The sequence below is a fragment of the Magnolia sinica genome, chromosome 17 (assembly GCF_029962835.1).
Source record: "Magnolia sinica isolate HGM2019 chromosome 17, MsV1, whole genome shotgun sequence".
Classification (NCBI taxonomy): domain Eukaryota; kingdom Viridiplantae; phylum Streptophyta; class Magnoliopsida; order Magnoliales; family Magnoliaceae; genus Magnolia; species Magnolia sinica.
In genome coordinates, this window is record NC_080589.1 from 15496853 (window position 1) to 15568941 (window position 72089).

Here is a 72089-nt window from a genome sequence, read left to right on the forward strand (position 1 = left end):
TATGGGCATGTATTATGATGTTATGTTGTCACATACTCATAATCGGTATTAATAACCAGCATCAACAATCGACCTCAACAATGTGGACATTTAACCAACATTGCCCCCAAGGAATGGCCACATAGAGCCAAACATATAATGGGCTCACAGCCTCACACAAAGGCCTAATATACAACACGATGGGCCTTACTCAAGGGCCACATATACACAATAGGTGGACCCTGCTCATGGATCTAATGCATATCACAATGGGCCTTGCCCATAAGCCATGAATACCTCACAATGGGCCTTGCCCATGTGCCATGAATACATCATAATGAGCTTTACCCATGGGCCATGAATACATCACAATGGGCCTTGCCCATGGGCCTCAAATACATGACATGTGGGCCCTACATATGGGTCTTGAATACATCAAATGGGCCATGCATCATGGGCCTAATACGTGTCACAATGGGCCTCAATTATGGGTCGCATGTATATCATATAGGTCACGACAATCGGCCTTGGCAACCGAAATCGGCCTCGACAATCGAGGTCGGCCTCAACAATCGGAATCGACCTCAACACTAGGTCTCGACAATTGGAGTAGGCCTATACAATTGGCCTCAACAAATCAAAATCGGCCTCGATACTCGGCCTCGACAATCGGAATCGATCGATAATTGGAATCGGCGAATCGGTCACATCAATCGGAATGGACAATCGCTCATGACAATCGGGATCGATCGATAATCAAAATCGGCAAATCGATCCCGTCAATCCGAATCGGCAATCAGTCATGATAATCGGCCTCGATCGCTAATCGGCAATTGGTAAATCGGTCACGACAATCGGAATTGGCAAATGGCCAAGGCAATCGGAATCAGCAATCGGCCTCTAAAAATAAAAGGGGTAATCCCACTAACAACCAATGGGGGCCAAACATCTTGGGATAACCCAATGAGAATAGATAGAACATGTAAATGGGGTCCAACAATTAAGGTCAACCCACTTAGAGAATGATGCGAATGGGCTTAACGAGGCCTAAGGGAATGTCACAATGAGGACATCTAACCATTATTGCCCATCAATGTGGACATCTAACCAACATTGCTCCCAAGGAGTGGCCCACATAAGGGATTTATACACAATGTAACGGCCACTCATACATTACATCGGGCCTTGCCATCTGGGCTGAAAATACATCACAATGGGCCACAACGCATGGGCCTCAATATACAACGGGTGGACCCTGCAAGATAGGACTCAAATACATCAGGGTGGGCCTCATGGATGGGCCACAAATACATCCGGGTGGGCCCTACGGATGGGCCATAAACACATCAAGGTAGGGCCCACCGTATACTCTCCATCCAATCTGTTTATAAGGTCACAAAGCCCTCAATAAGCGGTAAAACAAATTTCATACAGATCCAAAGCTTCTGTGACCTAAAAAGGGTTTCAAGGGTAGCCATTCAATTCTCTAATGTTTTCTACTGTGTGGTCCACTTGATGGCTGGACGGTGTGGGTCACAAATGCATCACGGTGCACCCCACATAGCCTGTCAGATGGACGGCTGATACAAAATACATACAATCAAGGCGAGACCCATGGAACGTATTGACGTCTTCATAGTAGCAAAATGCTGCTGATGGATGGTGAGATATAACACATACATCAAATGAGGGCCCCACCGTCCAAGGTCTGGACGGTGTGGCAAAACACATATTGCACGGTGGGTCTCACCTTCTAATGGACGGCGTGAATGAAACACATATCATGGTGGGCCCCTCCTACCAAATGGATGGACGTGTGAATGTAACACGTACCTCAAATCAGACCCACTGACTGACGCCAGTACAACAGCCACATTGGTAGGGTCCTCGATCACGTCCAGGCATCTGGACAACTTGGACAAAGCAGATGGACGGTAAGGATATAACATATACTTCATGTGGGTCCCACACATGTGGCCCACACAGGCAACAGTGTGCCTTCTTGGCACCGTCCAGATAGACGGTGCATATGCAAAATACATATATTAAAGGTGGGTCCCACGTGGGGCCCACCAGATATAATATTTAATATATATTATATTATATAATATATAATATAACACTATATATTACATGTAATATATTATATAATATATAATACATTACATACAGCATCGTCCAGGCCCTTGACGGCCTGGATACGAAACACACATCAAGGTGGGGTCCGCACGTTCCACTTGATGGACGTTGTGGCTACAAATACGTCAGGGTAGGGCCTGCACAGCGGATGAACGGTGCGGATATTGCACACGTACAGTGGGTGGGGGGCCGCAAATGGACAGATGGTTTGGATCATAACACATCTCATGATGGGACCGCCTAAGCATGCTGACGTGAATGCAGCAGCATACATGTGGGTCCCACCGTCCTGTGGCGTACGGACAGAGTGGATGTAGGATAGATACATCAAGGTGGGTCCCACCCACACGTGCAACACATGTGGGGTGGGCTCATACGTCTGTTGCTTTTTAAAAAAAAGGGATGGACGGTATGGTATATAACACATACCTCATGCATGGTCCAGAGGACCTGCTAGCGTCCACGCTCCAGTTAATTGGCTGGTGGGACCCACAACGCTTGTTGCTGTGAAATGGATGGTGGGGATTAAAAAAATCAGACCTACCTGCTAACGTTAGTATAACAACTATATAGCTGTTGTACACCAGCCGCTCCTTGCCAAAAAGAGTGGGTCCCACATAGGTGAACCAGATATGCCACATGGGCTCCTAGCTGCTAGACAGCATGGGGCACAACACATACATATAATACAGCTTCAAGGTGGGTATCACGCCATCGTCCAGTGCAGAAGAACACTTGCATCAAGGTGGGTCCACGTGGTGGCCCACCAGCTTGAATGGAAGCTGATATTTGTGATTTCCTCCCGGTCTGGGGCAGTCCAAACAGACAGCAACAGTGGGCCCCGGACATGGCAGCGAGGTGGGCCTCACTTGGACAGCGGTGCGTCCCACGTAGTGGACGGTATGGATCACATTCATGCATCATCGAATGGGCCACACATCAAGAGAGAGAGAGAGAGAGACGGCGGTGATGGAGGGACCCCGCCACTATGGGCCCCTCAATACATGCATCAAATGGGTCCCACCACATGTGGGCCCTCAAATTATCAAATCTAATAAATAAAATCACCCACCTTAGGATCTTCTTTTTCATTCTTCCACCAACGCGTTGTAGAGCTTCAAGGGAACAAGATTCAACAGTTGAGATCAATTTTAGAGGTTGGGATTGGGTGATAGGAAGGTGGGCCACACATGGCTTCTCCATGGAAGCCATGGACAATTCTTCTCTTAGGGTTGCTTGGGAGAGTGAGAGAGATGAGAGAGAGGTGTAAGAGAGAGAGATGGGTGTGATGGGTGTGATGGGTACTTGTGTAAGAGGGAGTTGACTTTAGGAGAGGGGTGGTTGTAATTGGGGATGGGTGAGTGATGGAGTGCGATGTGTACTTTGATTGATGGGATTGATGGGATTACAATGCGCGACGTTCTCCTCGAATTGAATGCGGGCCCACATATTCTGGCATGGGTATCGCCTCAGCAAGCGAGACGCGGCGTCGGAACTGTGGTGACGGCGCGGTCACAAGGGTGCAAGTCTCGGATTGAGCCGACTCTGGAATACGGGATACGACTCAGGGTTACACACAAACACCGATAACAGATCGCGGGTCACCAGAATTCGACCGGTAGGACCTCGGAAGCCTACAAAACGGTACGTGCTAGGATACGGGCCTTACACTTTCCATCAGAAGTCAAGTCCTTGAGTTTGTAGGAGTGTGGCCTATGTTTAGTATCAGACAATGGGATCCCTTCATGGATGCTCTCATATAGGAAGATCCTATTTTAAAATCAAGGTAGGACGTTTATTCGATTAGGTGGCACCCAAGTAACACGTTAGTGGGTGTTTCCCTCATTGTGGGGCCCACTTTGATGTATGTGTTGCACATCCACGCCGTCCATAGGAAACAGTTCTCATTAAACACCCACTGTTAAAAACTTCTTAGGTCCCACCATAATTAGGCTGAAGTTTAAAAAGCCCAGAACCATGGAACCAATCTAGAATCGAACCAGTTTTCACGGTCTGGTTCCGGTTCGGTTATAGGGTGCTAACGGTCTGGTTCCGGTTCCAAAAATCCTAGAACCGTAGGGAACGATTCGGTTCCGGTTTAACCCCAAAACCAGACCAAACCGAACTGTGTGCACCCCTAGTCATCCGTTTGTATTCTACTAAGGAAAGGAGCTTGGTCATGATCCGCCGATACGACTCCTAAAGGCAGGTCAGTAGGTCGATAATTTGCTTAATGCTAAGGGAAACCTTTACCACAACTCGCTAGAGAATTCAGGTGGGCAAAACTCTCTCTTCGGAACGATCGTCCACCTCAGAATCTCACCACGTGCCTCTACTAATTCCGACCTGGTTCCAACTATTACTACTCAAGATCCCAGCTGTAAGTGCTATAATGTGTAAAGCACACATTGTTCGTCAAATTTCGTTTAGACAAAACAACTTATGAAGTGGCCTTCTAGTGTGGGTCAAGATGGAAAGTTCAAACTCTACTAAAATTCAAGTCAAGTAAAAGATCAAGATGGAAAGTTCAAGATCTACTAAGATTAAGATGGAAAGTTCAAGTTAAGTTTAAGTTCTAGCCCGAAGATCAAGCTTTGTCTAGAAATTTAAGCTATATTGAAGAATCTAGTAGAAGAACAAGCTCCATAAAGTTCAAGCATCCAATCTACTTCAAAGTTAAGTCATTTTTAGATATTATAAACCTTAGAAATACCTTAGGTTTAGGTACTTTTAAAATATATCTTATATGAGTTTTTATTCTTATATTTGGCTAAGGTTCGACTAGCGCCTAAGTTGTGGCTCGACTAGTCTAAGAATTTTTCGATTAGTCCTAGTACAAATCGAAGTAAAATAGATTTTCTATTACACCTTCGACCAGTTGAGAGTTGTTCGACTCGAAGTTTAATAGTTGAATCAGTTCGGATTTTATGCAACCTCAACCAGTCGAAGACTATGCTCGATGAGTTGAATAGGGCCCTCGACTAGTCAAGCAAGGCCTTCGACCAGTCAAAGATCTGTTACACCTTATCGCGCTCAAATTTAAAAATTTGTTGGAACTTAATTCGGTTCTTATACAAGTCAAAGTAATAACTTTTTTGCTAATAAATTGAGGCTTTCTCTTAATCCGAAAATACAATTCAAGTCTATCAAATCCTTATTTAAGAGAGAGAGAGAGGCTCCCGTTATATTCAATCTATTGCACGTTATTTATTAAATATTTTTAATAAATTTTTATTTAATTCCTTGATTTCTTATTCTGTCAATTTTATTTTATAAAGAAAGTAAATACTTTTCTTTTTAAAATCTTAAAGGAATTTAAACAAGTAGCCATTTGTTTGAATCTATTTAAAATCAATCCAGAACCTTGAACCTTTGTCTATATGTCTGAACAGTGAACGATATACATTCAAAAGAAGTGGTTTTACGACTAAATCAACAAATATGTCTTCAAAGGTGAAGATAAGTATATAATTCTTTTGAATTTTAGTTTTATTGAGATAACCAGAAAATCTCATTATTGGTTTTCTTGAGATAGCCATAAAATCTTAGTGATGAGTTTTTTGTTTGTATTAGCCTGCTAACATCACAACTATATCAGGTTTTAAGGTGTTCCTGTGAAAACCTTATTTATAGTGAAGCCAATATCACATGGAAAGTGATTATTGGGAGTAAAGTAGGTGTGTCTGTTTGAGAACAGCCGTTGACACACCGAACCACTATAATTCTTGGTGTTATGGTGAATGCCCTTAATGTTTATGTGATGGATGGTTGTAATCTCTTTAAGTTAAAGTGGTAAATGCTTATAATAGTTTAGCTTTTATTGACTCTTGCTTAGTTTGAAATTTTAATTCTTATAAGTTTTGCGAAATAAGGTTGTCCTACCTAAACTTGTTCAGGTGAAGGTTGTCCTACGAATCAATTAGAATCAATGTTTCAATATTAGTATAATTAAGACCTCTGATTTATTTATTATTTCTGTACTTTATTTTATTATTTGGTATAGTCCTATTCACCCCCCCTCTAGGACTGTTTAAGATCTCCTTTTCACCAGCCGAGGATCCCGGAAGACGATTACAACACGGATCTGCCCATGATCTCCTCCGAGGATCTCGGGAGATATCCCCAACATGCACATGATCCGAATCCCTCTACAATACGCAACTACTAAACAGGGAGATTGCCTCGTATGCACCACCCTCTCTCAGCTATAAAAAGGGTACCCATAATGTTGAAAGGTACGCACAATCCTACTAAAAAAACTCCAAAACATCACGTTCTACTAGACTTAGTTTGCTTGTCTGACTTTGGCATCAGAGGGTCCCTTGCGGCAGCCAGGGTCTCCATGCTTGTCTTTTCTTACAGGTCTCAAGTGGTCTATAAAGGACGTCCATATTTCTGCATCAACAAATAACGTTTTCTTTCATAAGAATTGTTCCACACCATTAAATGATTTGTAAGTAATGAACTAATTCTCGTGAACAATCAGAATTAAGAATATCCACGCCTCGAAAATTTATCATTGCTTGGGCCGCCAATAGATTCGTCACTCTTATTAAAATAGCTTTTTGTTATACTTTTTATATTTACATGTTTTTCTCATTCCTCTTAATTTCATGACACGCTTTCGTGTTCTCAATATCTTCATAATAATAACACTTCATGTTTTTTTTTTTTAAATATATATGTCTATTTGGACCTATTGTGTTGACTTTTTATTTTCTATTTTCTAAATATGTCTTTAGCTAATAAACCTTTAGCATATCATTGCTTGGGCTGCCAATAGATTCGTCACTCTTATTAAAATAGTTTTTTGTTATACTTTTTATATTTACAGATTTTTCTCATTCCTCTTAATTTCATGACACGCTTTCATGTTCTCAATATCTTCACAATAATAACACTTCATGTTTTTTTAAAAAATATATATGTCTATTTGGATCTATTGTGTTGATTTTTTATTTTCTTTTTTCTAAATATACCTTTAGCTAATAAACCTTTAGCATGTCATTCTTTGCCAGTTGGTTTTTAATAAACTCTTTCGATAATAAAAGTTAAGATGTTATATCATATACTGTTATAATTTCATTCCTATTAATTAAGGTTGTAACAATGTGATAATATAATGGAAAAAGTGAAAGTAATAAAATTCATCTTCTTTATCAATTTTAACATCAATGCTTAATAGTCCACAAGAAAATCTTATTAAGGAGATATAAATTGTCATAGACATACATACCTTTTTTCATGTTCAAATATATAATTGTTGTTTTAGGTGCAACCTATCAGCCAATGACTTTGTTATGTAGAGATCTTTTAACTTCTCTTAATTTTTTTATTTTATTTTATAGAATTATCGTTTTTACATTATAAAGTCCATCGTCGACACGATATAAGTGGATTGAGACAATGACACTCAAGTTTTTTTTTGCCAATCATCATCAATTAATGTCATACTCTTCAATCTACCTTTCAACGCTTATTGCAAGTCTTGCTAAATCAGGAAATCACCTATCTTAACTTGTCACATGTTAAAATTATTATTCCCATCGAACTTTTTTACTCCAAATTTTGCATTCAACGTCTTTATCGTTAGTGCACATCTTTAACGGGAAACGTATAAGGTAAAAAATTGATAAATCAAAATGTTACAAATCAACAAAAATATAATAATAATCAAAGTTCTGATACCAGTTATGGTGCAACTTCACCTGTAAGCATTTAATGCCACTAGGACAAAACTACAAAATGAAATATCTAAGATAAAAACAAGAACGACATACGAGAGGCACATAGATTTATATTGTTTGATAATATGTTTATATTTTCAAGGCATCAACATATAGATTATTTCTTCGCTAAAAAAAGATAAATAAACAAATATAAGGTTTATATCTCATTTCCAGTACAAGAAACCTCTCACCCATAAATCTTCTAGGAGAATACTTTAAGAAGATGATATCCCCTCCTGGCTATTGACTTCCCTTGTATAGACCACAAGAGAGCCTTAGTTAAAACCTATAAAAAACTATGATTTATCACACAAAAAAGAGCTATAAAGAGAGGGAGATGAGTGAGAGATGTTTTCGGAGGATGTCTCGCTATGAGTCCACTATAATACACACATACTTTAGTTCTCCAACTCATGTAATTATCAAGTGTTAGCTTCTTTAATGTGACAATAATAAACATCTTCAGTATCATCGGGAATAACAATTTTCAATATATATTTTTTTATCACACTCATCATTATTGAATTTAAACTTTCAAGTTCTAAAGCTATCAATTAACGGGTTCGAGAATCATGATATGAACAAGTTTGGAAAGTAAGTGTTAAAATACAACATATACGTACTAAAACCGATACATGCTTGTGTCGAATTGGTGAAGAATGCTTCTTTTTCATGTTGGCATTTTTTTCACACTATAGCTCTGATATTACTTATATGACCTTTAGACTCAATGCTTGGATCACTTGATGGCCCACTCTAGCAAGTCACAAAATTCAAAAAATAATTTCATGTATGTATTCTTTCACTTGTTCCAAACTAGGTAGACACAACTATATCTTAGTAGCACACGTAAAAATTAAATGATTTTTCCTATGTATATCTCACTCACACACTTCCAACTCAACTCAAATATTTATTATCATTTCTTGTAGTAATAATATATGGCCAATTACCACTATTTCCTGTGGTATGGTCAACCTGACAATTGGATCTGCTTCATTTTTGAGGTCGTGCCCTTAAATTAATATGAGAAAATAGAAGGACAGCACGGATATAAGATATATACATTTAAGGTGGGCCCCACGGTAAGGGCTACACCATCATGGGTTAGGCCGGGACGCACCTAATCCGCTTCCCTTTTACAACGGCAGACAGCATTCACCTGGACGTTCACGTTGAATGCACCTGGCAAACCGTCCTTTCCATCCACATGGCACACGCGTGCCAGATCCAAGCCGCTCATCAGGTGGGAACCTTTGTGTAGACTTATGCCATCTGATCATCATGACGTTAACGTAGATTATTGTGTCTGATCGTGACGTTGTCCGCACACCTAAGTTGAATACGAGCCGATGTTCCATACATGGCAACCATATATTTACTTTACACTCATGGGGTGCACCGATCAGTCAGAACGGCTCTATTTTTTAGATAATACATCTAAACAAGGAGATTCGTCTGATGAGTGGTTTGGATCTGCCACACGTATCCCACCATGAGACTTGTAAGAGGCGAGAATAAAAAACGTGCATGCATGGAGCCTTATGAGCGGCGGCCAGGGCCTGACTGGGAATCCCCGGTCAGCAGTCGAACTCCCCGTGATTCCCCCGGGCCCACAACATGGCGCACTTCAAAGCACACATCAACCGTTCGATCCGACAAATCCCTCCATCTCCGCTTCCCCTTCTAAACCCCTATTCCTCGTTCGAGGTGTGGTAGCCCCACACGCACCTTCCACGCACGCACCTAAAAAAACGTAGCACACGTGCGTAATTAGGAAGTGTGCTACCATCTAAGAAGCGCACAAGTTGATCTCAACCATCAAGATTAATACATTGTAAAATCAGGCATGATTCACTCGTCAGATGGGCCACTTATATATGAACATGGCTGATGGTTTAAGAAAAGCTTTCCAACGGTCCAAAGAAAGCATTATAAATGTGTACTTAATAGGGAGTAAACTGAGTTAATTTTCTTAAATTACGATCTTCACGGTGGGATCCACGTCTTGAACGGATCAGATTTATTTTTAAATCTCAAGAATGGCACGTGTGATGCGTGAAATGGTGGGCATGGAGAGGGATGCGGGTGAGGCCAACCAAGCTATAATTGTTTTACGAGAAAAATTTGATACTCCGGTAGAGCGCCTAGATGCTACGCAGGCACCTAGAAATTCCTCGTAAACCGCATAGGTGGCATGTAAATAGCTAAAAATAAACTACCCAAATGATGGTTCCCAATTAGATGAACTATGAACCAAAACTTACTTATCTGACCGTCGATTGGTGGGCCTTTATTAGACGGTTTAGATGAAAACTATCCAATGGTCCATTTGCAACAAAAAATTGTCCATGAATCATAAGACAATTTGGGAAATGGATAAATTAGATAAATTTGGTTCCGCAATTTAGTCGGTTTAACTTAGTCAATTGTGCCACGTGTGTAATTTAGTGCCTGTGTATCAAGCATCCTACACTGCCCGAGTATCATGTAAGTCCCTTGTTTTACTCTCTCTCTCTCTCTCTCTCTCTCTCTCTAATTTCTTCTGGAAAATAGAAAAAAAAAAAAAGGAATATCATCTGTTCCCTTTTTACCCTCATCTCTCTCTCTCTCTCTCTCTCTCTCCTAGGGTTAGGGCTTTTGGTCTGATTCACGCTCTTTTCCCATGCTTCTGCTGGAAATTAGGGTTTTCGAATGAGGTTTTCTCCCAATGGCTGTGTTAGGGTTTAGATCGAATGCCATCTTCTGAAGGATTTTCGACATTTTTGGTTCTAGATTGAGCGGTTTCTTCAGATTATCTTCTATTCGGATCGGAATTGTCAACAACCGGAGTTCAGCTTTTTTCCCTTACTGGATCTTTTCTTTCGAGGTCTCGAAGGCCCGAGCATATCGGACGGTTCGGATCTCCTGGCTGGGAATGTGTGATCACTGAGGGGTCCTCTACTCCGACGTGGAGGATCCCGGTTGGAAGGAATCTCAAAATTTGACTCTCTTGATGATATTTTGGCTTTGAAGAGGTGGGCCGGGGTGTAACATGGTCGTTGGAATCGGGCAGTGGTGATTTTACGGCCAGGAAAAAAAGGGGTTATTTGGATTATTCGAAAGATTCTAGCAAATGTTCTCTACCGGAACGGATCCTGTGCCGGAAACAAGTGGAATTGTGGGTAATACCGTTCTAATTCCGACACGGTTCGTATGGCCTTACGGGGGAAGAAGGGTCTTCCTTACTGGATCTTTCACGAGGTCAGAATCATAATTATGTCATTTTTAATGTGCTTAGGCTGCGTTTGGACGTGCAGTTGAGTTTTATCACGATAATTGAGTTGCATCGATGTGGAATTGCGGTATGACTATATACATATATTCTAATTTGATATGCTAGTTGTCTTTTAATATTATTGTTGCAGCTGTTAAATTTTCAAGTTTGACTTGAAAAGGATGTAAATGTAAAATTGCAGCTGGTTACTTGCTCTACATAAGGTGGGACCGACCAAATTACCATAACTTTGGACATTTCATTTGATATCGGAGCAACTGTACGTCCAAACACAACCTTGTTCTTATTCCTTGTGATGACATCTTCGAAACTATCACTTCAATACCCAACAACCAATTTCTTTAAATCTGTGTAGTTTGTCTATACACTAGGCACACTTATATTTTATGATGCTTTGGTTTTTCCTCAATATCTAAAATCAATTCTTGTGCTACAAAAAGGAACGGCATCAAGTAATCTATAGCGCATGCTGCATACATGTTAGTTAATTTAGACTGTTGGTGGAGTGTACCATAGCTTGATGATGACATTTATCAGACAATCTTCACCATCTGGTCTTGCCTGCTGAATATTAGGCTGTGGAACTTATCGTTCTTAACTGGTGATCTGATCACTCAGATGTACAGGATTGTCTGAGAAGTGAGTTTTGGAGTTGAGTTTTGGGTTATGCTCCATCCACCAGCGGATTAAGCTTGGTTTGGAAGTGTGTGTGTGTGTGTGTGTGTGTGTGTGTGTAAAAGAAATGCTTTTTATTTTTTTATTTTAAAGATTAGATTAGAGAAATGTCATTAAAGAAAAAAGAAAAGAAAGGACGAGCTATTCATTAAGGCAATGGATATTTAGTACCAGCACCTAGCAAAGGCCTCTAGAACCCTTCCTTTGCTAAGACATCTGCAAAAGCATCCACTTCTCTCAACACCTGCCTAGAGGAAATAGGAAGGGGGGCCACCCTATTCCTAATGTCATTTACAAGAAAAACCCGTTTTCAAGGGGGATGGCATAAATTGGCTGACCACACAGTAGCATTCGTCAAGTCCCCCACAACATCAGTGCTGCAGCAAAGGACTTTAGGAATAGGGATATTCCCCCACTTTAATTGCCTGAAGTTCCCTGCTCAGAATTGCGAAATCCAGATGGCCTGGAAAACACTAAGCAGATGGAACTTGAGTCTTCATGAGGGACTCGTCATCAAGGTATTCAATAACGGTAATGATGGCTGCAACAGCCGCTATTGATACCGTTAAGATACGGGCTGTGATGGCCATTCCGGCCATTTAAAAAAAAAAACTGTAACTGCCCATAATGGGCCTGTAACGGCCAATATGGGACTGTTAGGGCCATTTTTCCATAATGCGTAACAGTGCACACTACTGTTATGTAACGTCGGTAGGCCATTATGTAACCATTTTGGAATACCATGCTTGTTGTAAGTGCATGCCTCTTATACCGCAGATGTGTTGATTATGGCCCCCTACAATGTAGGCAACTCACAGCTTAGACTGGCCCCATCTGGTTCGCTTGAAATTTATCAATTAGAAAGAAGGTGTGTAATAATCATCTGTTCAGAAAAAAAGAAAAAAAGAAAAAAAAAGAAAAACATATATGATACAGTCCTTTTTATCAGAATACTGCAATGTCAGTCGTTTTGCAATGATCTCATGCTCTTGTTGGAATTTTCCCCCCTTAGGTGGTCTGAACATTTGCCGATGTCCCCAGTGGAGGGCTGCCCGACTGTGTTCCAGGCTATTTGCAGCTTAACACCAGGGCTTCATCAGGTGAGCATACTGAACTTGTACAGATTACAAACCTGATGCACACTGGCAGTTTTTTTTTTTAATTTATTTTTTGCTTTTTCCTACGAAACCTATATTTGGGTGAACGGGATATAATTCAAGGGGATCATGTGGTTCAAATGGGAGGTGATTTCTGTTGATGCACTTAATCCAGTGCGATTTATATTTGTGTTGATATAAATGCAAAATTCTACGGACACTCTTTGAAGAGACCTGCTATTAGAAAAGGAAGAAGAAGAAGAAGAAGAAAAATCTGTGTAGATGTCTGTGATTGCATGGAGTCACCCACAGAATATCAGCTGTTTTGGTTACTCCCAGACGGCCTCCCTTTATGTCCCCAATACAAAGCATCTGCAGTGTTTTTTTTTTTTTCCTTTCTCCAGCAGCACCCTGCATCATTTCCTTAGCATGCATGTGTGATGTGTCTGCAGTTTGGGAGACTCATACTTGTACTCTCTCATGACATACAGTACAAATTTTTTGTTGATGGGGAATGGCGGCATGATGAGCGGCAACCTTCCGTGACTGGGAACTATGGCATAGTGAATACAGTCCTGCTAGCCAGAGAACCTGATCCTTTTCCTGCAAACTTGATTCCAGAGACGCATGGCTCCAGATCAAACATGGATGTGGACAATGATGCCTTTCAGCGCGTGGTAAGTCCATTATATACAAATGGTTCCTGTATACATTGATTGGTTTGATATGGCAAGCTTCTTATACTTGGTTACTAATAGCCAGGTGGGATCTTGGATCCATCCTTCAAACTTGTTTGTCATCATACTGGACTGCATCCAAGTCTAGGTTTTTAGACAATTTTGATTTCCTAAGAGTGTGTTTTTTGTTTTGTTTTTTTGGTTTTTAGAGGGATAACAATGCATTTGATTAATAGACCTCACAAAAGCAAGAAAAGAATACAACCTGAGAAACCCAACCTAAAGCAAAAGAAAAATTGCCTACATGGCTTTTACATAAACAACCCAACTAGAGACAAGGAGCTTAACTTTCTTTCCTAATGACTTCAAAACCTGCCAGCTCATTTTGGAAACAATGGCCATTCCTAGCTCCTCAAATAGCCCAAATCACTGCCATAAACTATGTGCTCTGGCATTCCCATTCTAGGTAACCAGGGTATACTTCTTGGAGGCTAAAATGGTTGGGTCAATAGTTCTCATAATTTATCCATTTAATTCACAATAACTGGTTCTTGGAATCTGCTTATAATACAATTATACTGAAGATTTCCATGTCATGGTGTTGGGTGTACCTGCTTTCCTCATGTTCTGGATATCACTTTTACTTGGGTGAAGCAACCAAAACTTCATGCCGTGATGTAAAGTTCAACAAAATGATGGTAACGATAGAGCACGACTTTTATGCACACATCGCCGACCATTTAAATATGTCCTGTGGCAAAGTTGTCCAACTTTAATGATATTGTAAATCATAATTGGGGGTCAAATCGCAAACCATATGGTTAATTGCAGGGTTTTTTATTTTTTATTTTTCTTCTTCTTCTTCTGAATTTCTTAAAAAAAGGGGAAAAAAGCTGAATACATAAATAAATTAGAAAAAAGAAAAACCCAATAGTCATCATCCATTTTCCATCAAAATGCATCAAGTAATGAATATCATGGTTTAGAACCTGAATGGCGAAATCTGTTAAGTGCAAATGTGCGCAATAAAGTTCAGATCACTAAAAACGTTGTCCACTTCCATTCTATACATCTTTGTGTATATCTTCATAAAGAAAACAAAATGTCCAAAAAGTATCCCCTTAACATCATCTTTAAATTACTATCTCCACGTACTCTCGAGCTTTATCCCAAGTGATTTCACTATTTCTTACCACCTTGAATAACCAAAATAATGACTAGAGGGAAGGGGAAAAAACAAAAAACAAAAGAAATGGCAAATTTTATGTGCTTTCAAGAAATTTACCTCAAAACAAACAAACAAAAGATATAAGAATCCTTTAATAATTTATGTTCTCTTTTAGCTTCTTGGGTGTAGAATCACATTGGAAAAGCAACATTTGATTCTGTTGGCCAATGTAAAAGTTATCGTTATTTATTTCTTTTAGGGTTTTAAATCTTTAAGATTTCAAAATCCTCCCCTCTGATGGTGGATGGCAAAAGGGTAGAAGAAAAGTCGGATGTTAGTGATACTATGAAATCTGAGCTGTGCAAAAATGTGGGCCCCACCATGTAGATCACTTGAATCAAAAGTCAGGCCAGTCTGCTCATCAAATGGGCTACCTTGTACCAAAGCAATGGATAGTTTAAACCAGACTGGCAGATGGTCTATCTCATCCCACATCTAGCCTATCCGGTGAGTGGAGCCTGATTTTTATTGCATGTGATCTTCATGGTTGGGCCTATCTATGGCATGGTATAGATGTCATGCACATGTGAGATATTGGAAAATGGCATCCATTGCTTCACACACATTTATAAAACCACCCCCACCACCAACACTACCGTGACATCCTTGCCACAACAATTTGTGGTTTGCTTCATGATTTGAAACAGGAATCCTGGTGATTTTCTTTGCTAAGGTTTCACAATTAGCTTCCCACCTGACATCAACCCTCCACTACCTAGGCTTGGGACTGGCTGCCATGTCACTATAATGGGTAAGGTAAAGTTAGTGATGCTCTAATATGCAAACAATGAAGAGCAAAAAGTTAAGCTATAGTTTATCAAAAATGAAATACTAAATAATCTGAAATTTTGCTAGGATGTGCTATGGAATATTATATTAAAATTCATTAATGTTATGAAAGCAAATTAATATTGGCATTTGGCAGTAATATCATTACTCTACCAAAGTTCCAAATGCCTCTTTTTTTTATTATTATTTTTTATTTTTATTTTTAACATTAAAGATAAAGAGTGAAATCTATCATATTTATATGTTCCCTTGCATTTTATTTTGGATTTAATCCACTTAAAAAATGAAAATCTGGTTCACTAGAGGAGCTATTAAAGTGGACCAGGGTGCACATTAAATTTATTTTAACAAATTCCGCAAACAGGTGACACTATCAGATGGAACACTGCAGGAGGCAGCACCAAGAATTTCAGAGGCTGATATACAACTCTCTCGCCATCGTGTTTCTGTATTTTTGTCTACACATACAGCCTATGAGTTGCTTCCTGAGTCAGGCAAGGTTTGAATGCGTCACCCTCCATCAACTCTGCATGCTATTCATGTGAATCCATTCACTTTCTATTGGTGAGAGCTGCCGCTTTCTCAACTACAATGCTTTCAAATGTGTCAGGTTATCGCCTTGGACATTAATTTACCTGTGAAACAAGCATTCCATATACTCTATGAGCAGGTACTACCTTTGACCATTTGGTGTTCACAGTTAACTAAAAGTTTTCGTTTAGTTTCTGCATACGCTGGATTATTATTATTATTTTCTTTTTAACGGTTTCCTTGTTTTTAAATATCCATTTCTTTGATAAATTGCCTTGGTCCAATAGCTGAAAGTTTATGAAAGAACAAATGTAGCGACAGAGGAAATTATTTGTGTTTGCATGCGGTTCTGTGATGATTCTCCAATCTTCAGGCTGATGTTTTTTCTCATGATAATGTCATCTTAAAGTTTCAAAAGTAGAAAGCAATCTTATTGTCATATGAGCTGAGGTTGCCCAAACTGATCCTTTTTGAGATCTCCTTGCCAGTCATAAAAAAAAACTGCTCCCATCCTTCACTCTTTTCCAATGTCCAGTTGTAAATTGAATGTTTTATATTAGTTCAATCACTTCTTACAACAAAGATGGAACTCATTTTTATACCTCTATCCATTTCACTTTGTTCTAATTGGTCATGCTCTTTTATGTACTAAAGCTGAAACCTGTTTTACCTCTTCATTTTCAACTTTATTTTTGTAGTTAAACATGCCAAATTTTGCTTGTTTGTAAGTTCTTGAATGCATGGTTGTTGATAAATAGTTCTTGTACATGTCTCTGAAATCAAGCCGTTTCCAGGGCATTCCCGTGGCTCCTCTTTGGGACTTCTACAAGGGACAATTTGTTGGAGTCCTTAGTGCGTTGGACTTCATATTAATTTTGAGAGAGGTATGTGTGAAAACTGGAAAAGGTTATTCTGTTTGTATTGGTTTTTCTTTTGCATGCCATAATTTCAATTTAGAGGAAAAGCATGTTTGTCTTTTTGAAAGGTAACGGAATTTTATTAAGGAGAAACACCAATGAAAAATTTAAGGCAAAAACAGTAGCTCCAACCTGAATAAGGAAGACAAATTACAAAAATCAAAAGCCTTTAAACAATAGGCTCATCCCACTACATCTAGCTTTACCCTTCTAAACACCTCCGACACCATCCCTCTCTTATTTTGGAAACACCGACTATTCCTCTCCCCCCCAAAGAGCCCATATAACTACTAACAAGACAAGCCACCACAACACCCTTCTTTCCCAACTCCGCCCTCATGCCATGCTAAAAAACATCTTCGATTAACCTTTGTCATCATCCATGTCACTTTAAATAAATCAAGGAAACCCTCACACGCCCTTTGAGAAAAAGGACAATAGATGAATAAATGATTAATTGACTCCACATTTTGCACACACATCACCCAAATGTTGGGAAGCACCATCGACCTTTTTTAAAGATGATTTATAATGAACACCTTATTCCTGCCCACCAATCAAGCAAATACAGCTACCTTAGGGCCTGTTTGGATACGCGTTTTGGGATGTATTGTATCGTATTAGAAGTTATGATTTGACGTTTACTGTGTTTAGATTGGAGTGAATAGGAGTTGAATCCCATGCGTGTGAATACAAACTCCAGCCAAATTTTTGAACCGACGGTAGAGTATTGTCAGTGGGTTCTGTTGCCGTCAATACTTCTTATTCATTGCGCTGTATTCGACATTGGATGAAAGTTTGAAATTTGTACGATTACAAGATATCTGGTACCTATGCGGTGTAAGATCGGGACCGTTCATTTGTTACATTTCAATGTGAAAATCATCTGTGCTAGAAATCAGAAAGTTCCATGCGTCAAACAGGCCATCCGACCCAATTAAGATTGTACAGTACGCAGACATAATACGTCCTATCCAAACATTGATCTGTATAACGTATTGTATATTATGCCAAACAATACCTCCTATCCAAACATTGATTAGTATCTAATTGATTTGGCTGTATTCTGAAAACCGTCCAATGTATACATGAACAGTACCCAAATACAATACAATACAATACTATACGCGAATCCAAATAGGCCTTTAGGAGGGGTGCAATGGAACTAGACATAAGAGATGGGACCTTTTCTCTCCCAACGACGAGCTTTGAAGCAACTTGTATAATGATTAGATAGAGAACCAACTTGATTTATCCTTATTCCAGACCATCACATCCCTCTCACCCAAAGAGCGTTAGTAGCACTGAATGTGCTCTATGAGCCTAATGAATTTGTTCGCTTCCTTGTCTGTCAAATTCCTTTGGTAAGGGGGAGAGCAAATAATTACATAATCATCGACAGAAAAACATCAAGCAATGAGAATATTCGTTTTTGGAGATAGCCGTGCTAACCTTGGGAACTCAACCTTGAGAGAGATCTCTCCTATACACACATCCTCCCCCAAACAAATCCTCTTAGCATAACCAAGAGAAAAACTAACCCCATTCCACAATCCTAATAGGCCCATATAATGAAGAATCCTTTACCCACCATTCCCCTCCCTGAACCCCATAGTTGCTAGCAAATATCTCTCTCCACATACCTCCTTCTTCAGCATCAATCCTCCATACCCATTTGCTTAACAAAGCAAGGTTCATAATTTCCATATCCCTCTTCTCATCTCAATAGGTGGAACTTTTGTTTCCCTTTTGCACCTCGCCACAAAAAATCCCATCTCCACTTCTCCGACCTATCCAAGATGGATTTCAGACACCTAAAGAGAGATATGAAATGAAGTGTCAAATTCAACACGATTGCTTTTATTATAGATGATGTCTCTTCCACCTCGACAGTTTTCTATTCTTTTTTACCTTATCCACGGATGTTTCGTTGGTTTACTAATACGCTAAGGAAGACCGAGATACTATGAGGGGAAAGACCTCACGCAACACCCGAACACCTCTGCTAATCTCGCCACTTCATCCTTAGATATATGAACAACCCATATCTCACTCTTAAGGATATTAACTTTCTAGCCCACCAAAACAAAAAAACTTCAAGCTCGAGACATAGATTTCCTCAAGTTATCCACTATATCTTTGTTTGCATTACAAAATAAAATAGTGTCATTAGGCTAACTGAGGATGAGAAATATGGATCCTCATGTTCTCCACCCTAAACCTGCAAGCAAGACTGAGAAATTGACTTTTATCCAACAAATTACTAAGTGCTTTTACAACCACCACGAATAGACTATCATCTCTGATGCCGCCTTGTTGATTTCTAGTACTTCACTGTAATAGGAGGCATTCTCAATAATGATTAAATTTATCCATGCATGAATTAGAATATGGCGAATCCATAGACCACTGTTGGCGAGCACATCCAAAAGGCACCTAGTGTGGGAGTGACGATAAAAGGGAGTGGGATCAGAAAGTGCTTCCTTGATGGGAAAATTGCAAAAGGGAGTTGCTGAAGGGAACGAACAAAGGAACCATGATGCAAAATCCTATTAGGAAGTGTAGGTGGGATGATTAAGCGGAAAAGGGGGAGAGAGGAATCTAGATGAAGGTAGGTAGGAGAACGTCGTTGTCGGGGATGAGAACAGGGAGGAAACCGAGCCTTGATGAATATCAAACTATTCATGTCGCGGGCTTCTTGGTTGGATGCCGCCAATAAGCTTCAAGAGAGTTTTTGGAAGGGAGGGAGCTATGATGGAGGTAGTGTTACCCAAGGATTGGATCACTGTAGCAATACTGTGGCTTTGCTTTCGTTGCATGAGCTCGAAGGAGCTAGCTTGAGCAGTAAAGCTTTTGCACATAGAGAACTTCAGAGGTAAGAAGTTGTTAGTCCAGAGGGCTCGCTTTGGGCCTGAGCTTAAGAACAGAGAGGTGAAGATCAAATCCCAGAAATCAACAGAGGAAGTATTGACCCTCAAACTGATAGGTGGGGCAAAGGAGCCTTGAGCAGAGCGCAGTGCTTTTGGAAGATACAAGGGAGCGAGTAGCATGTCTTTCAGAGATGTTGTAGTTGGGGGGGAATCATTCGCATGATATAGTAGAGGGGAATATAGAAGTAATCAAAGAGGGTGAGGCTTTGGAGGAGGGACTGCGAGCTAAGGAAGGAAAGTGGTTTTCACTGGATAGATTGAGTGGAGTGATGGTGGTTCATGTAAAACCAGAAGTGCTAAATCAAGCACGGGACAATTTGAGGTGCTCGCTAGTTGTAGGGATGAAGGAGAATACCCCCCTCTCCTATGTCTCTTTTTGGCTATAGGAATGTTGTAACATGGATTCGGAAGATTACTCGATATATCCAATTTGGTGTTGTGAGGTTTGGATCTGTTGCCGCCCGCTGGAGAATCTGGATAGGTTGCTCAACGCTACCTATAAGGTCAGAGGTGGCCTGATAAAAAAAGCTCCATTGCTAGGAGGATTTCTTGCTTTTTGGCAAGGAAGGGGTTTAGTTTTTGATTTGGGGAATCCTGTTGAATCTTTGGTTCAACAATTTCTTCACAACAGTCGGTTCGTGCTTGGTGGAGGTGGTTGCTATCAATCTGTGATGGAGAGTGGGGAGGAGTTGGGGGTAGCTAGGAGTAGGGTCTGTGTGAGGAGAAAGTTACAGGAACCCCTTCCTTAATCTCGGTCGCGGTAGGAGATGTCTGATTGGAGTTGTGGTGGGTTGAAAAAAGGAGGTAGGGAGCATGCCGATGAGTAGGGGTGCCTCAGCTCGACTCGGCTCGGCCACTAGCTGACCTTAGCTCGAACTCGGCTCGGCTTGGTCCTCGAGCCTGACTGGCCAGCTTGGCTCGGTTTGGTCAGCAGCTTGGGCCAGTTCGAGCCGAGTTCGCCTGTGCAGCAATTTCACAAACACCTGGACTGCACCTTCAAAATCTCACTGTATTTAAAGACAGTAGCAATGGTTGTACAAGTATTTTATCAAACACCTTCTAAGCAACATAAAAATCAAGAAAAAAAGGGTATTAGTTTCATTTACATACCTTCCTTGCCACCAGCCACACTTTGTTGAGTCATTTCATCAAACACTGAGCAACATCAATATCAAAGGGAGGAAGACCAAGGTGAGCGCTTGAGAGAGAGAGAGAGAGAGAGAGAGAGAGAGAGAGACCGGAAGAGGGGAGCTTGAGTTAGGGTTTAGGTGCGTCGGGTAAGGGAAAGGGGTTAGGGTTCGTGCGGCCGTGCGGGTAAGGGAAAAAGAGTAAAGGTAAAAGGTGTAGGTTTTTTTTTTTAAATTTTTAAAAAGGGTATATATACCCCTGCATCGAGTCGAGTCGAGCTGGGGCAAGCTCGAACTCGTTTTCGAGCCCCAAAAATCAGCAGTTCGAACCGAGTCGAGTTGAGTCGAGCCAATCGAGCTAGCTCGGTTCGTGTACACCTCTACCAATGAGATGAGGGGATGTCTAGAAGAGGTGGGAGAGTGGAGCTCAAACGGGCATCCATGGAGGGCATCGATTGTCTGGTGAAAGCGTGCGTCCTGCTGGCTTTGCTGGATTGCCGTTCTCAGATGGAACTTTGTGTGGAGATGTTAGTGAAGGAGAAGGGTAGGTGAGGGGAGGGAGGGTATTGATGTGCCACGTTTATCTGGATGTCATGTGGGAGCATTGAAGCTTCTCTTCACAACCTCAAGCTTGGAAAAGGTGGGAGGCTCGGGAGACGATCTTGCTTTGAACTTGGCGGCTTGTTGTACAGATGAGGACGTGTAGGAACGAGAGCAACAGAATTTTGAATATTTTGATTCCTCTTACTTCGGCTTTGGGCCAAGAATTGAACAGTTGGGATGCTCTAGGTGTTGATGTGGATGCGAGAGTGGCTTAAATGGTGAAGTGGACGGGGATGATGCATCAAATGACAACACGTGGTAGAGTGAGGAGTATTCATCCGATGATGAAGGGAGTTTGCTGAAAAACGATGATTACGTCAAAGGCGCTAGCGTGTTTTATGTAATAAGCTTTTTTCAGCTCCTTGATCGCCTTTCGTGGGATGATGCATCAAATGACAACATGTGGTAGAGCGAGGAGTATTCATCTGATGATGAAGGGCTGGTAGAAGTCGCATGTGAGGAGTTTTGTCATTTGTAGAGGGGCGAACTCTTGGAGACTTATCACGATGAAGTTGATGAGGTAACCGGTACCAACAATGGAGATGGAAGACTAATTCCTCCTAAGGGAGAGGCTCACAGGAGCTCTTTAAGCCTACAAGGAGAATTAGATAAGGAGAAACTGCTTTCAGAAGATTTACGGGCCATCATGGTTAGAACTACAAATGTGAGCACCGTTGTAGATCCACAAGGAGTTGTCGAACTAGAGGAGTGGGAGATGGAGCTTAACTGCATTAGAGCTGATGGGGAGCTTTTGGAAGACGCTTTGTTTGTGATTCCCTCTATGTAGAAAAAAAAATGAAGGAATGGGTTCGATACATGCAGCCAATCTAGAGAAGGACATTGACTTTCAAGTTGCAGTGTAAGGGGCAGAAATGATCACAAGGGAATAGTATTAGTGATGTAGGACAATTAACCATTTGCTCTGATACCAATTTAATGTAGGACAATTAACCACTTGCTTTAAAAGCTCAAACTGTTAGAGCATGGCGAATCAATTCCTTTATCTCATAGCCCAAGCCCCACATCTCATGGGTTAGAACCTTAGCTGAACCCCCCTCGTGGGCTCCAAATCACATGGGTACCGCCTCACATGGGTGGGGCTTGCCTCACACGAGCCACCCGTCTCACGCGGGCCACCCACCCCGAGTGTGCCCCTGCATCCCATAGGCAACCCACTAGAGCCCGGTGTGAAAATGCCCCTGCATTAATCGGTGGGCCAAAGATATCTTACAAAGGATAGGGGGCTTGGTGGGCTTATCTTTCATAGCTCGGGATGAGGATGTGCATGCCTTCTTCTAGGACGTCAAGGCCAGAGAAGCTCAATGCAGCAGGATCTTCAAGTGATGAAGCCCAAGAAATCCGCCAAGGCCTAGAGAGAACTTCTCAACCTCGAATGCTCTATCATTTACAATTCGACAGGCAAGATGACTGAAAATGCCCCTGCATTAATCAGTGGGCCAAAGATATCTTACAAAGGATAGGGGGCTTGGTGGGCTTATCTTTCATAGCTCGAGGCTAGAGGAGCTCAATGCAGCAGGATCTTCAAGTGATGAAGCCCAAGAAATCCGCCAAGGCCTAGAGAGAACTTCTCAACCTCGAATGCTCTATCATTTACAATTCGACAGGCAAGATGACTGGAGGTAAGAGGGCAAGATGGGTAAAGTTTGTGCTCAATGATGATTCTATGTGGCCTAGGGCGCAAGTTCCAGAGGGCTCGAGTTAGGAAAGTCTACTGAAAATTGAAGGTAGATTGGGTGTGTTGCAGGAGACCAAGCTTTAATTGCTAGATGGAGGTATGCTCGACTCAATTTGGGGGGGTTAAACAGAAAAATTGGGTTGTTGTTAGTACATATGGTGCTGTTGGGGGGATTTTCATTACTTGGAACACAAAGGTATGGAGGAAGGTTGTTTCTGTTTCTAGTTCTTTCCCTGTCCATCTTGTTGTGTGATATTGCTTCTGGTGGGGCTTTTACTGCTGTTGATGGCCCCTTGCAGTTACAACTCATGAGACCAATTTTGTGTGGAGCTTGATAGTGTTAGGTAGCGATGAATGTTTCATGGTACCTGGAAAAAAACAAAAAAAAAAAAAACCATACCTTTTTTTCCTTTCTTTTCTTCTTCTTCTTCTTCTCTTTCTTCTTCTTCTTCTTCTTCTTCTTCTTCTCGAGCGGCTGCGGCTGCGGCTGCGCCCGACTGCGGCTGCGCCCGGCTGCTTCCTGATCTTCTTCTTCTTCTTCCTCTCTCTCCCACTCTCTCTCTCGCTCTCTCTCTCTCAATCTCTTCTTTCCCTCTTTTTCTTTTCTTTCTTTCCCTTTTTTTTTCTTTTCGTTTCCCTCTCTCCTTTTTTTTTTTTTTTTTTACAGCGGCTGACTGCCGTGGGTACGTGTCACGCAAAAGACGAGCGCTGACACTCCTCGAGCTCCGAGTTGTACGAACGGTTCAAAAGGAGATCAAAGTTATATGGGCTCGACAGTGATGTATTTATTACATCTACACCGTTCACCTATTTTCAGAGATCATTTTAGAGCACCAGCGAAAAAATGAATTATATCCAGAGATCATCTGGACCACACCAAAAATAGCAACAAAGATAATGATTTTCACGTTAAATAATTCGTAGGACGCACAGTAACGTTTATTTTCCATCCAATCAGATCAGACCCGAGTGGGCCTCACCGTAATGTATATATTTTATCCATATCGTCCATCCATTTTGCCACGTCATTTTAAGTCAGGATTCAAAAAATTAGTAATATCCAAATCTCAGGTGGACCACACCATAGGAAATAGTGGTTATAGAATACTTACCATTAAAATTTTCCTAAAGTCCACTGTAATGTTTATTTTCAATCTAAACTGTTAATTAAGTTACATTGACGTGGATGAAGGGAAAACACACATGTTAGCTTGATCTAAAACTTTTTTAGCCCCCAATAAATTTTTAACGGTGAACATTTAATTATTATTGTTTCTTATAGTGCAATCCACCCGAGCTTTGGATGTGCCTCATTTTTGGGCTCATGCTCTAAAATTATTTAGCAAAATGGATGGATGGTGTAGATATAACACATTCATCACGGGTGAGGCCCAAAAAACTTTGACACGTGTGTTGCACTTTACATCTGAGTCCCTCCTAATTCAAGCCATAAAAAATTGTATACGAGACATATATTAACTTGAAATTTGACAATTAAATTATGGACTACAATTGCTAACTCACAATGCCAAAATTAAATTATTTGAATAGTTTTAATTGTTAATTTGTGAACTTTTATTTTTAAAAATAGGGCCTTTTGATTTTTTTATTTATTTTTATTTTTATGATTCACTATCCAATAAACATCCACCAATTTATAAGTGGGATAATGACAATAAATGGCATGAATTTGAGGCTGATTTGGAGAATAAATTGGTCCTCCAAGTCAGCCCCAAATTGGCAACGCCATCTACCTGAATTTAATTTCATTTTTTTAAAGAACTATTGGGAGAAATGATATCAAGATGTTAAGTATATAAATTACATATTTAAAAAATTAAATATATGAATTTTTTAGTCAAATTCAAGTTACCTGGTTAAAAAATTAATTAGACAGGCCGATACAACTTCTTACCAAAGAGTGGACCGTTACACTACCATAAACATGTTCTAATTTATAAATGAATGCATATTTGGAATGCTTAGAATATTCTGGATTTAATCCATATTTTTTCATATTTTTTTAGCAAAAAAAAAAAATTGCGCCGTTACGGGCCGTTACGATCTTGTTGTGTGATATTGCTTCTGGTGGGGCTTTTACTTCTGTTGATGGCCCCTTGCAGTTACAACTCATGAGACCAATTTTGTGTGGAGCTTGATAGTGTTAGGTAGCGATGAATGTTTCATGGTACATTAGAGGGGATTTCAACGTAGCGCGATTCTCTCATGAAAAATCCAAGGGTGGTCGTGTGACTAGAAGCATGAGAAGCTTTGCAGATTGGGTGGCTCGGCATGATCTCATGGACTTACTTGGACAGATTTTTGGCATCCGTGGATTGGATTGAAAACTTTCCTTTGGTTAGTTTGGGCTGCTGAGGGCGATTTCGGATCATCATCCCATTGTCCTAAAGGTGGATGTGGAGAACTAGGGCCCTAGGCTTTTCAAGTTCGAAGCTTCCTGGCTGGAGATAGATGGTTTCGTGTAGTGTTCCAAACGGTAGTCTTCTTTCTCAATTGGAGGGTATGTCGATTTAGGTTAAGCAGAAAACTAAAGCTTCTGAAAGATAAAAATTAATTAGTGGAAGAAAGAAGGGCTTGGTGCTTGGGAGGCGGAGTTTGATAGAATGGAGGAAGAGATTCATGAGTTAGATCTGTTGGAGGAGATCGGGGGTTTGTCGATGGAGGATAGAGAGAGAGGGTTGCTCTAGCCCTGTCTTTGGCTAATCGGTCTAAGGAAGAGGAAATTAAATGGTGGTAGAGATCAAGAGCAGTGTGGCCCAAAGATGGTGATAAAAACTGTAGATTCTTCCACAATATCGCTAGTGCTGGGCCTGCAACAACAAAATATCCAGTTTGATTGTTTATGGTTCGAGGACATAGGAAAAAATATGTGATTCTATAGTGCAATTCTAAAAATATTTGTTGTCTGGTGAGTGATGGTAGAGGCCATGGTTGGATTACTTAAATTTCCAAGAGCTCTCAAGTTTGGATGCTTCTATTTTAGAAGCCGATCTCGAAAGACGAGGTTAAAGTGGTGATCAGCTTGATGTGTGGGGACAAGCCCCGAGCCCGAATGGGTTCCCCATGTTGTTCTTTTAGAAGTTTTGGGAGGTGGTGAAGAAAGATGTGGACTTCCTTTTGGATTTTATTATTATTATTATCATAGTTTCCTTTCTACTGAGCTCGAGGCTTCTTTCATTAACTTTGATTCCTAAAGTGGAGGGTGTGGAAATTTTGAAAGATTTCATGCTAATCAGTTTAATAGGGGGTCTATACAAAATCTTTGCCAAGATACTTGCTTCTAGATTTAAGGGAGTTTTATCGAAGGTCATTTCTGAAAATCAGGGTGCTTTTATTGTCAGTTGGCAGATTCTAGACGACACACTTATTGCTCATGAATGTGTAGATGCAAGGAACAAGGAGAGGAGAAGTGGAATTGTTTGTGAACTTGAGCTGGTGATGCGGATGACAAGCTCCTTTTTTGTGATGTGGATGCAACTTTGGTGGAAAACCTTTGGAAAATCACTGTATATTTTGAAGTTGTCTCGGCTTTGGAAATCAACATTGCTAAATTTGAGACGTTGGGAATTCAAGTTTGTGGGGAAGACTTTGCCGTCTCGTGAACATTTTTAGGTGCAAGATGGGGTCTTTTCCTTTAATGTATCTTGGGTTGCCTCTTTGCATTGGGAAGCCGGCCAAGCATCTTTGAGATAGGGTGTTCGAAAGGATCAAGAAGTTGAGGAGAGATTTCTTTTGGAAATGTGTTAAGGATGGTAGTAAGTTTCATTGACTTAAATGGAAGAGGTTTGTAAGTCAATAGAAGCGGTGGGAAGTGGTCTTAAAGTTTGGGTGATATGAACCTTGCCCTTCTTGGGAAGTTGATTTCGAGATTCAACTCCAAGCCGTAAAGGTTGTGGAAAGAGGTGATAGCTAGCAAGTATGGCGTGCAATTCGTGAAGAGATCTTCTATTTAAAGAGCTCCAAGCATTTGGAAGACGGTTGCGGCAACCAAACATTCAGAATGTAGGGGTATTGCGTTCTCGCTTGGTAATGGGTGCCATCCGGTTTTGGGTGGATGTCTAGTGTGGTAATAATGCGCTTTAAGATTTATTCCCCAAAGTGGCTTGCCTCACTCCTGATTGCTTCATCCTTGTGTCAGATTGCTATTCTGTTCGCGGTAGTCATGTAGTTTGGAATCCTCCTCGCAGTAGGAATATGATGGATTAAGAGATTATCGAATTCGTCGCATTATTGGATCTTCTGGAGGATATAACCCCTTCCCCTCAAGAGGGAGATTCGTTGCTTTGGTCAGCACATTGCTTTGGAAAATTCTCTACCTGATCACTCTTCAGGTTGATTAGTTCGCTGCATCCCTACCATCATTGGTTCTATGGAGCCCCTCCTCTTGTGGCAGTTTTTGTTTGGCTAGTGGGCTAGAAGAGAGTTCTCATGGTTGACAACCTTCAGAGGATATCTCTTGTTCTTCCCAACATTCGTCTAATGTGTATGGAAGATGTGGAGTTGATCGATCACCTTTTATCTTCACTGCCTATTTGCTCGGAAAATATGGGAGCATTTTTTTGTGTTTGCTTCGCGTCAGCTGGGTGATGTCGAAGTCAATGGATGATTTTATGTGGGTGTGGCATGGGGGTGGAATTGACAATGTTAGAAAAGCCAAGTGGAGGTTGATTATTATGGCCGTGTTTTGGGCAATTTGGGGCGCTAGGAATGAGCATTGCTTTTAGAATGAGAACATGGGTGTTGAGGAGGTCATTAGGAAATTTAACTCTTTTTTTTTTTTTGTCACGAGTTGGGCCGTTCATGTAAAAGCCATCTCGGCTGCTATTTTATTATTATTATTATTTTTGGTTCTAGGTTGGTTTTCTCGGGCTGTATTCTTTTTGTGCTTCTGCGAACTTCTCAATAAATATGCTGTTATCTCTCTTTAAAAAACACAAATAGGAAGGGAGAGAGCAAATCACCCTGCTGAAATTCCAAATGTGTTTTTTAAGAAAGGTATTTTCCCAAATCCCAACAGCCCTAGCATATAGTCGAAGAAGTTCCAAATGTGTTTTTTGAGAAGGGTATTTTCCCAAATGTGTTTTTTAAGAGTTTAACACAAATGTGTCACCATCCACCTTTAATAGCCTCATATGTGCCACATTTGCCAACATAACGCCCAACTTGATTTGCTCCCTCTGATTTGGACAATGCCATCATAACATCACATGCACCAACATGCCATTTGGTTCTTTTAACCCTCATATGTGGTAGTCCGTGTAATGGCACGCAGATGGACCTTGCCATTACAGGTTTTGTGATTTGGACAATGCCATTACAATGTCACATGCGCGCGTCACATGTGGGCCCCATAGTGAGCCAAAGTTCCAGTGTGTTTCTTGAATGTGAACTGTTGGCATTTCTTTTGTCTTTTTTGCTGCCAATTCTTTATATATAGGGGTGGCCTCGATCATCCTTTTTTTGTTATAGTTATCTTCATAGCGGGGACCAGTGTATCGCTTTTGTGTCCAACATACTTCCCAAGTTGGCACCTTTGCCTAGTAAACCTTGTGGCTCTAATCCTTTTGGATTTGAAATGTTGTGGATGGTTGGAAGAAGAAAAGGAATAAGAGAATGGGGATAAAAGAAATAACAGAAGACTCAGACTTAAATGGAATCTCTCTCTCTCTCTCTCTCTCTCTCTCTCTCTCTCTCTCTCTCTCTGGTTTTTTCTTCGAAGTTACACCGTGGGAAAACTTAATAGAGATGCCCAATCCTATTTATAAGTTTTTTCAATCCTAATCTACCAATAAGAAATAGTTAATTTACATTCACTAAATTCTAACAACGTCGTTTTTCTGAACAGTAATGCTAACAAACTCCCTGATCTACCCATGTGAAGCAATAGGTGGTAGCTTCTTATTGGTACATAAAAGTTGCAACCACGGCGATAACGAGACCGGCTTGTTGACTTATCATGGAAGACTCGTGCATGTGCCAAGAAAAGATTCCTCTCACTTTTGTTGACAGATCCTCGCCTTGTCCTGAAATTGCATGCATATTTTTCGTTTGTGAACCTTACTGTCACTGATCCCTTGTCACGAATTTTTTTTGCCGTCTTCTTCTATCGCAATGGTTTTTGTGACTGTTATGTTTTTTGCTGATAACCCACTACATCTGCTGTCAATACTTTTGTGGCTGAACACTGTCAATTGTTCCTGCTTTGACTGTAGACTAGTTCACTATAAACACTATGAATTCTTTTCTATTATTCCAGTTTTATATTTGTCTTGACTGTCGTATTCAAGCCTCATTCCTAGATCTTTGCATAACCAGTTAGTTTGTCAATTTACATTGCTTATTTGACTTTATTTTTTATTTTTATTTTGTAATTTTCAAAGATGAGTTGAAATAAATCAAAGAAGAACCGATGTGGCAGTGGAGTTGCCAGGATGCAAAATTTTTTATTTCATATTTCTGGCTAATGATCTCTTCCTTTTTGTAGATTTCATATCTACCTATTTCTGTATTATTTTCTTCATAGTGTCTTTACTTTCCTTTTAAAAGTTATCCATTGCCTTTTGAGTCTCAACACCATGGGCCTAATGAAATCTTCTCCTGGCGTGCTCTTCCTTTATGTGGATGCAAGTTTTTTTTTTTTTCCCTTCACATGCTAGGGAGGTTAATCTCTCTCTCTCTCTCTCGATATTCTTGAGGAAGATAGCTAGGGAGTTTAATCTTGTGATATCAATTTTGATGTATATAATTGTTCTTTCAGTCTGCTCAGTATTCAGAGATTATTTATTTATTTATTTATAAATAAAGGCTCCTATCCTGTATTCGTAACAATTTCATCTGGAAGTTTACATGATTGCATAGAACTAAGTGGGGTTACTGGGAAGGCTCTGTAACTCTTTATAATTGCAGCTTGGGAATCATGGGTCAAACCTGACGGAGGAAGAGCTTGAGACGCATACAATCTCAGCTTGGAAGGAGGGGAAAATGAAGGTTAGACAAATAGATGGGAATGCTAGACCATTCCAAAGGCATCTAATACATGTAAGTGCTTTCTGTGGCTATTTAGTTAGGATATGTTGCTCTTATCTTCCCTAGCATGCAACTTACCAATGAACTTCACTATTGCTTTAACTTTATATTTGTTTAGTTTAGATAAGGCTTAGATGATGATGATGATGATGTTTGTTTAGTTGGTAGGTTTTGTTCTTATCTTCCCTAGCATGCAACTCGACCACTGAACTTCACGATTGCTTTACCTTTATATTTGTTAGTTTAGATAAGGCTTAGATGATGATGATGATGATGATGATGATGTTTGTTTAGTTGGTAGGTTTTGCAAAAACTGGTATCACAGCCTTACTTCCTCATAAGTTTATTGTTCTGTAAATTTTTGTTTTTTGGCAAGGAGAACCTCCAGGGTGAAGACAGATTTGTTAATTTTAGGCTTGGGTTACACATTCTACAGCTTATTTGAAACCCATGTGTCTCATACAAATGTATATATGCACACCTTCCTGCTTAAAAAAAGAAAGAAAGAAAAAAGTCCACTTGCATTCATGCATTATATGCATGAATAGCATCTGTGTGTATTCATACGTACGTACATGTGCCTCACTGTATTTCTGTGCAATATATGTATGTTTATTTATACCTACCTATCTGTGTGTTGTGAAACTTCAAAGTATCTAACTCTTTTTCGTTGAAATGCACTTCTGTGCTTTACTAATGACAAAAAACATCAATGAGATTTGAAACACAATTTCATTATTATCCTCTTTGATGTTACACAGTAATATTTCACGTTTATTATCTCTTTCCGTTTATTCCTGTCTAATAATTTCTGTCCCACCCTTTCTTTGTTTTTATCAATTAAAGCCTGACTTAAATGAAACATCCCATTCACAAGCATTTGTTTGGATCCTGTTAGTAATCAAATCTTTTAATCACCAAAAGTTTGAATAGCTTCTGCAGTTATTATGCTCTGAAAATATTGGAGTCTCTATTCAGCATCTTCATTCCAGTATTCCTTGTTTTGGGGTTTTCGAATTCTTGTCCTGAATCCTCTTGAGTATTTGGCATGTGCAGGCTGGTCCCTTTGATTCTTTGAAGGATTTAGCCTTAAAAATCTTGCAAAATGAGGTCGCTACAGTTCCAATTATTCATTCTTCTTCACCAGATGGGTCCTTCCCGCAGTTGCTTCATCTGGCATCTCTTTCAGGAATACTGAAATGTAAGATTTATTCAGCAAATACTAATTTTACTAAGTATATCTATTGCTAACACCTGAACCTTCAAATGTCCAGGTATTTGCAGGCATTTCAGACATTCTTCTGGTTCGTTACCCATTCTGCAACAGCCAATCTCTGCAATTCCTTTGGGTACGTGGGTTCCAAAAATTGGGGAATCAAATGGACGGCCATTAGCAATGTTGAGGCCACGTGCTTCTCTTAGTTCGGCGCTATCTTTGTTAGTCCAAGGTAGATTTCTTATCCCTTATTGACTAAATACTTTGTATGTTAATTTAAAATTTTCTTGAAATGGCATGAATGCTGTTATTTTTGATGTAGTTTTATGATGATCTGGGAAAGATGTCCCAGAATCAGGTGCTTACTTGGCCCTGCAAAAGGGCTATGTTGAATTTTTGGGACTGGTTAGACTGAACAAGTTTAGGATGTCTCAGAATTGGGTGCTTACTTGGCCCTGCAAAAGGCTATGTTGAATTGTTGAGACTGGTTAGACTGAGCAAGTTGATATTTCCCGTTTCTTAGAATTTTTAAAAAGTGAGTTCATAGAAACACCGAATAACTGTAAATTGAAAAGAAATTCTAGACAATTAAGATCCATTTTTTCACATCAAGTATTTACAGAGCATGACTTCAATGAGCACAGCGAGCACCAATAATTATTTTGCACATTATCTCCCACCATTAAAAGAGCGTTGGTGGGGCTCTGGCAAGCATTTCAAAATGCAAAATTTCAAAGGCTCATTTTGAAATTCATGTTAATATTCCCCCCAACATTATTCCTGGTGGTAATGGTATGTATGTTTACTATTGGTGCACATTGTGGACACAAACTTTTCTGATATTAATAACTTGTAATTACTTGTTTATGTACTTTCCAGTACTTAGTAGTTACTGTTGTTACTTTGTGTGATGGTTGATTGACTTACAAGAAAAGGATCGGGTACAATTTCAATTTCCACCTTAAGCCCATAAATATATAGACAAAATTGACTTTTCACATTAGAAATTCAATATCTAGGGTACAAAATCTTGTTTTCTTTTGTGTGGAGAGGTTGGGTTATGTTTGCCTTTATTTGGGTGGCTTCGCTTGTCTTTTCTAATCAACTGTTTTGTCTTCAATCTCTAGAGCAATTCTGAAATCATCTGTTCTTATGCTCAGCCCAAATTGATCAAAGGCCCGTAGGAAGAGAGTCTACACAAGACAGTTCTTTTTTGGCCAAAGCCACCCCTTGTGCCACATTAAGAAGGAGGCGGCATTTGAGGCTGGCATCTGCAAACATCATTGGAAAAGCTGAACGAGTCTTTCCTAAACTCCTTTAATGTAAATGCAATGCAGAAATAAATGGTCCATGGACTCTGTGCCCTGGAGACATAACACACATTGGGGAAGATCACGTGTCTCTTCTGAAGGTTATCAATTGTTTGCACTTTGAGTGATGCTTTTGTGTAAGTGCAATTCAGAAATAAATGATCCACAGACTCTGCGTCCTGGAGACACATAGCACACATTGGGGATGATCATGTGCCTCTTCTGAAGGTTATCAATTGTTTTCACCTTTCTTTTACCTACAAGCCAACCGAAGGCAAGGACTCTAGGCGGGCGCCTATACGCCCTAATAAATTCTGTTTGGTCACAAGACACCCAAGGAGAAGGAGAACACAAAACCTCATAGAAGGTTCTAACAAAAAACAACCTGATCTATCCAACATCCATGCCGATCCATCTCTATTGGATAACGATGGAACCCAAATTTGCAAAAGATCTTGAAGTATCACCATGTCCTCCAACTCATCCTCACGCAAATTCCATCTCCACCGTGATTTACAGTTTGCACACTTTGCCCCATTGCATTAGATGAAACTTACTATTGTTTTGCAAATCTCTCAAAGAAAGTCCCTCCGATTATTTTCTAATCGACTAAGAAATCTATCAAAGCATTGGAGAAGGAACATAAAATACAATGGCATATTGGACATGGCCTCTTTAATTAGCATAATTCTCCCCCCAAGTGATAGATAACTACCCTTAGATATAGTGTTTCCTCTCTATTATTTCCACCACCCAATTTCGAAAATGTTTTAGCAAGCTCTAGGAATGCAAGCTGGTGGCCTAGATAGGAAGAAGGGAAACTTCCAGCCTTTTAGCTGAACACCTTTGCTAGTCTTTTAACTTTATCAGAACCCAAACTAATGCCCAATATCTCCCATTTATGAATGTTGACTTTTTGCCTTGAGACAATTTCATAGCATCTGACAACTTCCCTCATATTATCTTGCACTTCTTCATGATCATAGGATAGAATCATATCATTTGCAACTTAAAAATGAGAAATATGAAAGTTTTGCATTTTCTACCTGTTAACTGGTCCCGCCACACCTGCTTTTTCCAACACTCTGCTAAGTGCCTCAACCACCACTAAAAAGATAAGGGATAGAGGATCCCCCTAGTGGAGACCTCTTGAACCCTTGGAAAATCCTTTTGGCAAGCCATTGAAAAAAATGGAATTCTAAAGGTGAAGACGCATTGTTAGATCCTTCCTTTTAATTCCATAACTGAATTGAAGAAACATATAATAAAGGAACTTCTAGTTGACATGGTTGTAAGCCTTCTTCATGTCTAGCTTTCAAATGGCCCCCTTTCCTCTATTGCATCTCGAATCAATTCGTGCATGGGAAATTAATGCTCCTTCATTTGCCTTCCATTAATAAAAGCCCCTTATGTGTTTGAAATGATACTCCACAACACCTTTTGAAATTCGGATGCAAGAAGTTTTGCCATTTCTATATGGGTCTTTGATCAAATTGATAGGTATGAAGTCCCTAAGATTTTCATCCCCCGTCCTTATAGATAAGAGTGATAAAAGACACTTCCACCTTCATTGATAACTAATATCTATTGAAAAATTCAGATATAAAAGCCATTAAGTTGTCTTCCACCTCTTTTAAAAAAAAACTTGCAATACCATCTGAATTGGGAGCCTTATCTTCACCTAAAAGAAGAGACAACAAGCTTGACTTTGTCCTCATCAAACTGCTTCTCCAAACTTTGAACATCCTTTGGGGCAAATTAATTGTAGCCCATAATGGACTAGATGGAATTCCAAAGTGCTTCCTTTTCCTCAATCCAGATTCCATTAAGCAATAAAATTAAGTCATGTTGCATCTGCGTCTGGTGCTCGAAATCTCGTGGAAGAATTTCGTGTGCTTGTCTTCCTCTTTTAGCCAAACTTTGAACATCTTTTGGCCAAACTTTGAACCAAATCTAGTTCTCGCAACCTCGTGGAAGAATTTCGTGTGGTTGTCTCCCTCTTTTAGCCAGATCTAGTGCTCGCAATCTCATGGAAGAATTTCGTTTGCTTGTCTTCCTCTTTTAGCCAAACTTTGTCCTCATTGAACTGCTTCTCCAAACTTTGAACGTCCTTTAGGGCAATTTAATTGCAGCCCATAATGGACTAGTATTCCATAATGGAATCCCAAAGCGCTTCCTTTTCCTCAATACAGACCCCATTTATCAATAAACTTTAAATCCTGTTGCATATATGTCTAGTTCTTGCAATCTCGGGGAAGAATTTCATGTGCTTGTATTCCTCTTTTAGCCAAATTGCCTTGAAACATTGCCTCAATTTGATCTCTTCTTTCTTGAGTGTGGAGGTGCTTTGTTTAAGACGAGCCCTTGATATCTTATCCTCAGATAAAAGGTCAAATTCATCCTTAATGTCTAAAGTTTGATTTCATGAAGAATTTTATCTTATATTGTTATACTTGAGCTTGTTGAAATCCTTCTTCCATTGGTTCAAATTTTCCTCAAGGAGTTTTGAGTCTTAAATGAAGCCTGTGACCTGCCCAAGCTTTAATAAAAAAGGATGTCCCATCTTAAATTTGTTGGGAACGCTTGAGTGTAGCTTCAGACTTTTAAGAAGATGATTGAGGTTGTATGGAAGAAAAGAAGAAACTAGAGGGGGCGTTTGAGGACAAGATTGAATGGCAGGAAGGAAAATGGCAGAAGAGGTCACACACAAGGAGGGAGATTCCACATTTGTGAAAGAACTATGCATCCTCAGGAGGAAACCCAAGAAGCGAATGTAGGGTGGAGGAAAAATAGTGGGGGCAGGGTTATAGGAAATTGGGAAGAAGAGGAGGGTTGGATGCTAGTGACTAAGAAGGGTAAGAGTCGAGCTAATCAGGGGTGTCAATAAGAAAAGCGGTGCCGCCGGAGCTCTCGATGCTACTTGTGGAGAAATTTTTGGTCGAGTGGAATGAAAGCATCTTTTGAGGGGCCTTCAGTAATTGCGGAAAGGTGGCCTATTCATCTTGAAGGATAGGAAGGCGAACCCCAGGGGATTTGCTATTGTGCGAAGGACAACATTCAAGGACGTGAAGTGTGCCATTGAAGCTTACATAGGCAATATCTACAAGGGGAGGAAGATGTTGGTGTAGAGAGCCCATTATGGGCCGGAAGCCATTAACGAGCCTGTGCGTCGAAAGGAAGAGGAGAATGGGGAAGGAGTTTGTGTGATGAAAGAGAGAGGGAGAGGGGGTCTTGAAGATGAAAATACCGATAGGAATTGCAAAGAATTGGGATTGATGGAAGTGAGCTCTTATTGTGATGTGGTGTGGAGGGGTTTGTGTGTGGGGGAGGAGCAAAAGATTTAAGAGTGTAGGAAAGGGGAAAGGGAGGGGAACATAGGGAAGAAGTGGAGGGGAAGAGAAGGGATGGGCATGTCTTGGGAGAAGGCAAGTGTATAGGTTAAGGGAGGAAGGTTCAGGGAGGGATTCTTTGAAGGGACTCAACAATATAAGGAGGGGGAGATTAGGGAGTAGGGGGGTAGAGATGCAAAGGAGAGAAGAAGGTAGCGGGGCTTTGCAAATCATCGGACAGATGAGCATGGAGAGATGTCACCAGCAAAGAGCCTTTGGTTAGGGCCAACCTATCGGTGGTTGATGTAGCTCGAGACTCACTACAATGGAGTTTGGTGGCCATTGTGGGATAGGGGGCATCTATGGAAGGGATATGAAGATGGCTAATGATTTGATGTGAAGTAGGATTGGATCAGTGTATCCTCCAATTTCTATTGAAAACAAAAGTTTAGATGTCTTTGAGCCTGTATGTGAAGCTCGAGAGGCTGGTTGCAACAAGAACATCCTTAAAGGAAGGGCCGATGAAGAAGGTTTGGAGGTGGAGCAATTGGTTGAAGTTGGGTTTTGAGGAGGTGTGGCTCTAAATCCACGTGGTACTGCTTGAATTATGGTTTGGGGAGATGATTGGCTCGTGTTATGGGGAAGTGTTGGAAGTGGAACTGATGTCGGAGAGCTAGGAGGACATCTCAAAAGCTAGAGTATATGTAAAAAGGGGAAACCTCTGCTTCGTTCTCGGAGAGAGTAGCCGGTCGTGATGAGAGGTTGGAAGTTAGAGTGGCGAAGGAAGGTGTAGAAGAAGAAGGGGATGAAGAAGGGGAGGCTTTGGAGGGATGGATGTTCGGAGGTTGACCAGGAGGAAACTGTGCACAGGTAGATGAGGATGATGGAGCACCATTTAGGTGATTTGGTGGAGCACCAGAGTGGTGGTTTTCGCAATTGACAAAACGACAAAGACGATAGGAGATGTCTCGGATGTTAGGTCTGGGGATCTGAAGTAGGGAATTGAAGACAGGTTGCTTGAGGTTGTCAGTGGTGAAGGAACGGATGATAGGACGAGGCTAGATATAGCTCCACGTGACCCAAACCTGTTTAATTTTGTGCGAGAAAGGGAGGTGTGGTCTTCGACATGTGCAGAGGAGACATCTTGATGCACTCATGTGAGTCCAACAGGTACACGAAGTTACTTATTACTTATTTTGAAAATGGGGAGTTTTAGAATGCCCTAGTCATAGGCAAGGGGGAGGAAAGAGTGGACTGCGAATGATGTGAGGGGGCGGGGGCCATCCTTTCTGAAACTTCATAACACTTGCTAACTGATCTGGAGATGAAGATGCCTAGTTTGGAGATGGAAGTCTAAATAGGGAAGAGCAGGAGTCTCAAGACAGGGTAGAGAAAAAGACCAGGAACTTAGAGTTGGAACTGGTGTAGGCGATCAAGTAGCAGGAGCCGAAAATGAAGTTTTGAAGTCTGGGAGGAATCTTTTGGAGGTGCTAGAAGTAACTCCTCTACGAGTCGAGAGTTCGTGACTGAGGGAGAGGAACCATGACTTCGAGATGGTAACCCTCACAAACGATCGTATTGTAGTTGTAGGTGAAGAGGAATCATGGGTGAAAAGGAAAAATAATGGATAACGGAGGCTATGAACTGTCTGGGCACGAAGATTGGTGTGTGCTTCGACGAACATGAAGAAGACTATGTGGCACTATATTGGCTTGTTAAAGAACATGGGGAAAAAGAAGTTGCAGATGGTGCAACATAGGAGGACCTACAGATTGCCCAAAGGCTTTAGAGAATTGGTGAGTTTGGCTTTTGCTGTCAATTACTAGCTGGAGAGCTTGTTGGAGGTGGCAAGAAAGGGAAGGAAGGGACGATCAATGCTTAAATGAAGATTCTAAGTTTGAATGTCCGTGGCCTAGGATGCCGATAGAAACAACGGTAGGTTAAATATGTGTGCTTCATATCAAAGGCTTGGGTGATTGTGCAGCATGAGACAAAACTCCATGCTGTGGGCTAAAAGCTAATGGATTCCTTGTGGAGTATCAAGGCAAAGGAGGGGGTATCTCTAAATGCGGTAGGTGTGTTGAGGAGGATTTTGGTAGCATGGGATTCTTGGTTCTATAAGTTAGGGAGGACTCTTGGTGTGGTGTGATATCTATTTCGGTTGTGCTAAAGGAGTCGAAGTAGGGGTTCGCTGGTTGTTCATGGTTGTGCATGGGCTGAATCAGGCAACAAGGGGGCACAGATTTTGGGGGGAGCTAAACTCAACTTGGAGGAGATTTGATGGGTTGTGGTGCATAGGAGGGGCTTTCAAGTGATTATATTCTCCTATGAAAAATCTACAGGGGGAAGATTACACGCAATATGAAGGATTTCTCGGAGTGGATGGGCAATCATGAAATGGTGGATTTTGCACGTAGTGGAGTTAAGTATACCTAATTGAATAGGTAGGAAGCAATAGTTAAGTCCAGACTAGACGAGTTTATTGTGCCACTAGGGTGGATAGAGCATTTTCGATTAGTGCAGCAAAGGGGGCTGCTAGAACTAGTGTCCGATCATTGCCCTATATTGCTGGAAGTCAAAGAGAGAAATTGGGGTCCGAGGCCATTTAGATTCAAGCTTATGTGGCTTGAGGTGAAAGGTTTCTCATAGCATGGTTAAGCAGTGGTGGGAATCATTTAATGTTGAAGGATATGTAAGGCACGTATTAAGCTAGAAGTGAACACTAAGTGTATGGAAAAAGGGGACTATGGGGAAGCAAGAAGCAGAGATGGAATAAATTCTAAAGGGAATCCAAGCACTTGATAGTAAGGTGGAAGCAGAAGAGTTAGCGGAGGAAGATACAGATTTGAGAAATTAACTATCTCTTGTCTTGAATATGCAGATCGTCTAAAGGAGGAAAAGATTAAATGGAGACAACTGTCAAGAGTGACGTGGCTAAAAGACTGGCAAAAACATGAAGCTTTTGCATCGTATAGCAAATCCCGCGGCAAGAACCAACAAAATTAGCAGCATCGTTGTGGAAAAGAGAGCTTGAAGGAAAAGAACAAGATTGGGAGGCAGCAGTCTAGTTTTACGGAAAAAAAAGCTCACAGAAGAGGGTTGGAAGTGATAAACTCTGGATAATCTAACATTCAAGCATATATCTGAAGCCGAGGCAAACGCTTTGGAGAAGCCATTCTCTGAGGAAGTGGTAAAGGAAGCAATTGATTCACTTGGAAGGGATAAGAGGTAAAGGAAGCAATTGATTCACTTGGAAGGGATAAAGCTCTAGGGACGGGAAGTTTTTCCATGTCACTTTTTTAAGGGTTTTGGGAAGTAGTGAAAGAGGATGTGATGAAATTTATGAAGGAGTTTTATGGGAGGGGCTGGCTATCAAACAGTTTGTGGGCGTCCTTTATAGCAATCATCCTGAAGATTGTAGGTTTGGAAAGCCTGGAGTACTTTTGCCTGATTAGCCTCATAGGGGGAACCCTACAAAATCTAGCAAAAAATTGGTGAACATCTAAAAGATTCGCTCAATCATAATCGCTTATAACCGGTTCGTGGAGGGGCGTTAGGTTATGGATAGCGCTCTCATTGCTCATGAATGTATGGTTGCTTGATATAAAGACGACGAAAAGGAATAATATGCAAGCTGGACCTCAAGAAGGCATATGACAATGTTCAATGGGACTTTCTGGACTACATGCTAGGTTGGCTGGAATGCTGCTCGAAGTGGAGGGGATGGATGCAAAAATGCTTACAATAGGTAGCTTTTTCAGTACTAATCAATGGTTCCCCAAAGGCTACTTCAAATGCTCTAGAAGGATATGGTAGGGGAATACATTATCCCCTTTCTTATTCTTGGTGGTGGCAGAGGTGCTTGGCATGATGGTAGAAAAAGGACAAGAGGAAGGTTTCATGTAGGGTTTCAGGGTGAAGAGAATGGGCGCCCCAGTCTCCCATCTCCAGGTTGTGGATGACATTTTACTCCTATGTGATGCTAATCCTGACTTGGTGGACAACCTCAAAAAGATTATCCGGTGCTTTGAGGTGGTTTTAGGGCTGCAGGTTAATATCACCAAAAGTGAGATGCTAGGGATTTGGATGTCTAAAGAAGAGGTTCCCTGCATGAGGAAAGTGTTTGGTTATAAGGTGGGATTGTTTCCATCTACTTATCTTGGACTTTCGCATTGTATAGGAAACTGACATCTCCCTGGGATAAACCGAATGCCTCCAATAATCTCGCCATCTACTCCTTGGGATTATGGACTCCCAACATCTCGCTTTTTAGAACGTTAGCCTTCAATCCTGACACCACTTTGAAACATTTAATGATTTTCTTCAAGTTATCTACCTTATTCACCTCTACATCACAAAATAGAATAGTATCATCTATATTCTCTACCCTGAGTCCACTAATCAAACCCACTGATAAACCTCTGTCTAACAACTTACTAAGGGCATCTGCTACCACCATGAACAAAAAGTCAAGAGTGGATCCCCCTGCTGAAGCCTTCTCGAAGACTTAAAGAAACCTTTGTGAGACCCATTAACCAATACAGACAACCTGTTCGATTGTATTCTTGAATCCACTTCATTTATGCTCACATCCCAATCATTCCAACATATTGTAAAAAAATCCCAGTCTACATGATCATATGCTTTCTCAATTTCCAATTTGTACACAACTGCCATCTCACATTTTCAATGCTGTGAGTCGAGGCATTCGTGAGATTTATAACTGGTTGGACTAAATGAATTAAATTAACAAGATTGAATGAACTGAATATTTGAAGTTAGCAAATCAATTGGATGAGTGGAAAAAACTAAGTGGTTTGGGATATCTGCCTGTTGATGGATTTCCTTGTTTTCAATATATTTGTAAAAAGAAAGATGGAAAACTAGTTTGGAGGTAAGTCTTGATTTTTTTTTCTACCTGTTATTGAAACTTGAGTATAAATTTACACCATTAAAAGAAGAAGAAGAAGAAGAAAGAAACAAAAAAGAAAAAGAAAAAAGATGATGCTAAAAATAGAATGGGAACTACAATTTATTTGGTTTGGCAATTAAGCACAATCAATAATTCTTATCTCTATTTGGGTGAAGTGATTTGTTTTCCATTAAATTGTTCTCTTCGATCATCTTGAATTCAGAATGCTTACATGCTGTACGGATTTCTTATTTTTACATTTTGCAGCTCAAGTTAGTTCAATACCCATAGTTGATGATAACGACTCCTTACTGGATATTTATTCTAGAAGGTAAACTTTTCTTCCCACCCAATGCAAATGTTGCATTTCCTTGTTGAATGTGCTTGTGCATGTTGGGCAAGAGCGAAGATCATTTGTAAAGGTCCTTTGTAATTTAATATTTTTTGACAGTGACATTACAGCTTTGGCAAAAGACAGAGCTTATGCACAGATCCACCTTGATGAAATGAGTGTTCATCAGGTAACTGCTTGAACTTGATTTTCTTGGAATATCTATTAATTCTTTCACAAATGTTTGCTGCATTTGTTAATCTAAAGGTATTTTAACATTTTCACTTTTACTCTGTACGGATGCTGGAACTAAATGGAACTGTTACTTCTATCGGAGCACAGACATGCCTGTGATGGTAACTCACCAATTTTAAGTTCTTATGTCATCCACCTTACACGTGGCATACGTGTGTGGCAAGCCACTGTTGAAACATAGGGCAGATTGTGGATGGATATAGCCCAATGTTACAGTGATTGAATGACCTGTGGCTTTCAAATAGACAGTTAAAATAAAAAAGGTTAGAGGTTTAGTTTCAAAGAGCAAAAGATGAGAATGTTAGGAACCCCCCACCAACTTTAAATAAATAAATAAATAAATAAATAATCTGAAGGATGATTGTTAGGATGTTTTTTTTTTTTTTTTTGAAACAATGATAATTTTACTTCTAAAGAGCCAAGGCTCAGAAATATTTAAATATACAAAAACCAAGAAAGTTGCAACTCCCCCCACCATTCCTGGAAAGCACCCAAAAGCTTTGACGTTAATGCCCGTTCTATTACAAGGGATTTGGCTCTGCTGAAAGCCTGGTAAACCTGCCCCTTGCCATTCCTGAAGCATCGCTCATATATTTCTAGCCTAAGAGCCCAAATGCCCGCTAACAAACATAATCGCTAGACTTTTATCCCAGTATTCTTAAGCCCCCACCATGCCACATCAAAAAGAAACTATCAATGGATTTTGGCGAAACCCATGAAATTCTGAACATAACGGAAAAATTTATCCCATTTCCTTTTTGCAAAAGAACAATGGAGGAAGAGGTGATCCACCGATTCCTCATCTCTCATACACATTAGGCAAATATTCAGTAGAATAAAGCTTCGTTTGCGATTATTATCTATCATAAGCACCTTCTTCCTCCCTACTAGCCATGCGACCACCATATTGCCAAATAAACGCTGGCGGACAAACCCCACCTCTATAGATTAACTGACTTGTGTGCATGTATGAGGATTTCACCGTAAACTTTCCAGTTCATACAATCCGGTTCTGAGATTACTGGAGTTATCTTTGACAACAGTTTCAACAGATTAATAAATTCTGCAATGTTGAACAGCTATGTTCTGTCCACAATGGTGCTCGCAATTCGGGCTTTTCTGGTTTCTGTTCTTCTATGCTGTGTGTCCCAGTGGATGAGATATGACTACTTGAAAAAGGCCACTGAGCTATCACCAGGTCCTCTTGAGCGGTATCTTTTTGCCCATCCTATATGGCACAGAATGTTGGGCAGTTAAGGAACATGTTCATAGGATGAGTCTAGCTTGACGTAAGGATGTTGAGATAGATATGTAGCAAGACAAGGAAGGATAGAATCAGAAATGAATGCATTTGAGGGAACTTAGTTATGAGTAGCAACAATAGGTAGTAAGATGAGGGAAAGTAGACTTAGGGCCTGTTTGATAAAGGAAGAAAAGAAAGTAAAAGTAAGCAAAATTGTAAATTTGTAATGATGACACCACCATGGTAAACGAGTGGGTTCCAAGACTTGGGTTGTGTTTGATTTGCAAGGAGAAATGATGAAATCTCATTTTCCTAGACAATGGTCTCCTTGTATCATGTACCAAAGAAGCACATGTGGATAAGGCAAATGATGATGCCGTGGAATCCACAATTTCCCTTCTAAACCAAATAGGAGAAAATGTCAAATCAAGGGAAAATTGTTTTCTTTTCTCATGGAATCCACATAATCAAACAGGCCCCTATATGGTTAGCCATGTGCAGCAGAGACCAAGAACTGCGCGGTTTAGGAGGGAGTGGGTTCAAGTTGGAAGGCTCGAAAAGGGCAAGGGGAAGACCCAAAAGGGTTCAAGTCTTATCCTTGACCTGATGATAGGTTCAACACTTAGTTGCATGATCCTTCTAACTAGGTGCCGCTCCTGCTTCAGACTTGCACCCGTGCTTACTCCCTTTTTACACTTGATAACATTTCGAGACTGATGCTTCCCCACTCCTGCACCCAAATTTGTTGCCGCTTCGCTACATGCTTCGTGCAACTATAGATCAGCATTGTGAGTCCCTTGTTTAAGCGGCATTGTCCTTCACCTGATGATCATTATGCATATCCGTTGGTCGAGGACCATATAATTGCTCTATGAGATGGTTATTCATTTGAGTTCAAGGTGGCCAATTGTCCTTCACCTGAATTATTTCTTTTCTTTCTGTTTCTCTCTGCAAAATTCAGGCGCTGCAACTTGGACAGGATGCGAATCCTTCTTTTGGCTTTTTTAATGGACAGAGATGCCAGATGTGTCTGCGGTCCGATCCTCTACACAAAGTGATGGAGAGGTTGGCAAATCCAGGTAAAACCAACTACTGTGATTGAAAATTTTGCTCTTCTTCTCTGAAGCGTCCCTTCACTGGTTCCATCTTGTAATGCAAATGGGTTTTCAGGGGTACGACGCCTTGTGATCGTGGAGGCTGGCAGCAAGCGTGTGGAAGGCATCATTTCATTGAGCGACGTGTTCAGGTTCTTGCTTGGTTAGTCCAAAAGTGTTGTTGGATCTCTCCCTTGGGGTGCTACCTTCGATTCCTCGGTTCTTGCTGCACTCATCTCCCATTCGCACCCCCTCTGATTGGTGGGCCATTTTTATGTGTCTTTGATTGGGTGGGCCTCTATGTTTCAGAGCCTTATCTTTTGGGATAAAAGGCTTCAAGAGGTCTGTAAATTTCTCCTCCTTTTCTGTCTCCCCCCATCCTTTTAAATTATCATTAGAGACTCTTTGTGCTGCTAGTGGTTGAAGATCATTGGATATTGGACCCTATTCATGATTCAAAAAATGCTTCACTAACAGAAAAAGTAGCAAAAGAAGGAAATGCTAGAAGCCATTTGATGCCAGCTTCCTTGGAAAAATATTAAAGCCATTTTTACTTTCTAATCGTACTAAAAAAATGAAAAGCAGAGTAAATTTAGAACTCTGGTCGAGTGTTATGTTTCATACTTGTACAATTGTGCAGGGATGAATTATTTTGTCCAAATTGTGGACCAGCCAAAATAAGAAATGTATACTGAATTGATGTCCTTAGCTGTGGCTGGTTGGCGGACTATTTTAGACAGGTCATTCGTCATCCATAATGCAAATTCTCATGCCGCAATTATGGCATGTGTGGGATCTGTAGCTTTGTTAGGTGGGTCACCCTGGTTAGATCTTTTGGCTTAAAAATCAAGCCTTTATTCGGGTTGTCCATGGTGTACCAAGCAAATGGGTGGCTAGAAAGTTTGTTTCAACTCTCTGTTTGTTTTATACATTTGTGGCCCATTTGAGGGGTGGACCGGCCTGTATTTGGGGAAGGTCTAATGAGTGTGTCCCATCTAATGAATGATTGGATTGTGGAATATGTGTACCAGATCCAGCCTGTCCATCCCACTTGTCAGCACTGAAAACCATAGCATGAAGCCCCAAGGGTTGGTTGGAAGATAAGGTAATTCCACCAATTTAGCTCTCCCAATCTGAAGGGAAGTGGAGAACTTCATTCAGTGATCCAACCCATTGATTAGTTGGCCCCACCCTCGATTGCCCATGTTAGTTTCTTCTCTCATCAAAGAAAAACTTCAATAACCTGTGCTGGTTCATAAGCATATGCGGCTGTGGCAGTGGACAGATTGTATGATTGAAAAATAAAAATAAAAATGAGAGATGAAACTTCGAGGGGATTGAAGGTCGGAGGAGTTGCAATTCGGATTTCCCCCGAAAAAAAGCCATTTTCTGTTGTTTCCATTCCGTTCATGTCCTAGTTCATGAAACCCTAATTTATAGAGAATTGCAACTGCTTTCTTATTTACTTAGTTGTAATTAGAGGCTTTTTAATAACCCTGAACCCTACCTCCTTTATAATGGTTAACCGTTACTGATATCATTTGCTAACAGCCCTTCATGTCCGTAATTCATGTATTTCCCACTTGGTCATGTGGATTACATGTATTCTTATTGCAAGGTTTTCTATGAATGAGAATACCCATTCAACAACAACAACAACAACCAAAAAAAAAAACACCACTAAGTTTTACATCCGACAATGGTTTTACCCTTCATGGTTAATCCAATATCCCTAGGAGAGATGGTGACTAAGGCATTTTCCCATGACGGTTGCCAGCTGTGGGCTTTTATTCCCATCATGACCTGATGCATGATCCGATAATTTAAAAAGTCAGAAAAAAATAAAATTCAAGAAATCTTACCCAACATGCATGCTTTAAAATAAAAACAAAATGAAAAAAAACTAAAGAAAAACAAGAGGAAGAAACGCTCACACGCTAGGCAGTAAGAGAAGCCCACGTCCTAGGTCAAGGAGAAGAAAGAAAATAGGCTAACTCGCAGGTATTATATGACTAAAAGAGCTTAATGGAGCATTGACAAGCTTCATGAGAAGGGATTTATAATCCGGACAGCATTGAGGCTTGCTAACGGTGATGCTCACTCGGTTGTAAAAAAAAGAAAGATGCAGTAGCGGTGGGCCCCACACAGACTTACCATCACAGAGTTCAGTGGTGACAGGGTCACTAAGCAATCCGCATCCGGTCCAGCCAGTTGCGTCCAGGCATATGAGAGTTAAAGAGGCGTTGATACTCAGACTGCATGTGACTTTGGTACCTCTTGAAATCTATATGCATGTCCTACGTGTACTCAATATAAAGTGTCCACAAATCAGATTATTTGAACTTCCCTACCCACTGATTTGTATCTGCTTTGTTTTCAGGACCATACATATACAATTCATACTACCTAACTTGATTCGAGGTCACAACTAATCCACCTCCTGCATTACCATTTCAAGATGTTTGTTTAAACAAAAATTAAAGCTAGTAAGTCAAGAGACAAATAAAACTAAATATAGTAATTTCTAGGTGAAACAAATAACCATAGCAAGCTCATCATTGCGGTTAAATACAAGTGATGTCATCACAAAAATAGGTCGTATTTGTTAGTAAACGCATGCAAATGAAAAATGATTTTAGTTGACAACAATGAAGATATATCATTGTTTGTTTTTGTAATACGTGGATGATGGAGGTTTTTCATTTTTAATTGTTATGATGACAAGTGCATTGACTTTTATTTCCTTACATATGCATTTGATTCTCATGATTTTTATTTAATGTAACATTAGTAAATGATAATCATTGTTCATTTGCATGCATTTACTACCAGTCTCTTATGAGAGTAAATCATCACCCATTTTTAGCCATTTACCTTGTAAATGGAAAACTTGGAGGACCAAATACTCTTGTAACTTTTAATGCATCCAGTGGCTATAAAAGATCCGTACCACAATTATTAACTTGTTCAAAAACTTTGGAACCTGAAGAAGTTTTTAACCGTGGGCATTTAATCTCTAATATATGTCCCGCTTGAGATTTAGATCTGCTTCATTTTTTTTTTTTTAGAAGCAACGGCGAAGGAAAATATATTAAAAAGGGGAAAAGAGAATACAACTGAAACAAGGAAAAATCAGGACTGCCGAGATAGCAAAACAAAAAGAAAGAAAAAAAACTAGTATCCTAGAAGGAAAAGATCAAATCGTTTCACATCTTTTACATTAGCAGCCCATCACCAGTCTTTTAGCTCTGGCACCAACCAATGAGGCAGAAGATGACCTATCATTAAAGCATCTATCGTTTCTTTCAATCCATATCGACCACCAAGAATGGCCATTCTCCAAATGATTCTTCTAGGGTTACCGAGGTTGCAGCCATGCTAGGAGGATAGGAAGTTATGGGCTGAATTAGGGGTACACCAGGAAATGTTGAAACGGAGGCTAAGATCAATCAAAATTTGACAGGTGAATGGGTAGTGCACTAGGAGATGGTCCACTGTTTCCGTATCATTCATGCAACATAGATAGATATTTGGAAGCTGCATGCCTCTTTTCCGGAGGTTGTCAATGGTTAGGATCCTATTACGGTCCGCCAACCAAGCAAAGCAAATGTATTTAGGGGGGACCGGGTATTTCCGAATGAAAGGAGAGGCAGGGATCGGGGAGGATGGGGGGTTGGCTAGGGAAGAGTAGAGAGATTTGACCGTGAAACGACCTATCTTATCAATCCTCCAATGGGCTTGTCAGGCTCATATATCATCGGTATGGACTTTGAGATGCAGTCAAGAAGGTCCGCATATTCATCGACCTCACTATCAGTGAAATTTCTAATACATCTGATATCCTAAATAATATTTGCATTCGAGAGAGAGTAGCAGTTTGAAATGAAGATATCCTTGTTAGGAGCTAAGCGGAAAATGTTTGGGAAGCGATCCTTCAACTTGAAATCCCCCACCCATATATCTTCCCAGAAACGGAGAGCCTCCCCACTTCCTAACTCAAAACTTATGTTGTTAATAACTGCCTGTTTGACCTTAAGAATCCCTTTCCAAATGTGGGATGCACGATAGGCCGATGAGTCCTTATCCACCAACCCCCCAATGAAGAGCCGTGTTTTCTTTTGATGATGGAGGACCATAGGGCCTCAGGTTCCATGGCAAGCCTTTAAAAGCGCTGTATTCATCCTACGCAGATCTTTGACGTTAGCCCCACCTTCATGGAAAGTTTTGCAAACGTCCTTCCACTTAAGTAGATGAATATTGCTCTGATCCTCTTTTCCAAACCAGAGGAAATCTCTTCTGATAGTATCGATGGTTTTGAGGATGGAGGTCGGACACCTAAAGAGCGACATGAAGTAGAGAGACATATTAGATAGGGTTGCATTGATCAGGGTCAGACGACCACCCAGGGATAGGTACCAGCATTTCCATCTGCAAGGGATTTCTGGAATCTATTTATGATGGAATCCCACATCATTTTAGGAGGGGGGCCGATAGAGAGGGGAAGGCCAACAAAGGTGGAGGGAAGGGAACCTGAAGAGCACCCAAGACAGTCCGCAAAATGTCGGATTCTTTCATCGCTGATGTTAATCCCGAACAACTTGGATTTAAACAGGTTGATTCGAAGCCCGGAAACTGCTTCAAAACAAAAGATAGCCGTTCGGAGGTTCGAAATGTACACTTCTGCTACTTCGGAGAAGATGGGGGTGTCGTTCGCAAATTGAATATGGGTAATAGGGTTGGGGATGCCTGGCATGATAATGCCCTTCAGAATTCCTTTCTCCTGGCCTGTAGACAACATCTTGGAAAGCGCTTCACCTATGATCAGGAACTGGAGGGGAGACAGGGGGTCTCCTTGTCGCAATCCTCTCGAGCTTTTGAAAAAGCCCTTCGGGGAACCATTCAACATTATAGAAAAATGAGTTGATCCAATGCAAGCAGCGATCCAATTTCTCCACCTGGTTCCGAAGCCCATGCGTGAAAGCATATATTGGAGGAAACCCCGTCAACATGGTCGTAGGCTTTAGCAATGTCCAACTTGTATAGAATTCCTTCATTATTATTCCTTTTGCAGGAATGAAGAACCTCATTAGCAATGAGCAAGCAATCAGTTATCTGTCTACCTTTTATAAAAGCGTTCTGGTTAGGAGAAATCAATTTTCCAATGACTTTGGAGAGGCGATTGGAAAGGACTTTGGCCAGAATTTTGTAAGGGCCCCCGATCAAACTAATTGGTCTGAAATTAGAAAAAGAAGAAGCACCAGTCACCTTTGAAATGAGGGTAATGAATGTAGTACCTAAACCTTTGGATAATTTGCCTCTTCAATGGAATTCTTGGAGAAACAGGATCAGATCCTGGCTGATCAAATCCCAGAACGATTGGAAGAAGGACATGGGAAAGCCATCAGGTCTCGGGGCTTTATCACCTCCTAGGGAAATGATAGTAGCCTTGATTTCCTCTTCATTGAATTCCGCTTCAAGAGACTCAGCATCAGAGGCATGTAGGGTATTGAAGATGGTGTTGTCAAGGCGAGGTCTGTTCCAAGCTTCAAAGGAAAGGAGGCCCTTGAAATGGTTAATAGCATGCTCCGTTATCAGCTGTTTGTCTTCTACACCTTCACCATAGATATCGATACTAACAATCACCTTGGAACGGGCATGCGTGTTGGCAATGCTGTGAAAATATCTAGTGTTTTTGTCGCCCTCTAAGACCCACCTGGCTCTAGATTTGATCTTCCAGGCAACCTCTTCATCCAGAGCCTTTGAAGATAGGGACTGAATGATTTGGATGTGTCTACTCAGAGCATCAATGGGGAAATGATTTTCTTTAGCTTCCGCGTTGATACGAGTGAGTTCTGAGATGAGAGCCTCCGACTCGGCTTCTCTTAAACGATTCTTCTCTTGATTCCACTCCTTAAGCTTCATCCTAAGGAGTTTAAGCTTAGTTAACAGACGTTGGCCAGCAAAACCTTCAACCTTGAATCCCAGCCACCATTCCGAAATCTTTTTCCTAAGGCCTTCAACTTTGAGCCAGGCGATGTTGAATCGAAAAGGTTTCGGACCCCAATCATCAGCTTCCATTAGTAACATCAGAGGCCAGTGATCGGACATAGTCCTTGGTAGCGCGACTTGGATAACAGAAGGGAAAGCCTCGATCCAGTCCGGGGAGACGAGGAATCTGTCCAGTCTAGAAATGATTGGATTTCTTCTACCATTCGTCTAAGTAAATTTCGCGTCAATAAGCTCCTGGGCTTGAATCTAATCAGAAAACTAAGTCATAGCAGGAGAAACTCTTCTACTGTGAGAGTGATCTTCTGGAAATCTAGTGACGTTGAAGTCCCCCACGACGCAATAAGGACCTGAGAAGGAATGCCTAACAGAAGTTAGCTCATCTCAAACTTTCGATTTATCCAAATTAACAGAGGGGCCATAAACAGCTGAAATAAGACATTGAAAGTTAGAAAGCCTATCTTTAAGGATGACGAACACAGAGAAGGGCCAAATGAAGGAGGATTGCAGATCCCACATAGACGCTTTCCACCCAAGCAGGATACCCTCGGACGTGTCAGATGCATCGAGAGCAACCCACTTCGCATCGGGCGCGTTCCACAGAGAAGCGAGAAGCTTGCCATTAAAAATTGGGACCTTAGTTTCTTGAAAGCATAAAATGTCTGGATTCTTCCTAGCGATGGAGGCTTTTATGAGGCTTCTTTTTTGTTTGGAGCCAGCCCCCGAACATTCCAAGAGATGATCTTCATTGGACAACCGAATTGCCTCGCTTGCCCTGCCTCCTTTGTGTGGATTTGGAGGCTGATTTTGCCCTCGAGGTAGAATTTAGGCCCTGAATCTCTCGACTGCTGGCGAATTGGGGAGTTTGCTTTAGGGGGGATCGGTGATTAGAGATGGGTCGACCTCTGTGTTCAATACATTGAAATAAGGCCACGTAGTCCTCCAGTCTATCACCGAAGGAGAGACCAAGTTTTCTCCCCACGTGGGTAATGGCTTCTCTGACCCATCGTTTCCTGGACATTTTGCCTAACAGCTCATCTCTGTCATTGCCAGAAATCGTGATGTTGTTGGCTGGAAGGTGATTGTGTTGGAGGTCCACGCACATCTGAAGGGGTTTAGCTATAATCACGTCACTCGGAGGATTATCCTAAACTAGCGTAATAGGCCCCATGTCGAAAGGATCCCGATGAGGATCAGGGATAGAAGGCTCAGAATGTTGACGGGAGGAAGGATCAGATAAACAGTAGAAGTCGATATCCGAATCGTCACCACCTGAATCGCAAAGGGGACTCTTGTCCGCAAAAATGAGAGGAGAAATAGCTTTCCATATCTGAGATGAGTCTTCGGGGTGATTTTGGGTATTTAAGTTGATGTTATGGCTGTCTGTTTGCTGATGGGTCTCTGAGATTGAGGCAGGATCCGCTATGGGACTCGACTCAGGAGATCGGGGATCACACCCGACTACGAGGCTCAACATGTGGGGGGGTAATAGAAAGAGGCTGTTGCATGTGTGTGTATACATGGCGCAGTGGTGGGCTCGAGGAAATGATATTAGGGGCCACGTGTTTCAAGCTGTGAGGAAGATCGCGGTCGACTGACTGACAACAAGAAGCTTCTGTCAGACGTTGCTGATGTAGCGGCCTCGGGTAGCTGCACGTGTCAGGAGGGGAAGAGAGATGAGGCGTACGATCAGGTGACGTAGATGCTACTGGGATATGAGCACCACATGGAACGATCTGGATATGAGCACCACGTGGAACGATCAGGTGATGTAGATCTACTTCATTTTTTGTACCATGTATTAAAATGAGCTAGAAAAACTAATAAACAACGTAGACATACAACATATACATCATAGTGAGCCCCATACTTAGCAAAAACATAGACGAAGGGTAACACCTAACACGCTCCCATCTAGAAACGAAGTGAATTGAGTATGTAACATATTAAGTAACTTTGTAGTGGCCACAATAATATGTGTCTAATCCATTAGTTTTATCAACTCATTGTAAGTTATGATATAAAGCTCAAGTAGGCCACACCACATGAAACAATGTGAATTGAATGCGTACCATTAAAAACTTCATGAGCCATGGAAGTTTTGGATTAAGCTAATATTTGTGTTTTCCCTTTGTCCATGTCTATTTAACCTTTTGAATAGGCTAAAGGACAAATAAACATTACTCCCCATAAAAAGTATGAATGATGGACGTCATAATCCCCACTCTTTTCTGTGGTCCATTAGAGCTTTGGATATGCTTCAATTTTGGGTTCATGCAATAAAATGGAGTGGAAAAATAGATGGACGGCATGGATGGCACATACATCCATAGTAGGCCCCACAAAGTTTACTCAGTAATAGAGCTGGGCACGGGACTACTTGACTCGCCTGACTCGACTCGTCCTACTAGTTCAGATCCGACTTGACCCAAATCGAATGGGTGAGTCGGTCTGAACTAAGTAGGCTTTACCCAATTTGAACTTAAATCGAGTCGAGTCCGAGTTACCTAGTAACTCGACTCAAAACTCGATCCTGTCAGACTCGACTCGAATTCTGGTATGTGTTTGTGTAATCCTAGTTTCTAAGTATCTCTAACTCTACCCGCCGCACCCAACCCCAATTCGAACCCAATCTCTCTCTCTCTCTCTTCTCTCTCTCTCTCTCCCTCCCTCCCTCGTTCTCCTCTTCCAAGTCTGGCACCCACCCACCACCATCACCACCCTCCTCTCTCTCTCTCTCTCTCTCTCTCTCCTCTACCTCCCTTCGACTCGATGTCAACTCGACTTGATTCGGTACTTTTGACTGGTTCAGGCTCGGTCCATATCAATTTAGGGCATACCAGACTCGGATCGAGTGAGGCATGCTGGACTCGGTACTAAGTCGGGTCAAGTTCGGGTTAGGCATATTTCAAAATCGGACCGAGTCGGGTCAGCCCTAACCCGGTCCGACTTAACTAGATGCCCTGCTCTACACAATCCGCTTCCCCGTTGATAATCTATCCCAGGGGATGGTACGGTCGACCTGGCGGACCGAAATTATACTCATCTCTCTATCTTACACGTAGCTGGTTGATGTATTAATCAGGACCGTCCATATATAGATTCCCTACCATGATAGAAAATATTTTTTAGATTGGGTGATCCTAGCCATCTGATCTGTACCCTTCACAGGAATACTAGAAAACAGAACCGTTTAGTGGTTAACACAACTAAAGAAAATCGGCAGCGAGAATTATCTCAGACGTGTGATATTTAAAAAATGGGCCATCCATGATAAAACCCACTAGATAACGGTCCAAATTGAAACATCGGATTTTTATGTGGAGATCAGAGAGATGGCTCTAACCCTAGTCCGGTTCTTCCACTATACTATATTATCTCTTCGTAGCTTTAAAAAAAAAATACAATAAATAAATAAATAAAGAATCCTCCAATAATTCAGAGGCTGATCCTACTAACTGTTAACTAGAATGCCATCCATCGGCCCAAAATTCATATGATGGGCATGTTTTCTATCAATCTGGACCGACCAACGAATGGGCCACTTCATGGATGGACCAATGGTAAATTTTCTGGCTGTTTCCTCTATATGGAAACTTGATATATGGAATCCTTTTTGGATCGTTGATCTAACTCTTCTTAACCATCCAAGAATAATTGATGGAATACATAGTTATTCATTTTAGATAGGCTCAAGTTTCAGGATATGGACTATCTAAAAGAGATCTCACTAATTGGACGGACCGGATCCATTGCCAAAGTGCATCTATTAGGGTTTATAGAAGTTGATACAATTCACAAACTGGATTGTACAGACCTCGAATCTGGACCGTAAATATTTTATATGCACCTGATTGGTAGGAGCACCAGATAATTATTCTCTGCGCAACCAATGAGCTTCTAACAGATGGACGGTCCAGATCCACCGATCCATATGTATCCCCAGCTGGGTCCCACATTCTCGAATAGCTTGATCATCCTATCCGTTGCTGAGGTGGCCCCCACAGTCCCGTAGTGGAAAGGTGTCTTCCATCCTAGCTGGTAAGATGGACCTTTGAACAGGGTGGGACCCACTATGGATGGGCTGTAGTGAAGAAACGGCTCCAACGATTATCAATCAGCTCAGTGTGCAAAACTGATGGCTTGGATCGTCCGGGCTTTGGATTATTCAAGTGGGACCAATGGTTCGGTGATCCAAACCGTTGACACTATTGTTCTCTCAGTGGATGGCCCAGATGCTGAAAATTCGCAAGATTAGAAGATTATAGCCATAGAATATTTGGCGTTTAATTGGTTGAACGGCCTTTGTTGGCGACCTATTGAAAGTTTTAGGGTATTTTTGGTGTTAATTAATGGACCATTTACAGAGACGCCCGTATCTTCAACGGTTTGGATCAGTTAACAACAGGCCCACTTTTACAAACTGAAAACCCGAGGGACACGGAAGCGATGTACCATCCGAGCACCGGACGCGGATTCCGTCCTAACACCGCCGTGGATCACCTATCTGTAAATCCAAGCCGTACATTCCTTATCTCATATCATTATCTTAGGCATGAGCACAAAAATAGGCATATCCAACGGTCAAATGGATCACACCAAAATGACTCTTGCATTTAATGCTTCGTGCATTTAATGCAACCAAGCTTCTTATTTGGTGTGGTCTACTTGGGCGTTGGATCTGTCGCATATTTGTTCTCATGCCTTAAAATGATCCAATGGACGGATTGGATGTACAGATACATCACGGTGGGCCCGCCCACAGAACTGCCCGTTCGCGGCTAGAGTCGGGCGGGATAGGACGAATCCGCATCCCCGAGCACCGTACGACGAATGGTTACATCCGTTCGAACGTACCGTAATAACCTTACGCTCGAGCGGTGTGGGGCCCATAAATGACGTTTAGGTCGAATCTAAACTGTTAATCTCGTGATTCATCGTATTTTCACCGTTCATCTTAGGAATTTCCCTATCAAAACTTACGTTGGATAAACCAACGTGAGAAATCTACAACCACTCCTTAAACCTATATATTCACGTGGTGTGGCCCACTTGAATCTTAAAAAAAGATGAGTTTTGCTGTATCCGTTCATCCTGGTACGTAATTTCTGGCTTGGATGGCCTATAAACAACACCATGGACCTCACAATCCATCAGAAAGCTGCAACGGTGGGCGTCACCCTCCCCACTGTCCCCAATTTCCCCCTTTGGTGTGGCCCACCCGACTTATCTATTAGGTTTGGATGCCCTATAAAATGAACGGTTTGGATGACACTCAAACATCACAGTGGGCCCCACGCAGCTCCAACATATAAAATTATAATTCGTACGTACGTAATCATTCCTCACATATACCACCTCCCCGAATCAGGTGACATCCAGGCCCGCTAATTGGACGGCCGCGATCCCCCAATCCATTTGTTCGCAATACAGACGTGGGATTTTGCAGCATAATTTCATACCGATGGTCCATCTATCCGGCCTCCATCCAGACGGACGGTCCATATCATTCCACCGAATTTCCACTCTGCGGAGAACGCAGACTTTCTGTCGCCGCGGGACACCAAAACCCGTCCCCATGACGAAATACCCGAACCCGTTGGCGAGTCCGATTCATTCTTCATTTCTACAACTCTCTCTCTCTCTCTCTCTCTCTCTCTCTCTCATCTCATGGCGATGATTGACGATCCGCAACTTGTCCCATTCTCGTAGCAAAAGATTTCATACGCGTGTATATAGTAGCTCGCAGGAGCTCCTTCCGCCATGGACCGCGAGAGAGAAGGAGTTTCAGAAACTCGATCTAATGAAGAACAGGTACCCGCCAAAAACAGAAAAAGGAAGAAATCGAAACCCTACTTTCTTTTGCTTTTGTTTTCCTAAAATCTTGAATTTTTATTTTTATTTTTTATTTTTACGTTTATTATTATTATTATTATTATTATTTTATTTTTTTTTGTAATTTATTTTTGAAAGATTTTGTAGAAATTGAAAAGAGAATGAACTTGATTTGTATTCGTCTAACCCTGGATGAGAATGATTTTCGGGGAATGGAGGGTAGTCCGCGGACTACTGAAGTGAAATTGCAGTCTGCCATTGGGCTAATATGGATCGACAGTGGTATAAGATCCACTTCAAGATGTAGGGCCTACAATGGATGGTCCTCTTTTCATTTAAAGAATGATGTCCGCCAGTCGAAAGATGGACTTGAATGTAAACCTGTTGACTCTTCTATGATTTTCGAAGTTGGTGGATTGAATATTGAGGGTGTTTTTAGTTGGGCCTACGTATTGAATAGCTCCGATTACCTGATGACATGGTTAACTGGTGGAATATGAATTCACTTAAGTAGTTCCCTTGCCTGCCGGCTGGTAGGCTGGCCTCTGAAATTTGGTGAATTATTTGATACTCTGGCAGAGGGTGACAGTTGATATGTGGCCACTAAGAAATCGTACATGTGGATATGATCACTCCGTTAAACGAACTAAATTATGGAACCCACTGTTGTGAAGTCACAGTTCCAAAACCAGATTGGTTGAACATTCCTAACCTCTGATTCATAGACACTTGTTTGTTGAAATAGGACTATTGGATACTTTTCATTTTAACCATCCAATAAATGTCCTCCAATCCGATACTCAGATAATCAAGTAAGCATGTTTTGTTTCATGATACATTAAATTCTAAACTGGGATTTGTAATTTGGACAAGCAACTTCTAAGTAATTTATTGGTGGCTGCATATCAGCAGTCGTACTTTGCAGAGTATCATTCACCTGAAAATTTACCAGAGCAAATTATGCTTCTAACATTACAGCTCATGCTTTCATGATGAAGGGAAGGATTTCAATCAGAGTGTGACCTTCCTCTTTAGTGGTTCCAATCTTCCACAGACATGGCCTAACTGGTGGACCCCGCGGATTATGAATTCACTTTGATGAAGTCTATGGTAGAAATTGTTTCAAGAATTTTAGTTAGTTTGCTGTGTTTTTCCCAACCCAAACTGCGTACTAATTCTGAGTAGATACTCAGCACCCCAAATAAAAGGGTTCAAAACCAAACGTTCTTCTTTATTTTATCCTCTCATTCAGGGTTTAATTACCACATCATATATAAGATGTTAAGTAATACATATATATTGTGTGTGTGATGTTTGTTAAATTTCATCATCATATCATATCATCATCATCTAGGCCTTATCCCAACTATTGGGTGCTGGCCACATGAATTGTTTTCTGCCATTCCACTCTATCAAGGGCCGTAACTTCAGTTAGGCCATAGGTTGTCAAATGTCAAGTCTTTTCTTACTACCTCCACCCACATCCTTTTGGGCCTTCCCCTTTTCCTTTTAGAGTCTTCTTGTACCAACTAGCTCGTAACCGACACAGTTTTTGGTCTCTGCCGCATGGGACCAAATCATTTAAGTCTACTTTCCCTCATCTTGTCACCTATTGGTGCTTCTCCTTCCCCAAATGCATTTATTTCTAATTCTCTCCTTCCTTGTTTGGCCGCTCATCTATTTCAATATCCTCATTTCAGCAACACTCATCCTATGAACAAAACTACCCAACATTTTGTCCCATAATGCAGGGCTGGTCTTACAGCTACCCTATAAAAATTTCCTTTCAGTTTGAGTAGTATACGGCAATCACATGAAACTCCAGATGCATATCCCCATTTCTTCCACCCCGCTTGAATTTTATGGGCAACATCCTTTTCAATCTCTCCACTCTCATGAATTATCGACCCAAGATATCAAAAGTGGTTGTTTTGGGAAACTTTTTGGTCAACAGTCTTAACCTATTCCTCATTCCAACTCCTATTGTTACCAAAATTGCACTCCATATACTCTCCTTTTGTTTGACAAATTTTAAATCCTTTAGATTCTAAGGAACTCCTCCATAAATCTATCTTTGTGTTCATTGCGCCTGTGGCTTGTGGGAGTCATGTGCTGTCATTGCTGGTCCCAAGCCCGAATAAAGGAGGGTTGCGTCAGGTTTGCAGCCTAATCAAACTTATGTCTTAACTTCCAACATGAATCTGAACATATGATGTGTGCTAAATATAAATAAAATATATGAGGTGGATCTAACCTGGAGGTGATTCTCTAGCTGCTCCCTAACCCAGTTAAGGAGGGTAGTTGGTGTTAGTTGGGTGGGTAGTTTGTAAAACTTTTGGCAAGCAATAGTTAGGTCAAGACTCTGATGATGATCACGATACTTAGAGGAGTCATTTAATTGTTGGCCCAAGGTATGTCTATATCCTTGCAATGAAAGTTCATACAAGTAGGGTCTGTAGTATGATGATACAACAATTTCATCTTAATGGGCAGTGTCGTGGATGGATGTTGCCCCTAAGAACTCTGATCTATGGCCTGCTAATTGATGGTTAAGAGAACATTGCGATGGTCCACATACAATGGAAAAGCACCAAAGGTTTCTATCCAGAGGTTTTTGGTGCATGGTCCATCCATGATGGGGACCATCAGATTACGTGTTTAGATCACTGAATTATGCATCCCACTTGTACAAACTCAAGGTCAAGGACGCACTTTGGGCCAAGCATCATAAGTTCCTCGATGTGGTTAATGATGAAATTCCCAAATTCCTTCAGACTATAAATGGCTGTTGACCACATCCCTTCACTTGTAACTTCATGCTACAACCGTGGTTATGTAGTTTACTTCAAAACTGGTGTAAAAATGGATTATTTTTTATTTTTTATTTTATTTTGGTGTGTGCGTGTGGCTTGATTTTCTCGCTTACTTTAGCAAAACATTACATTTTAATGATTTGATGGTGGGCTTTTGACTTCTCTATCCATTTTAGCATAAAAAGCCCATTGATAATGATAATTATGTGGGCTTATTCATGGGTTCCTGCATTCATTGTGGTCTTGCAAAGGCTTGTTGGTCTATGGTGTTTCATCTCCATTTCCTTTGCTTCCTCTCCTTTGGGAACAAGACAATAATCATGCATCCATTCTACACCCATATGTGGAGAGTATTTCCTGTGTGATTGGTCGCGAGGTACATTGAGGTAGTAAATAATTATTCGAACTCGTCATATCTTCACTTGGCTTTTTGGTAGCGATGAGCTTGGTGACATCTCATTTGGATACACAATCTCTTGGCATATGTTGATGACCTTATTCGTCGCAATTTCCTGTAGGACAATGAGATAATGGGCTCTCTCCTTGAGTTGAATGAGACAATATGATAGATGAGGGCATCCTAATTACTAATCCTATGGCATTTAGACTTCTTGTAATCAAATTGCTTTATTTGTCAATTACTTGTTGTGGAACTATCCATATTTTACCTACATCTAGCAAGTCATTGATGTGAGTCCTAGTAGTTATTGATAGAGTTGTACACAAGTCAAACCGAGTCGAGCTTGGCCCAGCTCGGCTCGGCTCGGCCAGCAGGCTACCTCAGCTTGAACTCGGCTTGGCTCGGTCTTCGAGCTTGATTAGTCAGCTCAGCTCGGCTCGGTCAGCAGCTCGGGCTATCTTGAGCCGAGCGCAATCTTTTGAGTTGAGTTTGAGTTCGAGCGTACGAGTTGAGTTTGAGTTTAAGTTTTAGGGTTTTTAATATATATAGTATTTAATATATAATATATAATTTATTTAAATATATAAATATTGACAAAAGATTTATATTAAGTGAACCCGATCCGAGTCTAATCGATTCAAACCGAGTCAAGTTCGAGTAGTTCCAAGCCGAGTTGGGTCAAGCTTGGTTTAGCTCGGAAAATTTCGAGCTCAAAAAATCAGCTCGACTCGGCTCGAACCCAGTTTCGAGTCGAGTCGGGCGAGTTAACTGAGCTAACTCGGTTCGTGTACAGCTCTAGTTATTGATTGTATGTCATTTATGGGCTTTTGGTCAATGCATTCAAGCTATCCTTAATGATTGTCTCCTCTAAATACTGGAGTCATTTCCTCTGTTGGGGTGATGTATAAATTGGGATAACAAGGAAGATGTATTCATGGACTCTTTGTATCATGGGTACTTGATGGTTTTAACAACAGTTTGAGATTGCAACTTGCATAGAGACTGAAAGTGACTAGCCCTGACTTCTTCTGTTTCAGTCTGTTTTGATCCTATTTTGGTCCTTTTTTGATCTGGTGAATTGCCACCACAATCAAGATGACTCAGGCCTGGTTATTGAATCAATCTTGATGCCCATAGCCTGATTATTTTTTAGTCCTTGTATCTCTACCCTCAATATATTTTTACACATATTCCTGCTAAGGCTGGCAAACTCGAGATTCAGACTTGACTCTACCCACTGCAAAACATTGACTCGGGCAAGTTGACTCAAGGACTCCTGTTAGTCAAGGTCCCCCCCCAAATATTTGATAAATTAAGAATACAAGCATACACATTGACTCAGGAGAGTCAGGACTTGACTCGGATTTTCTTATCTTGGTTTCACACGTCCATACACTCAAGCTGGCAATTTAATGCATAGCCAGATGACCTAGGTTGAAATTCTAATTCAGCTGGAAAAGTAAGTGTTTGGGTGGAATAGGAGTATGATAAAGTGCTGCAGATGGGTGGGTAATGTCAATACTGCCACAAGGACAGCTTGATGTTGAGCCTCAATGCAGTGACGTGTTTCTACACTATGGGCCGTACCCTTGTTTTTTCTTTTTCTTATGATGATGTTTAAAGAATGGTTTAAGCAAGAACTAGGTGGTCGGTATTTTTTTTATGGGGAGTACATTGGCTTATGTTCATGCAGGTCAACTGGAGGAGCTGTTATAAGCAGACACTGATTTTAGCATATCAGAGTTTCGGCATAGTATATGGTGACTTGAGCACGTCTCCTCTCTATGTCTACCAAAGTACGTTTTCTGGGAGGTTGCGTCATTACCAAACTGAAGATGCAATATTTGGTGTATTTTCCTTGATATTTTGGACTTTCACATTGATCCCATTATTCAAGTATGTCTTCATCGTTTTAAGTGCAGATGATAATGGTGAAGGTGAGTGTCATGCGACTTTCTTATCATGCATCCTTTAGTTCCTTTTCTTTTCTTTCTTTTTTCTTTTTTTCTTTTTCAGGTCTGCAATGATGTCCTTGTGATTGTATACAGGGGGAGCATTTGCTTTATATTCTGTCCTTTGTAGACATGCGAAATTCAGCTTGCTTCCTAATCAGCAAGCAGCTGATGAAGAGCTATCTACATATTATAGACATGGACACCCGAATCGGAATGTAGGTCCCTCTCCTTTGAAAAGGTTTCTTGAGAAACATAAAAGGCTGAGAACTGCTTTACTTCTTGTAGTTCTGTTTGGTGCTTCCATGGTAATAGGTGATGGTGTTCTCACACCAGCAATTTCTGGTAAGAAATCATCCCTGTTTCTTCATTTTGGTTCTCAAAACCAAGTGATTTTCAACTTAGCTTGATCTTTGCTTCTTCGTTTTTTTGTAAACAGCATGTTGTGCCAGTCATCATTTCCATATAACTTATCTTTTGGTTCTTTACAGTTCTGTCATCCATTTCGGGGCTGCAACTTCAAGCCAAGAACCTAGATGATGGTAACTATTTTTTTCCTCAGAAATTCTTACTTATAGTACTGATGCAAAAAAAAAAAAAAAAAAGAAAAAGAAAAGGAAGAGAAGAAAAGAATTCTATATTCACTTGTGCTGTGTGTTGTTTCTTTCTTAGATATTGCTAGCCTGATTTGGAAGGTCTATACAGAACCTCTTTTGAAAGCTTGAAAATGTATAGTGAAAAGTATTAACTTTCAACCACCTGGATCTATCAACTTCTTACCAAATCCAATAGCAAAACATGGCATTCTGAACTAGGAAACTGAAATCCGTACTCCTATCTTTACAAGGCCTTGGATCTTTGAACCTTAAACCCCAAATCATGGTCGAACTTTAAATGCTCAATTTACACATTTCAAAAAACAGAAAGAAAGAAAGAAAGAAAGAAAAAGAAAACAAAAAGGTAATTCTCAATGTACATACTTTCTGAATACTAGAGGCTGGATGATGGCCCAGCTTTTTACATTGGTAGCTAAGGCATGACAATTTTAGCCTTTGGATTAGGTCTCTAGGCATTCCTCGTGGGCCCTCAACCAATGTGAACAAGATGTGCTGCTGTCAAATGATGGCTGGTAAAAGAACAGGATCTTCCCTATCTTATCTTGTGACATGGGTTGGAAAGAGCAGGGAAGCAGAACCCTGCTTAAGGTGGATTCTGCCTTTCACACCGCTTGAAACACCTAGTGTTTAGGTATCCTGTCAACCATGATGTGGTGATTCAACATTACACACCTTACACCACTTAATTCTAGATTAATTGAAAATGCCATCCATCTTTTGAAATAAAATAATAAATATGGTACACGATTCACATTTTTTATTGGAGTGTGCCAGCGTTAAGAATCCAAATGCTCACATGTAAAACAACAAACCGTGAAATATATTTCAGCCATCTTTTTAATTATAAATACTTTGTTTATGCAACTTGACTGGTCCAGATGATGAGCCCTTGTCCAACATTTTAGAAGATTCTGTGGTTATAAGGTTGAAGTAGCTCATTTTGCTTTATGTAATTTTACTGAGCAATGCTAAGTGCATTTGACCAAGCGTACTTTTCTGCAACTCTCCTTCCACATCTGGCAACATGTAACATGTGCAATACCTAGGCCGCGCTCACACTGCCCCACTGTGTGGATGCCTTGTCTGAAAGTGGACCATTCTGATCACCAGGTGTACTATATGCGTACAAAAGATTTGAACAGTTATGAAAAATTGGTTACGTTCAATGTAAACATTTGACCCACCTTATATGGTCAGATGAGCCTGATTTTGGAGACAAGGCATCAACACATTGTGCTAGTCTAAGGATTTTTAAATCCTGTTTCTTCATAGCATCATTGTTGAAGAGGATTCCAAGAATGTCAAAGTATGGGCATTGAATGAGAACTACAAATTGTGGGAATCTTGCTTTTGTGTTTAAAGATATTCGCAATATCTCTTCAGATTAAATGTTTTATTTAATCATGCATCTTGGAGAACATAAAAGATCCTGCTAAGGAGGGGGTTGCGTTGAAAATTGATACTTGTGTTGTGGTTTTTTGGCTCATTGGTTGAACTTGTATGCTGTTTTTATTTTTTAAACCAAGTTATTGTTATCCATTTAAACTGTGGGATCTGTATAATGAGTGGCTTGGTTCTCACACATGTACACCATGTTGCCCTATTTGAGGGGTAAGTGCCATGGAAGTGCACTCACTCCAGTGTGGCTGAGCATGCGTATATACTACTCCTAAATAATGGCTGCCCTCGAGCTAACTGTTACATATCCGCGTTTTCTATCTTTTATGAAGATGGAAACTCCGCCTGTTGGTGATGCATGAGTCAGTCCCTGGCCTAGATAAGGGAGGAGTAATGATGTCAAATGGGCAGCTGGTTCTCAGACTTCCAACAAGCAACCATGAGAATTCCTTTTTTGAATCTTGATGATTCACGAAACAGGACCCAGGACTCCTAAAGCCAACCCCAAAGAGCTGGGAAAATGCTATGATGAAGACAGCAGCTTTGATGATGATCAAGTAGTCAATAATGTCCGTAGCTATTTCCTGATAATGGAAAACTTCTTTATTTGTGCTTGAGATGTTAATAATCTTGAAGGTCCATTGTTGATTTGACTGATACACAGGCATGGTGGTAATTATTGCCTGCGTTGTACTGGTTGGCCTATTCGCTTTGCAGCACTATGGTACTCACAAGGTGGCCTTCTTGTTTGCACCCATTGTAATCATCTGGCTCATCAGTATTGCAGTCATCGGCATGTATAATATCATTCATTGGAACCCTAGAGTATTCCGTGCCCTCTCTCCACATTACATTTTCAAGTTCTTTAAAGAGACGGGAAAAGATGGATGGATTTCTCTCGGTGGCATAATTCTCTGTATTACAGGTGAATGGAAGTTTGAGCCTTTATCAAACCATTTCTTAGAGGCTAGAATGCAGTTTGTTGCTTGTGAATAGGTCTCATGTAGGCTTCTATAATTTGCAGGTACTGAAGCTATGTTTGCAGATCTTGGCCACTTCACTACTACATCCATAAGGGTATGTGAAGCTGATCTTTATGATATTGGAGGGTTATGGCTTCATTTATATCTATGGGGCGCACTCCAATGGTACAGGTTCCACCATAAGCTTCTGGTGGTACTGGGCAAATGTGGTGGTCTACGTGATGTATTCACATGATCCAACTTGTCTATCGGATGCGTCACCTCAGAAACCCCTTAGGACCCAAAACTCATCCCGATCCAAAAATTAAGATGGTCACAGTAAAGGAATGAGCTGGTAGGGAATGCCTGCCCTTGAATTTCAAAGGGGCCCACCAAAGTCATAAAAACGGCCTAAATTTTGGCCTGACCCTTCATCTGGACTAGATGAAGGGTCTGATCAGCCTTGATTATATATACAAAACATGGTGGCCCCCCTCCACTAATCAATGGTGGGCATTCCCTCTCAATATGTTCTCTGTGCTGTGACCAATCTGAGTTTTGGATCAGGCTGATTTTTGTGCTCTGGGGGTTTTCTGAGGTGACACATCTTATGGACAGTTGGATTCTGTGAACACGTCACTGGGCCTCACATTTGCCCAGTACCAGTCATACCACTTGAGCATGCCTCTGTATTTATATATGCATGGTTGAATTCAGTGGTGTTTTTCGGCCTAAAGCCACGTCCAGACATGCTTCTTGGTTGTCAAAAGTTTACTACAGTCCTAAAACTTTTCCATTGATGTTATGCTTTATCTGAACAGTTTCATGCCATCCCATTGATTTTGTATACGTCTACACTACAATGCATGTTCACCACCATTTCTTAAATAAAGGTGACCATCCACTGTTGGTGTGGCAACGTGCATGCCAATCCACACTGTCCAAATAGCATGCTCCGTTTTGGATGGAGTTATCTGCAGAAATTCATGCTGATTTGACTATCCTGTCTGGTATTGGGCATTAATGTGGACTGCCAACACTTTCCTTTTAACCGTCCACGAGATGACCACCAATATGATAGGATCAAACGATCAGTGAAATTTCATGACGTGCTCCTTCCACAATTTAGCCATGGTTTACACATATGCTCCATCCACAGTTTACCCATGATTTAGACTTATGCTCCCTCCACAGTGTGGCTCATGGATTAGTCCAAAATAATGTTCAAGTATGACATTTGCTAGTAACTTGTAAGACACTCTAGGCTAACCCTGTTTAGATGATTGGTAGCACTGTCGAGAGCAAATATACCCCATGAGTTTTTCTTGATTTTGATCATCATAGCATAGCATTGGCCTATGGTTTAGTTCCATGTCTTGTATCCGTTGTTAAAGTCTGTCCATATTTTTATCTGCTCAAATGTCTCTGTCAGCATACAAGTTGAAACCTAATATTTTCTGGCTGTATGCAGGTTGCATTTGTTTGTGTCATTTACCCATGTTTGGTGCTACAATACATGGGGCAGGCTGCATTTCTTTCTAAGAATTTCTCAAACATCCCCATGTGCTTCTATGGGTCCATTCCAAGTAAGATTAAGAGAAAAAGAAAATGCATTGTTGCATTTTTTTTCTTATTTTATTTATTACTATTGTCATTGTTGTTGTTGTTTTTTTTTTTTTTGTATGAGAGAAATTATAGGTTCTGGTCATCAGCAAACGTACATACAGTTTGCTGACACACAGGATTTTCCATGGGTGGGGCTCATGGTTCGGTGGTTGATCTGATGGGGCAGATGTGCCCTGGAAGTTTATCAGATTGGATGATCCCAGGCCCTCCATTTGTCCGCAACAAGAAGATGGTTAAGCATGACGGCAGTCCACATTCAATGGAAATAATGGTCAAATGTTGAAAGCTTAAGGTTTTGATATTGGAGGTTTCTGAGGTAATCCATATCCACGTTGCAGCCATTGGCTCAACGGTTTGGTTCACCGAACCACAGGACCAACATGTATGGAATCCAGTGTGTCTGCAAACTGCATATTTGCTGATGAGCTGTTTCCTTTAGTTCCTTTTTCATGCATGCCTACTCACATTCTCGTTATCTTGCAGATATTGTGTTTTGGCCAGTTTTTGTGGTGGCCACTCTTGCTGCCATTGTTGCCAGTCAGGCTGTCATCTCAGCAACATTTTCAATCATCAAGCAATGCCATGCATTGGGTTGCTTTCCACGTGTCAAGGTTGTCCACACATCGAAATGGCTCTATGGTCGGATCTACATCCCTGAAATCAATTGGATTCTCATGGTTCTCTGTCTGGCTGTCACAATTGGTTTCCGAAACACAACCTTCTTAGGAAATGCATATGGTAAGTGGTCCTCATTCTTTTATTCCATGGGCATGATAGACGTAGTCCTTGTTCCTATCTTGCTTGCGATCTTTGATGTTCAAAGTTGTTTTGCTATTTTTCATATTCACAGGACTGTGCGTTTGCGCGCGCGTGCGCATGTGGGCGTGTGGCAGTGCATTTATTCTTCTATATCATCATCTTTGTAGCATTGTCCTAACTGCATTGGGCCCAGCTTCACAAATCTTGTTTCGCCAAATTATTTCCAAGTCCATATCATGGGTAAGGAAATTAACCTCCATATCCCTTCTCACCACTTTGATCCAAGTTCTTTTGGCCTTCCTCTCATCCTCTTTACAGGCCCTTCTACCCTCATCAATGCTCCTTGCGTATTAGAGCTACCTCCACTCTTCATTGCATGCAATTGAACCATCTCAATCAACTTTCATGAACTCCGTTTGTAATTCTATCCTCCATATTTTTTATGCAACTTGGCCCATCTCCTCCAAATCTCAAAATCAAAGCTTCCAATCCATGATTTTTCATGCAAAACATGAAAAATCATGGATTTGTAACAATTTGACACCGATTTTTTTTTTGAAAGATTACTGAAATTTCATTCAAAAAAGGGGAAAGAGAAAACAAAGGGGGAAAGGGGAGAAGAAGAAGAAAGGAAAAAAGGAAACAACAGCAAAAGAAAGAAAGAAAAACGGTCCGCTGAGAAGGCGGACCTTACAACGACGATAGAAAGAAAAAATCAGATTCCTTGAATCTGTCGTCAGCTTCTGCCCACTGAACGAGCAAACGTTTGGCATTTGATCTAACCTTGTCCACCGGGTTTGAGATGCTGTCGAAGCATCTGTTGTTTCTCTCTGTCCACACGGCCCACCAAATAGCCAAAATCGACATTCTCCACAACCGCCGCAACACCTTGCCCAAACTGACACCACGCGTAAAGAAGAGCATCAACTGAACCCCAGATTGCACCAACTTATCCTAAAGCATTGCTGAAAATCAGACCAAATAGAAGTAATGAACAGACAGTGGAGAAGGAAATGGTCGATCGTTTCCTCTTCCTTCATACAGTACAAGCATCTGTTGACTATAGGCATCCCCCTTTTTTTCAAATTGTCGATCGTCAAGATTTTTTTCTGCCCCACCAACCAGCCGAAAACCAGAATTTTTGGGGGAGCCCCACATTTCCAGACGAGGGAAGATGGGGGAGGGATCATAGTAGTAGCCGAGGACAGGTGCCTATATAACGACTTCACGGAGAAAATCCCAGATTTATCCCACCTCCACATGATGTGATCAACAGCTAAACGGTCCCGATTGGCACTTTTAAGTTTTTGAAGAAGCTGGACATATTCGGAGGCCTCCAAGTCTTGAAGATGTCTTCTGCAATCCACGTTCCAGACCGTCTCTCCACCAGAAACTGTAATGCAACTGTTGATCATGATATCTTTGGTAGGAGCTAGCTGGAATATCTGAGGGAAGTCGTCTTTCAGAGGGACATCTCCCAGCCAGATGTCTTCCCAAAATCAGACACGATCACCCTTCCCTGGGATAAAACCAATCCCCTTAAGCACCTGCTGTTGCATAGACAGGATTCCCCACCAAATAGCTGAAGCCTTGTAGGTAGAAGAGGGCTCTGATCACCAGCCCCCTATGGATGTACCATATTTAAATTTGATTATCCGATTCCATAGGTTATCATTTTCAGTTCCAAGCCTCCATATCCACTTCCCCAAGAGAGCGCCATTCATCACCTTGAGATCCCTTATACCTACACCCCCTTCATTAAAGCTGCAGCACACCTGCTTCCACTTGACAAGATGGAATTTCCTTCTGTCAGTTTTTCCATTCCAAAAGAACTCCCGCCGCAGCTTATCAATCATCTTCATAATGCTAGCCGGGCATCTGAAAAGGGACATGAGATGCACAGGAAGATTGGACAGGACCGCCTTTATGAGAGTAAGCTGACCGCCTCTCGAGAGAAATTGACACTTCCATTTGGCGAGATAGGATTCGACGCGATTAATCACCTTATCCCACGCAGATTTTGGGGGCGCCCCAAAACATAGAGGGAGCCCAACAAAAGAGGAGAGGAACGTGGCTGCTGCATAGCCCATCATTCGAGCGTACTCTGAGACTTCCTGGAACTCCATATTGATGCCGAATAATTTTGACTTGGCCAGATTCACTTTCAGACCTGACACCACCTCAAAATAATGAATCGCGGAATTCAGGTTGTCCACCAACGCTGGATCTGCCTTGCAGAAGATGAGAGTGTCATCCGCATATTGAATGTGGGAGATTGAGTTAGGCATGCCTTTAACGCTGACTCCACTGAAGAGACCTTCTACTTCTCTTCACAACATTTTGGAAAGGGCTTCACCGATTATGAGAAACAAAGATGGGGATAAAGGATCCCTCTGTCGCAGACCACGAGAGCTTTTGAAGAACCCTTTGGGGGATCCGTTAAGAAGAATGGAAAAGGAGGTTGAGCTGATGCATTCTCTCATCCACTGTCGCCATTTTGAGCCGAAACCCATCCTCCTCAGCATGTACTGCAGGAAATCCCAGTCGACATGGTCGTATGCCTTCTCAATATCCAACTTGCAAGTTAGAGCTTTGAGGCCGGACTTGAGGGCGGAGTCCAAAACTTCATTAGCAATGCAGGCACAATCCACAATCTGCCTTCCTGGGACGAACGTGCTCTGATTACCCGAGATGATTTTTCCTATGACCGTGTTCAAATGTGCAGCCAACACTTTAACTAATTTTTTTTTTTTAAAAGGCGAATTATATTAAAAAGAAAAGAAAAGGATACAATTAAGGCTGCTGAGGTGGCAGAAAGCTAGAGAGAGAAAGAAACAAAGAGCCTAAAAACATGAAATCAAAATCCTTAAGATAGGAAACATTAGCAGCCCATTCAATGAGAAATTTTTTCGTCGTACAGCCCACTGATTGAGGCAAAGATTGAGTGTTGTTGAAACATTTGTCGTTCCTCTCCTTCCAGACTGTCCACCAAATTGCGACGATTGTCGTTCTACAATCCTGGTTCTGTTTTTACCCAATTTGACCCCATGCCAGTAAGCCAACATCTGAAAAGCGGAGGCCGGCACACACCCGCTGATGTGAATCTGTTGAAAAAATCCGCCCAAATGAGGGAGATGAACGGACAGTGGACTAGCAGATGGTCAACAGATTCCTCATTGTTCATGCAACAGAGGCAGATATTAGGCAATTGCATGCCTTTACTTTTCAAGTTGTCAATCGTAAGTATACTTTAGCTAAAATTTTGTATAGGCTCCCTAACAGACTGATGGGTCTGAAGTCTTTTAGAGTGGCAACTCCTGAAGTTTTAGGAATGAGCGCAATGAAAGATGCCCCCAGCCCCTTCGACAATCTGCCTCTATCATAAAATTCCAACAAAAATTCCATAAGATCTCCCTTAAGGATATTCTAGTAGATTTGAAAGAAATATATAGGGAACCCGTCCAGGCCTGGGGCCCTATCCCCGCCCAACGAGGTCACAGCTCACTGCACTTCTTCCTCAGTAAAAGGGGCTTCAAGATTGCTGGAATCGACTATGGATAGACTCGGCATGTGAAGGTTATCTAACCTCGGTCTATCCCACCTCTCCCCTTGGAATTGAGCCTTGAAATAGCGAGTCGCCTCTTCAGTAATCAGCTCTCTGTCTTCAATTCGACTACCGTCAACTATAAGGCTATTGATGCTATTCCTTCTGGTGTTCATGCTAGCCATTGCGTGGAAAATTTTCGTGTTACCATCCCCTCCCCGAATCCATCTGATTTTTGTTTCCATTCCATTTCTTTTTCAAAAGCTCTGGCAGATAGGACTTGAATAATGTGAATGCGTCTGGACAAGAAATCAGCTGGCTTGGCACCCACTTCAGCTTTGGCATTGAGGGCTTGTAATTTTGACAGTAAAACTTCTGTATCCAGATCCCTATTGCTGAACTTAGACTTCTTCTAGATCTTGATTTTTTCTCTTAACATTCTTAGCTTGTAGCATAGTCTATACCCAGCGAAGCCTTCAACATAGAAACCGCCCTACCAATCAGCAATCATCTGCGAGAAGCCCTTAATTTTGGTCCAAGATAATTCGAATTTGAATGGTTTCGGACCCCAATTCTGATCATCAACCGCAAGGAGAACCGGGCAGTGGTCTGAAGTTGTTTTAGGGAGGGCTGACTAAGACACTAGAGGAAAAGCTTCCAACCATTTTGGGGAGATCAGAATTCTGTCCAACCTAGAAAATATAGGATCTGCTCTACCATTAGTCCATCTGAATCTGACACCGAGAAGGGGGAGGTCTAGCAAATCTTGATCGTTAATCAAAGAGGAGAAGGCACGTATCAAGGGGGACGACCTACGGCCGTGGGATTTTTCTTCCACATATCTGACAACATTGAAGTCTCCTACGAAGCAGCATGGTCCCACAAATCTCTGCCTGCTTGTGCTTAATTCTTCCCAAAAATCTTGCCGACACGCGTCCAGGGTAGGGCCATACACCGACGATATGAGGCAGCGAAACGGGGACGATTTATCTTGGAGGATAATTGAAACCGAGAAAGTCCCTGACCAACTATCAATCAGAGTTCATTAGCCAGATTTCCATGCCATAAGGATGCCTCCAGCAGTCCCGATCGCATCCAGCGTCACCCAGTTTGCGTTTGAAGCTTTCCAGAGCGATCTTAAAATTCGATCGTCAAAATGTTGGATCTTGGTCTCCTGAAAACAGATTACATCCGGATATCTTCTCCCACACAAGTCCTTGATAATCCTTTGCTTCTTTTTTGAGCCCACTCCCCTCACATTCCACGAGAAGATCTTCATGTGTTCACTACACTACCCTGAGATGCCTGAAGAGTCGGCCCCAACACTTTCTTATCGTCGAAGCCTGGACTTTCCGCAAGCCTCCGAAGTTCCCTATTACTGCATGACTTGGACAATCGCCTTCTAGGAGACCTGGAATCTGAAATTGGCCTCTTGTGAGATTCCACACAGTGGAACAGGGCTATAAAATCTTCTGGGCAGTCCCCGAAAGATAGACCTAAAGCCCTGCCCACATGGCCGATGGCATTCCTCACCCATTTTTTCTTATGGATGGTGTCAACGAGTTTCGCTCTAGCCCTGTGCTCGTTCATCTTCTCTTTGAAGGTTCCATCCTTGTCTGGAGATCTGTTTGTGCAAATTTGTAGCGGTTCAGCATCCAGGATATCTTCTCTAATCCCATCTTGGAATAAGGAGATTAGATCCTGCTCAGATAAAGCATCCCTAACAAAGAGCGAAGAGGAAAGCCCGGAAGTAGGCGATGTGGCAGCGTCCGAATCCCATGAGGAGTATTCAAATTCGGCTTCATTGATGTCTGCTACCTGAGTATTCTCCATTAAGTGCTTTCGACGTGCAGGGGACCTTCCGTTTCTGATCGCGCGAGAAGTCGGATTTTGAGCCAAAGCTGTAGGAACTGGAATGAGACGTCGTTCGAAGTTAGGCTAGGGGGGATAGGTTTAGATTGAAGTGTATTTGCCGCATCTGTCCATCTGATTCCGAGCCTAACTTCTGGGCAGAGTCTGAGTCGCGGATCCTACGACAACTGTCAT

At 41.2% G+C, this 72089-nt stretch overlaps 3 protein-coding genes across 8 annotated transcripts in view; 2 read left to right on the top strand and 1 right to left on the bottom strand.

Annotated features, from left to right (window-relative positions):
* The first annotated feature begins 10395 nt into the window (after positions 1-10395).
* On the top strand, positions 10396-44652 carry LOC131231749 (sucrose nonfermenting 4-like protein). 6 transcript variants are annotated; one of them, XM_058228052.1, is made up of 14 exons: positions 10966-11090; positions 11306-11383; positions 12812-12899; positions 13388-13573; positions 15955-16089; positions 16201-16260; positions 16916-17005; positions 30322-30453; positions 31498-31642; positions 31716-31889; positions 41476-41539; positions 41660-41729; positions 43999-44116; positions 44208-44652. In XM_058228052.1, exons 3-14 carry the CDS (start codon positions 12831-12833, stop codon positions 44297-44299), a joined length of 1335 nt encoding a protein of 444 aa, XP_058084035.1. In that variant the 5' UTR covers positions 10966-11090; positions 11306-11383; positions 12812-12830; the 3' UTR covers positions 44300-44652. The 6 variants fall into 6 exon arrangements, with proteins under 6 accessions (XP_058084033.1, XP_058084031.1, XP_058084035.1 ...); XM_058228053.1 differs by lacking the exon at positions 11306-11383 and adding an exon at positions 12607-12667 and having other exon boundaries at positions 10980-11090; XM_058228051.1 differs by having other exon boundaries at positions 11079-11191.
* A 3656-nt stretch (positions 44653-48308) lies between these two features.
* LOC131230434 (uncharacterized) lies at positions 48309-49037 on the bottom strand. Its single transcript, XM_058226360.1, has 2 exons — positions 48548-49037; positions 48309-48466 (listed from the first exon to the last, which is right to left on the bottom strand). The coding sequence occupies exons 1-2, from the start codon at positions 49035-49037 to the stop codon at positions 48309-48311; spliced, it is 648 nt and encodes a 215-aa protein (XP_058082343.1).
* A 6647-nt stretch (positions 49038-55684) lies between these two features.
* Positions 55685-72089, top strand: part of LOC131231984 (potassium transporter 7-like) — a 20705-nt gene continuing 4300 nt past the window's right edge. The window contains exons 1-8 of the mRNA XM_058228403.1: positions 55685-55951; positions 60879-61122; positions 61234-61482; positions 61629-61679; positions 63817-64077; positions 64177-64229; positions 65586-65700; positions 66224-66478. Of these exons, the coding sequence (XP_058084386.1) occupies positions 55901-55951; positions 60879-61122; positions 61234-61482; positions 61629-61679; positions 63817-64077; positions 64177-64229; positions 65586-65700; positions 66224-66478 (1279 nt within the window). The 5' untranslated portion in view covers positions 55685-55900. The remainder of the gene's footprint in view (positions 55952-60878; positions 61123-61233; positions 61483-61628; positions 61680-63816; positions 64078-64176; positions 64230-65585; positions 65701-66223; positions 66479-72089) is intronic.

Bases quoted from the DNA above. Each gene is read 5' to 3' on its own strand.
- LOC131231749 (XM_058228048.1), top strand. From the start codon at position 10,963: ATGTTCTCTACCGGAACGGATCCTGTGCCGGAAACAAGTGGAATTGTG. The intron at 16,090-16,200 runs GTTTGAATGCGT...CAAATGTGTCAG, and splicing joins TGCTTCCTGAGTCAGGCAAG to GTTATCGCCTTGGACATTAA. The intron at 31,890-41,475 runs GTAGATTTCTTA...TACATTTTGCAG, and splicing joins GCTATCTTTGTTAGTCCAAG to CTCAAGTTAGTTCAATACCC.
- LOC131230434 (XM_058226360.1), bottom strand. From the start codon at position 49,037: ATGTTGAATGGTTCCCCGAAGGGCTTTTTCAAAAGCTCGAGAGGATTG. The intron at 48,467-48,547 runs GTACCTATCCCT...GTCGCTCTTTAG, and splicing joins CCTTGCAGATGGAAATGCTG to GTGTCCGACCTCCATCCTCA.